Raw genomic sequence first — 72,089 nt, forward strand, 5'->3', positions numbered from 1 at the left:
GAAACTTTGTACCCCTGAACAGAATGGAGGCAAGGTCCCTTACCTGACAGTATGAGCCCTCCCCCGGCACTCCTGAGAAAGGAGCCCTGTCTCTAAACCCAGCTAACACGGAATCCTTCAGAACTGGGCAGGGTGTGGGTGTTAGGGATCATACAGGGTGAGGCCTGCATGGAAGGGGTAGGACTCAGGTCAGGCTGGGGTCAGCTTGAGGGAGCACACAGAGTCCTGGGAATCACAAAGCAGAGTTTAACTCCTCCTCCTTTCTCAGAAAGGATTTCTCTCATCTGTTGCCCCCCAACCCCTTTCCCTGCCGTTTACCTCCATCAAAAGGAGAATAAACACTACGTTTATTGTAGTTGTATGTTTATTGTAGTTGTATTGTTGTTTGGGTTGTGTTGGGGGGAGAAGGAAAAGCAGAGGGTTGTGTGAATGACAAATGGGTAGAAAGATGACATTCAGGTGTGACAGACCAGATGATAGTCATAATGGGGACTGTGACAGTGAATATGTTATAGTGCAAAAAGGACTTCTCAGTTGTGATTACATTAAGGATCTCAAGATGGGGACATTATCCTGGATTATCTGAGTGGGACCAAGTAATCACAGGGTCTTTTAAGGAGTAGGATATGGAAGTAGAATCAGAGAGATTCGGAAACACTGCTGGCTTTGAAGATGGAGGAAGGAGCCATGAGAGATGAATGGGAGGATAGCAGCTCTAGAAGCTGGAAAAAACAAGGATAGAGGTTCCTCCCTGCATCTTCTGGCAGGACACTGGCCTGGTACCACCATGGTTTATGTCTGGTGAAATCCATTTCATACTCTAACCTCGAGAACTGTAAGAGAATACATTTGTGTTGTTTTAAGCCACTAGATTTATTGAAATTTCTTATAGCAGCAACAGAAAACTCATACAGGGACAGAGAAGCTAGCAGAGAAAGAAAGGCCTGAACATGGGCAGATAGGCTGGAGGGCAATCAGGTGATCAGGAGTTAGGTGGACAGTCAAAGATGCAGGTGGTAGGGAAAGGTAGCGAAATAGGGAGAAAATCTAGGGAATGGTGGAGAGAGTAGAGGGCACATAGGCTGGTGGACTGGAGGCATGAGGTTAGGCAGGTGAGAAGATAGGAAACTAGAAGATAGGCAGACAGGCAGGGGTAGATGGACAGAAAGACGGGATGGAAGGCAGGAGGCTGTCTGAGGGAAATAGATGGAATGAACCTGCCGTTGTCCCCACTGGTGTTAGAGGATCTTCTGCAGGTATAGGTGGATCTCATTCCTGGACTTCAACAGAATTCCTAGAACAGGGATGGGAACCCTGATGGGGTCCAGTGCCTGCTCAAAACAGAGCAAGGTCAGAGCCTTGGTCATCTTCAGCTCAGTCATGGTAAAATTCTACCCAGTGCAGTTTCTGGACCGGTGTGGCACACACAGCCAAGGGGAAGCAGCCTCAGGCCCTGTTCTGAACTGGGCAGGTATTGGCCACTGACGCCTCCTTATATTTCGGCATTTAGGCCCCTCCGTGATGTGGCCCATCCCCCAGCCCTCTCCTTACAGGTCACACACACCTCTACTCCCAAGCTTTGCTCACATTCTCCCCTTGACCTTTGGCAAATCCTACCACTCCTTCAGGCTGAGCTACTAACTCCTACTTGTGCTCTTATCAATATTCCCCTTGCTCCCTCAGCAAATACAGGTCTGACTCCTACAAAGTGACATTTTTTTCCTGTTCTGTGCTGAGTCTTGGGAAGTCAGCTGTTGTGGGTTTAGAGCAGGCTATTAAATTCATTAATAATTATGGGACAGATGGTTGAGAACAAACTTTTTGCTAAGGAGGGGACATTTGATCTGGGCTTTGATGGTGTTCTCCAGGAGGGAAGGCCGTTCTGGGCAAAGGGAGGAACACAAAGAAATGGTGGAGGAACTAGACTGAGTGCCTAACAACCATTCTCATCGGTGTTCTGTGAGAGAATTAAGATCTACAGATATTGATTTGAGTGACCAGTTTCTTAATTCTGAGGATGGTATAAGCTAGACCATTCTAGATGCAGAGGAGAGAAGTTAATGCATTACATTTGAAGGATTCCTTAGATCATTAGTGCTTAATTCTCTCATGGAATCTGGTTGAGAAAGACAGGCCTAGACTATTTCCGTGGGGACATTTTTAGTTAGGACAGAGTCTTCTCTTTTCCTCCAAGACATCTCAACTGTGGAGTAAGGGGAACTCTTCTATGTCTCAGTACATTCTCCTGACACATGCTAGGTGCTCAGTTATGTTTGCTGAATGAATGAACGAATGTTCAGAGGAAAAGGGAAATATCTGATCTTAGAAAAATAGGTTTGTGTTAAGATGCAGCTTGAAATCCTCCATTTGTAGAGGGCCAGGGCTCTAAGTCACATATCTAACCAAACGAATGGCTTTAAAGATTTAATCACTGGCTTTTTGTTTTGAAGACTTCTATTGTGTTTTAGGTGAAAGTTTACACAGTAAATTAATTTACCATTTAACAATTCATACACAAATTGTTGCATGACTTTGACTGCTATCCCAGAAATGTGTCAGCACTCTCCCTATTTCCACCCTGCCTTCCCCATTTCCTTCTGTCCAGTTTCCCTGATCCTCCTTGTCTTCTCATCTTTGATTTTGGGCAAATGTTGCCTGCTTGGTCTCCTATAGCTGATTTTTCTAAGGAACGCGTTCCCCATGGGTATTATTGTTTATTTTATAGACCAGTCAATTATTTGGCTAAAAGGTGACTGCTGAGAGTGACCTCAGTTTCATGTTAAAAGGGTGTCTTAGGGGGATAGTCTTGGGGGTAACTCCAGTCTCTATCAGTTCAGTAAGTCTGGTATTTTTTATGAATCTGAGTTTTGTTTTACATTTTTCTCCCTTTCTAACCGGGGCCTTCTATTATGTTCCTGGTCAGAGCATTGGTAGTGGTAGCTGGGCGCCATCCAATTCTTCCGGTTGCAGACCAGAGGAAGCTGTGGTTGGTATGGCCCATTAGTCCTGTGGACTAATTACTGCCTTGAGTCTTTGGTTTCCTTCACTCTCATTTGCTCCAGATCAGAAAAGACAAATTGCTGTGTCTTAGATGGCCGCTTCTCACAAGCTTTTAAGACCCCAGACACTACTCACCAAACTAGGATGAAGAACAATATCTTTATGAACTATATTATGCAAATAGACCTAGATGTCTCCTGAGACTATGGTCCTTAGCCTTCAAGCCCAGTAACTCAGTCCCACAAGGTGTGTGGATATTTCTAAGAAGTCTCCATAACTGTGCCCCCTTTGTGCTCTATTACATATATGAATATATCTGTAGCGTATACAAATGTGTCTATACAAATTCCCACAGCTATAACTATATGTGCATGTGCATGGACACCCACATGCCCTCCTACGTCTCTATACATACATATCTACTTGTGTAACCACTTACAAATTTTTGGTTGTTTTTACTATCGTCTGTCAGTTTGTTATACTGTGGTAGCTTGTATGTTGCTGTGATGCTGGAAGCTATGCCACTGGTATTTCAAATAGTAGTAGGGTCACACTTGGTGACAGATTTCAACTGAGCTTCCAGACTAAGACACACAAGGAAGAAAGCCATGGCAGTCTACTTCTGAACAAAATTGACCAGTGAAAACCTGATGAATAGCAGCGAAACCCTGTCTGATATAGTGCTGGAAGATGAGTCCCCCGGGTTGGAAGGCACTCAAAAGATGACTGGGAAAGAGCTGCCTCCTCAAAGTCGAGTCGACCTTAATGACATGGATGGAGTCAAGCTTTTGGGACCTTCATTTCTGATGTAGCATGACTCAAAATGAGAAGAAATAGCTGCAAACATCCATTAATAATAGGAACATGGAATGTATGAAGTATGAATCTAGGAAAATTGGAAGTCATCAAAAATGAAATAAAGTGAATAAAGATCAATATCCTAGGCATTAGAGAGCTGAAATGGACTGGTATGAGCCATTTTGAATCGGACTACCATATATGGCCTACTATGCTGGGAATGGCAAATTGAAGAGGAACGGTGTCACATTCATCGTCCAAAAGAACATTACAAAGGCTTTCCTAAAGTACAACTCTGTCAGTGATAGGTTAATATGCATACTCCTACAAGGAAGACCAGTTAATATGACTATTATTCAAATTTACTCACCAACCGTTAATGCCAAAGATGAAGAAACTGAAGTTTTTACCAGCTTCTGCAGTCTCAAGTTGATCAAGCACTCAATCAGGGTGCATTGATAATTACTGGCGATTGGAATGTGAAAGTTGGAAACAAAGGAGAAGGATCGGTCATTGGAAAGCATGGTTTTGGTGATGGAAATGACGCTGGAGAAAGCATGATAGAATTTTCCAAGACCAATGACTCCTTCATTGCAAATACCTTTTCTCACCAACATAAATAGTGACTATACACCTGGACCTTGCCAGATGGAATACACAGGAATCAAATCACCTAAATCTGTGGAAAGAGATGATGGAAAAGCTCCATATTATCAGTCAGAACAAGGCCAGGAGCCAACTGCGGAACAGACCATCAATTGCTCATATGCATTTTCAAGTTGAAGCTAAAGAAAATTAAAACAAGTCCATAAGAGCCCACATATGACCCAAGTATATCCTACCTGAATTTGGAGACCATTTCAAGAGTAGATATGACACACTGAACACTAACAATCAAAGACCAGATGAGTTGTGGAATGACATCAAGGGCATCATACATGAAGAAAGCAAGAGGTCATTGAAAAGACAGGAAAGAAAGAAAACACCAAAATGAATATCAGAAGACCTTCTGTAACTTGCTCTTGAACATAGAGTGGCTAAAGAGAACAGAAGAAACGATCACAAAAAAGAGCAGAACAGAAGATTTCAAAGGGCAGCTTGAGAAGACAAAAGTAAGTCTTTTGATGAAATGTGTAAAGACCTGGAGTTAGAAACCCAAAAAGGAAGAACATGCTCCTCAGCATTTCTCAAACTGAAGGAACTGAATAAAAATTCAAGTTTCTAGTTACAAATTGAAGAATTCTATGGGCAAAACATTCAGTGATGCAGGAAGCATCAAAAGAAGATGGAAAGAATACTCAGAGTTACTGTACCAAAAATAGTTGGTCCAGTTCAAAAACAGTTCAACCGTTTCAGGAGGTAGCATATGATTAAGAATGAAAGGTACTGAAGGAAGAAATCCAAGCTGCAATGAAGGCACTGGTGAAAAACAAGGCTCCAGGAATTGACTGAATACCAACTGAGATGTGTCAATAAACGAACGAAATGGAAGTGCTCAATCAACTACGTCAATAGATTTGGAAGACATTTACCTGGTCAATCAGCTGGAAGAGACCTATATTTATGCCCATTGCAAAGAAAAGTGATCCAACAGAATGCTGAAATTATTGAACAATATCATCAATATCACACTCGAGTAAAATTTTGATGAAGATAATTCAGAAGCAGTTGCAAAACTACATTGACAGCAAACTGCCAGAGATTCTGGCTGGATTCAGAAGAGAACGTGAAGTGAGGGATATCATTGCTGATGTCAGATGGATCTTGGCTGACAGCAGAGAATACCAGAAAGATGTTTACTTGTATTTTCTTGACTGTGCAGAGGCATTCGACTGTGTGGATCATAACAAATTATGGATAACATTGTGAAGAATGGGAATTCCAGAACACTTAATTGTGCTTGTGTGGGACTGTATATAGACCAAGAGGCAGTCATTGGAACACAACAAGGGAATACTGAGTGGTTTAAAATCAGGACAGGTGTTTGTCAAGGTTGTATTCCTTCACCATACCTAGTCTGCATGCTGAACAAATAATCTGAGAAGCCAAACTACATGAAAAAGAAGATGGCATCAAGGTTTGAGGAAGAATCACTAACAATCTGAGACGTGCAGATAACACAACCTTGCTTGCTGAAGGCAAAGAGGACTTGAAGCACATACTGAAGAAATCAAAGCGTACAGCCTTCAGTATGGATTACGCTTCAACACGAAGAAAACAAAAATCCTCACAACTGGACCGATAAACAACATCATGATAAATGGAGAAAAGATTGAAGCTGTCAAGGTTTCATTTTACTTGGATCTGCAGTTAACACCCATGGAAGCAGCAGTCAAGAAATCGAACAATGTATTACATTTGGCGAATCTGCTGCATTAGGCAAATGTGCTACAAAAGACCTCTTTAAAGTGTTAAGAAGCAAAGATGTCACTTTGAGCGCTAAGGTGCACCTGACCCAAGCCAGGGTATTTTCAATCACCTCATATGCACAGGAAAGCTGGGCAATGAATAAAGAAGTCCAAATCGAAATGATACTCTTGGATTGTGGTGTTGGCAAAGAATATTGAATATACCATGGACTGCCAGAAAAACAAACAAATCTGTCTTGGAAGAAGTGCAGCAGAATGCTCTTTAGAAGCAAGGATGGTGAGATTTTGTCTCACATACTTTGGACATTTTATCAGGAGAGATCAGTTCCTGGAGAACGACATCATGCTTGGTAAAGTCGAGGGTCAGAGAAAAAGAGGAAACCCTCAAAAAGATGGATTGACATTGCAATGATTGTAGGATGGTGCAGAAGCAGCCAGTGTCTTGTTTTCTTGTACACAGGGTTGCTCTGAGTTGGAACTGAATGGACAGCACCTAATAACATTACTATTGTTGCAGAAGTGTATGTTATAGCATTTACTGTCCAAAAAAAAAAAACCAAACCCATTGCCGTCGAGTCGGTTCCAACGCATAGTGACCCTATAGGACAGAGTAGAAACACCCCATAGAGTTTCCAAGGAGCGCCTGGCTGATTTGAACTGCCAAACTTTAGGTTAGCAGCCGTAGCACTTAACCACTAGGCCACCAGAGTTGCTGTCCTTTATTCTTGTGTACCTCTCAGTGTCTTCATTTACCTTGGTCATGGCGTTCTGACTTTCTCCATATTGTGTATTGCCTTTCCCTTTAACAGAATTAACACCTGAAAAAAAAAATTTTTTTTTTTGTACTATCTGTTGTTGTTGTTGTTGGGAGCTGTCGAGTCGGTTCCGACTCACAGCGACCCTATGCACAACAGAACGAAACACTGCCCGGTCCTGTACCATCCTTACAATCATTGTTATGCTTCAGCTCATTGTTGCAGCCACTGTGTCAATCCACCTTCTTGAGGGTCTTCTTTTCCGCTGACCCTGTACTCTGCCAAACATGATGTCCTTCTCCAGTGACTGGTCCCTCCTGACATGTCCAAAGTATGTAAGACACAGTCTCACCATCCTTGCCTTTAAGGAGCATTCTGGCCGCACTTATTCCAGGACAGATTTGTTCGTCCTTTTGGCAGTTCATTGTATATTCAACATTCTTCGCCAACATCACAATTCAAAGGCATCAACTCTTCTTCGGTCTTCCTTATTCATTGTTCAGCTTTCACATGCATATGATGTGATTGAAAATACCATGGCTTGGGTCAGGCGCACCTTAGTTTTCAGGGTGACATCTTTGCTCTTCAACACTTTGAAGAGGTCCTTTGCAGCAGATTTGCCCAACGCAATGCGTCTCTTGATTTCTTGACTGCTGCTTCCATGGCTGTTGATTGTGGATCCAAGTAAAATGAAATCCTTGACAACTTCAATCTTTTCTCTGTTTATCATGATGTTGCTCATTCGTCCAGTTGTGAGGTGTAATCCATACTGACAGTTCCCTGTCGATATACTGCTGCAGCCGTTTTTGAGTGATCTTCAGCAAAATTTTGCTTACTTATGATATTAATGATATTGTTCTATAATTTCCACATTCAGTTGAATCACCTTTCTTGGGAATAGGCATAAATACAGATCTCTTCCAGTCAGTTGGCCAGGAAGCTCTCTTCCATATTTCTTAGCATAGACGAGTGAGCACCTCCAGCAATGCATCTGTTTGCTGAAACATCTCAATTGATATTCCATCGATTCCTGTAGCCTTGTTTTTCACCAATGCCTTCAGAGCAGCTTGGACTTCTTCCTTCAGTACCATTGGTTCCTGATCATATGCCACCTCTTGAAATGGTTGAATATTGACTAATTCTTTTTGGTATAATGACTCTGTGTATTCCTTCCATCTTCTTTTGATGCTTTCTGTGTCATTTAATATTTTCCCCATAGAATCCTTCACTATTGCAACTCGAGGCTTGAATTTTTTCTTCAGTTCTTTCAGCTTGAGAAACGTCGAGCGTGTTCTTCCCTTTTGGGTTTCCATCTCCAGCTCTTTGCACATGTCATTATAATACTTTACTTTGTCTTCTCGAGAGGCTCTCCGAAATCTTCTGTTCAATTCTTTTACTTCATCAATTCTTCCTTTTGCTTTTTAGCTGCTTGATGCTCAAGAGCAAGTTTCAGAGTCTCCTCTGACATCCATTCTGGTCTTTTCTTTCTTTCCTGTCTTTTCAGTGACCACTTGCTTTCTTCATGGATGATGTCCTTGATGTCATTCCACAACTTGTCTAGTCTGTGGTCATTAGTGTTCAATGCATCAAATCTATTCTTGAGATGGTCTCTAAATTCAGGTGGGATATACTCAAGGTCATACTTTGGCTCTAGCAGACTTGCTTTGATTTTCTTCAGTTTCAGCTGGAACTTGCATATTAGCAACTGATGGTCTGTTCCACAGTTGGCCCCTGGCATTGTTCTGACTGATGATATTGAGCTTTTCCATCGTCTTTTTCCACAGCTGTAGTCAATTTGATTTCTGTGTGTTCCATCTGGCGAGGACCATGTGTATAGTTGCCGTTTATGTTGGTGAAAGAAAGTATTTGCAATGAAGAAGTCGTTGTTCTTGCAAAATTCTATCATTCAATCTCCGGCATTGTTTCTATCCCCAAGGCCATATTTTCCAATTGCTGATCCTTCTTCTTTGTTTCCAACTTTTGCATTCCAATCGCCAGTAATTATCAATGCATCTTGATTGCATGTTCGATCAATTTCAGGCTGTGGTAGCTGATAAAAATCTTCTATTTCTTCATTTTTGGCCCTAGCGGCTGTTGTGTAAATTTGAATAATAGTCGTATTAACTGGTCTTCCTTGTAGGCATATGGATATTATCCTATCACTGACAGCGTTGTACTTCAGGATAGTTTTTTTTTTTTTTTTAACTTTTATCGAGCTTCAAGTGAACGTTTACAAATCAAGTCAAACTGTCACATATAAGTTTATATACACCTTACTCTGTACTCCCACTTGCTCTCCCCTGAATGAGTCAGCCCTTCCAGTCTCTCCTTTCGTGACAATTTTGCCAGTTTCCAACAGTTTCCCTCCAGACAGGAGATGCCAACACAGTCTCAAGTGTCCACCTGATACAAATAGCTCACTCTTCATCAGCGTCTCTCTCCTACACCTTTCATGTCTGATGAGTTGTTTTCGGGAATGGTTCCTGTCCTGGGCCAACAGAAGGTTTGGGGACCATGGCCCCTGGGATTTCTCTAGTCTCAGTCAGACCATTAAGTATGGTCTTTTTGTGAGAATTTGGGGTCTGCACCCCACTGATCTCCTGCTCCCTCAGGGGTTCTCTGTTGTGCTCCCTGTCAGGGCAGTCATCGATTGTGTCCGGGCACCAACTATTTCTTCTGGTCTCAGGATGATGTAGGTCTCTGGTTCATGTGGCCCTTTCTGTCTCTTGGGCTCTTAGTTATCGTGTGACCTTGGTGTTCTTCATTCTCCTTTGATCCAGGTGGGTTGAGACCAATTGATGCATCTTAGATAGCCGCTCGTTAGCATTTAAGACCCCAGATGCCACATTTCAAAGTGGGATGCAGAATGTTTTCATAATAGAATTATTTTGCCAATTGACTTAGAAGTCCCCTTAAACCATGGTTCCCAAACCCCCGCCCTTGCTCCACTGGCCTTTGAAGCATTCAGTTTATCCTGGAACCTTCTTTGCTTTTGGTCCAGTCCAGTTGAGCTGACCTTCCATGTATTGAGTATTGTCCTCCCCTTCACCTAAGGCAGTTCTTGTCTACTAACTAATCAGTAAAAAACCCTCTCCCACTCTCCCTCCCTCCCCTCCTCGTAACCACAAAAGTAAGTGTTCTTCTCAGTTTATACTATTTCTCAAGATCTTATAATAGTGGTCTTATACAATATTTGTCCTTTTGCCTCTGACTAATTTCGCTCAGCATAATGCCTTCCAGGTTCCTCCATGTTATGAAATGTTTCACAGATTCGTCACTGTTCTTTATCGATGTGTAGTATTCCATTGTGTGAATATACCACAATTTATTTAGCCATTCATCCGTTGATGGACACCTTGGTTGCTTCCAGCTTTTTGCTATTGTAAACAGAGCTGCAATAAACGTGGGTGTGCATATATCTGTTTGTGTGAAGGCTCTTATTTCTCTAGGGTATATTCCGAGGAGTGGGATTTCTGGGTTGTATGGTAGTTCTATTTCTAACTCTAAGATAACGCCAGATAGATTTCCAAAGTGGTTGTACCATTTTACATTCCCACCAGCAGTGTATAAGAGTTCCAATCTCTCCGCAGTCTCTCCAACATTTATTATTTTGTGTTTTTTGGATTAATGCCAGCCTTGTTGGAGTGAAATGGAATCTCATCGTAGTTTGAATTTGCATTCCTCTAATGGCTAATGATCGAGAGCATTTTCTCATGTATCTGTTAGCTGCCTGAATATCTTCTTTAGTGAAGTGTGTGTTCATATCCTTTGCCCACTTCTTGATTGGGTTGTTTGTCTTTTTGTGGTCGAGTTTTGACAGAATCATATAGATTTTAGAGATCAGGCGCTGGTCGGAGATGTCATAGCTGAAAATTCTTTCCCAGTCTGTAGGTGGTCTTTTTACTCTTGGTGAAGTCTTTAGATGAGCATATGTGTTTGATTTTTAGGAGCTCCCAGTTATCTGGTTTCTCTTCGTCATTTTTGGTAATGTTTTGTATTCTGTTTATGCCTTGTATTAGGGCTCCTAAGGTTGTCCCTATTTTTTCTTCCATGATCTTTATCGTTTTAGTCTTTATGTTTAGGTCTTTGATCCACTTGGAGTTAGTTTTTGTGCATGGTGTGAGGTATGGGTCCTGTTTCATTTTTTTGCAAATGGATATCCAGTTATGCCAGCACCATTTGTTAAAAAGACTATCTTTTCCCCAATTAACTGACACTGGGCCTTTGTCAAATATCAGCTGCTCATATGTGGATGGATTTATATTTGGGTTCTCACTTCTGTTCCATTGGTCTATGTGCCTGTTGTTGTACCAGTACCAGGCTGTTTTGACTACTGTGGCTGTATAATAGGTTCTGAAATCAGGTAGAGTGAGACCTCCCACTTTCTTCTTCTTTTTCAGTAATGCTTTGCTTATCCAAGGCTTCTTCCCCTTCCATATGAAGTTGGTGATTTGTTTCTCTATCACATTAAAAAATGATATTGGAATTTGGATCGGAAGTGCATCGTATGTATAGATGGCTTTTGGTAGAATAGACATTTTTACTATGTTAAGTCTTCCTATCCATGAGCAAGATATGTTTTTCCACTTAAGTATGTCCTTTTTAGTTTCTTGTAGTAGTACTTTGTAGTTTTCTTTGTATAGGTCTTTTACATCTTTGGTAAGATTTATTCCTAAGTATTTTATCTTGTTGGGGGCTACTGTGAATGGTATTGATTTGGTGATTTCCTCTTTGATGTTCTTTTTGTTGATGTAGAGGAATCCAAGTGATTTTTGTATGTTTATCTTATAACCTGAGACTCTGCCAAACTCTTCTATTAGTTTCAGTAGTTTTCTGGAGGATTCCTTAGGGTTTTCTGTGTATAAGATCATGTCATCTGCAAATAGAGATAATTTTACTTCCTCCTTGCCAATCCTGATGCCCTTTATTTCTTTGTCTAGCCTAATTGCTCTGGCTAGGACCTCTAGCACAATGTTGAATAAGAGTGGTGTTAAAGGGCATCCTCAGGATAGATTTTGAAACGTTCTTTTTGACGATGAATGCAACACCATTCCTCTTCAAGTTGTCATTCCCAGCATAGTAGACTATATGTTTGTCTGATTCAAAATGGCCAATATCAGTCCATTTCAGCTCATCAATGCCTAGGATGTCGATGTTTATGCATTCCATTTCATTTTTGACAATTTCCAATTTTCCTAGATTCATACTTTGTACATTCCAGGTTCCGATTATTAATGGATGTTTGCAGCTGTTTCTTCTCATTTTGAATAGTGCCACATCAGCAAATGAAGGTCCCAGAAGCTTTACTCCATCCACGTCATTAAGGTCGACTCTACTTTGAGGAGGCAGCTCTTCCCCAGTCATCTTTTGAGTGCCTTCCAACCTGGGGGGCTCATCTTCCAGCACTACATCAGACAACATTCTGCTGCTATTCATAAGGTTTTTACTGGCTAATGCTTTTCAGAAGTAGACTGCGGGGTCTTTCTTCCTAGTCTGTCTTAGTCTGGAAGCTCAGCTGAAACCTGTCCTCCATGGGTGACCCTGCTGGTATCTGAATATCAGTGGCATAGCTTCCAGCATCACACCAACACACAAGCCCCCACAGTACAACAAACTTGTGTGTTGCTGTGATGCTGGAAGCTATGCCACTGATATTCAGATACCAGCAGGGTCACCCATGGAGGACAGGTTTCAGCTGAGCTTCCCACCCCTGGTAACCATCAAATAATATTGCTTTCTGTGTGTAAACCTATTCCTGACTTTTTGTAAAAGTGATATTGTACAATATTTGTCCTTATTTCACTCAGGATAATATCCTCCAGATTAAGATGTTTCTTGGACTCATCAGTATTCTTTATTGTTGTGTAGTATTCCATTGTACGTATGCACCACATTTTGTTTATTCATTCGTCTATTGATGGACTCTTAGGTTGTCACCGTCTCTTTGCTTTTGTGAATAATGCTGCGATGAACACGGGTTTACTTATGTCTATTTGTGTCACTGCTCTCATTTCTCTAGGTCACATACCTATGAGTAGGATAGCTGGATCATATGATACTTCTATTTTTAGCTTTTTGCAGAAGCGCTATACTATTTTCCATAGTGGTTGTAGCATTTTAGAACACCACCTGCAGTGAAATCACTGGTTTGTTCACTCACTGCACATTTTCAGGTTCCATAATGGGCATTGCAGAGGAGGCTTGGCCATACTCTCAGGCCCTCATAATCCAGGACGACACAGAGGTGTCCAGATCCTCAGAGGGAGAAAAAGATGGGGTGCTGTGAGGGAGCCAGAGTGGCAACAGGAAAACTTCTTGGAGAAGAGGGAGAGTGTAGGGAACTGGAAGACTCCTCCCTCCTCTACCTGTTGCACCATCAGCCTTCTAATTAATGATCCAGACTCATCCCCTTATTCAATCAGCGCCTGTAGCCTTCTTACCTACTTTAGATATGTCCCTTCCTGGACATCCCTCAGTCTGCTTACCTGGACTTTTCTGGTCTGCTTGCCTCTGCTTCCTCGTCTTGCCAGCCATGACTCTGCTTAGGCCCTCTTACTTGTCTATCACAGGTCGGACGCCTTCCAAATGCCTTTGCTGGCATTCAAACCCCTGTAGGAAACCGTGGTGGCGTAGTGGTTAAGTGCTATGGCTGCTAACCAAAGGGTTGGCAGTTTGAATCTGCCAGGCACTCCTTGGAAACCCTATGGGGCAGTTCTACTCTGTCCTATAGGGCCGCTATGAGTCGGAATCGACTTGACGGCACTGGGTTTGGTTTTGGTTTTGGTATGGGAGTATGCCTTGCCCATCTTTACCTGTCTAGCTCCACTTCCTAGCTGAGGTTCCTGTTGTTGGCACCACTGAGAATGCCCTCTCCCATCCTTTGCCTGCCCACATCTTCAGTGCTCAGTTTCCATGAACAACCTACCCCCTTCCCCTGGCTCAGCAGTCTCTCTTCTTCTCCTGCCCCACCAAAGGCTTCATTAATGTTTTATTCAAGTACACATTCCAGTCCAGTGCCTAGGACGGTGCCAGGAATGTTGGGACTTTCAAAAACTGCTCAATGTGTCGAAGAGTGAATTAATGAATGTTTTTTGTCTTGACCTAAAGCTCTTTATTTCTGAAGAATACATTTCTACTCTTGTCTGAAATCGTGGTGGTAGGGACGATATCTTTTATCTGTATTCCCATCTTCCAGATCTGAACTGGAATACAGATTACAAGCTCAATAGTTTCATAACTTAATTATGTTAATTTAATTGAATAAAGGGAATGGAATGAAATAAAATCTTAGTTCTGATCTAGTAGTTTAGTCAAACCAAAGCTAACTAACCAAAGTTGCTAACCAAAGTTTGGCAGGTTAAACCTACCAGCTGCTCTATGGGAGAAAGATGTGGCAGTTTGCTTCTGTAAAGATTACAGCCTTGGAAACCTGATGGGGCAGTTCTACTGTCCTGTACAAAAAAGAACCCAGTGCCATGGAGTCCATTCTGACCCATAGCGACCCTGTAGGACAGAGTAGAACTGCCCCATGGAGTTTCCAAGGAGCGCCTGGCGGATTCAAACTGCCAACCCTTTGGTTAGCAGCTGTAGCACTTAACCAGTACACCACCAGGGTTTCCACTGTCCTATAGGATCCATATGAGTCCAAATTTACTCAAAGCCAGTAGGTTTGAATTTCGGTTTAGTAATTTAGCTGCTCATGTTTCTACTGCCATCTTGTGGTGAAAATATGACTTGCAGCCAATGTCAAGGTGGAAGTAAAGAATTAAAAAAAAAAAAAGAATTCAGGGGAAACCAAATCATAGAAAGACAATTTGCTTCAAGCCAGTTCTGTGAAAGTTGATTCGTCAATTGATGATTTCACTGAATTATGGATTCATCATTTATTTATTTCTTGTAAATACTTACAAGTTTATGGCCATTTGTATTTCACAGGGTGATTTCAGAAGCTTTTGAAGATTTTCAAAGTATACATTTTGGAGTACCCACGTCCAGTTCCACTGAATAACCGTTTCAAGTGTGTTTTTTTTTTTTATTTTAGACACCAGGAAGTTCTCAAATGCTATGATTTAAATACAATATTCTAGGATTTCTCTTAAAAGGAGTTTATTGTCTTCATTTTAATGTTTTGTGCCAATATTTGATCGATGTGTAAATTCAGGGTGGATAGATCCCACTTCATATAAAGAAATTTGCAAGCTGGGAGAGTGGTCGCAGATATGTGAACATTACCATCCAGTGGAAACTTCTTTTTTTTTTTTTTTTTAATTTTTATTGGCTCTAAGTGAAAGTTTACAAATCAGGTAGGGCTCTCATACAAAAATTAATAAACAGCTTGCTATATACCCCTAATTGCTCTCCCCCTAATAAGACAGCACATTCCCTCCCTCCCCTCTCTCTTTTTGTGTCCATTCAGCCAGCTTCTGAACCCCTTTACCCTCTTACCTCCCCTTCAGACAGGAGATGCCAGCATAGTCTCATGCGTCTACTTGATCCAAAAAGCCCATTCTTCACCGGTATCATTGTCTATCACATAGTCCAGTGCAATCCCTGTCTGAAGAGTTGGCTTTGGGTATGGTTCCTATCTTGGGCTAACAGAAGGTCTAGGCACCATGACCACTGGGGTACTTCTAGTCTCAGACCATTAAGTCTGGTCTTTTTAAGAGATTGTGGAGTCTGCATCCTGCTGTGTTCCTGCTCCCTCAGGGGTTCTCTGTTGTGTTCCCTGTCAGGGCAGTCATCGGTTCTAGCTGGGCACCATCTAGTTCTTCTGGTCTCAGGCTAATGTAGTGTCTGCTTTATGTGGCCCTTTCTGCCTCTTAGGCTAATAATTACCTTATGTATTCAGTGTTCTTCATTCTCCTTTTGTCCAGGTGGGTTGAGACCAATTGAAGCATCTTAGGTGGCCGCTTAATAGCATTTAAGACCTCAGACGCCACTCTCCAAAGTGGGATGCAGAATGTTTTCTTAATAGATTTTATGATGCCAATTGACTTAGATGTCCCCTGAAACCATGGTCCCCAAACCCCTGCCCCTGCTACGCTGGCCTTTGAAGCATTCAGTTTATTTAGGAAACTTCTTTGCTTTTGGTTTAGTCCAATTGTGCTGACCTCTCCTGTATTGTGTGCTGTCTTTCCCTTCACCTAAAATAGTTCTTATGTGCTATCTAATCAGTGAAAACCCTTCTCCCTTTCTCCCCCTTCTTGTAAGCATCAAAGAATATTCTCTTCTCTGTCTAAACTATTTCTTGAGTTCTTATAATAGTGGTCTCATACAATATTTGTCCTTTTGCTGCTGACTCAGCATAATGCCTTCCAGATTCCTACATGTTATGAAATGTTTCATGGATTCATCATTGTTCTTTATCGACACATAATATACCATAGTTTATTTATCCATTCATCTGTTGATGGGTACCTTGGTTGCTTCCATCTTTTTGCTATTTTAAACAGTGCTGCAATGAACGTGGGTGTGCATATATCTTCAGTGAAAACCTTTGTTTGCAAAGACTAAAAATAGAGAAGATACAAATGGTTTAAAACTTCCTTCAAAGCGCAAATGTAACCTTTCAGGTACATGGCTTGAACAGTTTGAGATACACAAGGTATCAGGAATTTGAAACTGGGATGATTAATGTTATGTGTCAACTTGGGTAGGTCACATTTCCCAGTGCTGTACAGTTATCCTCCATTTTGTGATCTGATGTAATTGTCTTCTATTTTGTGGTATTGTGTAATTATCTTCCATTTTATGTGTTGTAAATCCTAAACCTCTATATGTTAATGAGGCAGGATTAGTGTGGAGTATATTTTGAGTCACAACCTTACTAAAAAAAAAAAAAAAAGGATATGACAAAAGTCACAGCCTTACTGAAGTCAAGCCCTTGTCTGATTTAAAGGGAGTTTCCTTGAGGGTATGACCTGCATTCAATATATATGGATGTTTTGGTAAAAGTTGCTTTGAATCCTTCATCTGGCTCATCTTCATCTGACCTCTGATTCCTGGGACTTGAGCCTGTTGTCTAACCTGCCGATTCTGGGATTCATCAGTTTCTGCATCCCATTGAGCTAGTTGCCTGCCATCTGACCTGCTGATTTTGGGATTCACCAACTTCCACAGCCCTGTGAGCCAACATTCTACGGTGGGTTTGTCAACCTCTGCAGCCATGTGAGTCAGGTGAAGTTTCCAGTCTGATGCCTGACCCATGGATAGGGAATTGCTAGCCCCCAGAACCACACGGACAATTTCCTTGAGATAAATCTCCCTCACTGGTTTTGCTTCTCTAGATAATGCAGCCTAAGACAGAAACCATGCAAGCTATTTTGTTCCATGCAGTGGGAAGGCAGATTGTTAAATGCAGTAGAAAATGGAGTGAGCTTGACTGAGAAGGCCTAGGAAGACAGAAATACATTCTTTAAGAATCCTGACAGCGAAGATGGCGGACTAGGTAGACGCTACCCCGGATCCCTCTTGCAACAAAGACTCGGAAAAACAAGTGAATCGATCACATACGTAACAATCTATGAACCCTGAACAACAAACACAGACTTAGAGCCAGAAAACGAACAAATACGGGGAAGCAGCGACTGTTTTCGGAGCCTGGAGCCAGCGTCCCAGTCAGGTAACCTTGGCGCCGGGCATCTGGGTCCAGGGGAGCTGAACTCATAAATCTTGTGATGGCGCAAACAAGGGGCGCAGCCCTACTCCCCTGAACTGAACCCAGGAGGGGGCCCAGCCGGTCTGCGCGGGCGGCATGGCAATGCGGCTGGTGGGAGAACTCCCCGGGAGGCAGTGACTGGTTTTGGAGCTGGGAGTGCTGCGTCCCAGCCGGGGAACCCTGGCCCCGGGCATTTGACTGGGCGCTTTCACGGCGCAAGCACGGGGTGCAACCCTACTCCCCTGAACTAACCTCGGGAGGGGTCCCAGCCGGTCCGTGGATGCGGCGCGGCGACGCAGCTGGCAGGATGAGAAATCCCCGGGAGGCAGCGACTGATTTTGGAGCCGGGAGTAAAGCGTCCCAGCAGGGGAACCTTGACGCTAGGATTTGGACTGGCAGCGGAGGATCTGACCGTGGCTTCAGTGGGCCAGACCCCCAGGGGCAATCTCCACACAGCCAACACACATAGGCGACACGCCCCGTGGGAATCTCAGATATAATAGTCATTCCAAGCAAGACAAGCAACTCTGGCTATATTCCGAGGTGCTACTCCCCTATCTCTCTGATCCCTCCCCCACCCTCCCCAGTCGGCTTCATTAACATTGGAATTTCCTGAGACAGAGGGAGAACAGCTCCGGCTCTGCGGTGGCTTTGCTTCCTCCCCCCCCCTTTTTTTTCTTCTGGTCTTTTCCTAACCCACTCTTCCGGCCTGAGAAAAGGAACCACAAAAAACCCAGGGACCAAAAATCCATCCCTAATTGGTCTAAAAACACAGCACCAGCTATAGCCAGGCATATATGATCCAAATCTCAGACTTTCATCCTTACAGGGAACAAGGTGGCAGTTATAATCCAAAGCCAGTTCTGATAGGGATCTGACTGCATTTTTTTTTTTAGCGGAATTTCTGGAAAAACAAGTTTCCCAGTGATGGCTCGGAGACAACAGTCGATATCAAACCACATAAAGAAGCAGACCATGACAGCTTCTACAACCCCCCAAACAAAAGAATCAAAATCTTTCCCAAATGAAGATACAATCCTGGAATTATCAGATACAGAATATAAAAAACTAATTTACAGAATGCTTCAAGACATCAGAAACGAAATAAGGCAAACTGCAGAAAAAGCCAAGGAACACACTGATAAAACAGTTGAAGAACTCAAAAAGATTATTCAAGAACATAGTGGAAAAATTAACAAGTTGCAAGAATCCATAGAGAGACAGCATGTAGAAATCCAAAAGATTAACAATAAAATTACAGAATTAGACAACGCAATAGGAAGTCAGAGGAGCAGACTCGAGCAATTAGAATGCAGACTGGGAAATCTGGAGGACCAGGGAATCAACACCAACATAGCTGAAAAAAAAAAACGGATAAAAGAATTAAAAAAAATGAAGAAACCCTAAGAATCATGTGAGACTCTATCAAGAAGGATAACTTGCATGTGATTGGAGTCCCAGAACAGGGAGGGAGGACAGAAAACACAGAGAAAATAGTTGAAGATCTCCTGACAGAAAACTTCCCTGACATCATGAAAGATGAAAGGATATCTATCCAAGATGCTCATTGAACCCCATTTAAGATTGATCCAAAAAGAAAAATGCCAAGACACATTATCATCAAACTTACTAAAACCAAAGATAAAGAGAAAATTTTAAAAACAGCCAGGGAGAAAAGAAAGGTCACCTTCAAGGGAGAATCAATAAGTTCAGACTACTCAGCAGAAACCACGCAGGCAAGAAGGGAATGGGAAGACATATACAGAGCACTGAAGGAGAAAAACTGCCAGCCAAGGATCATATGTCCAGCAAAACTCTCTCTGAAATATGAAGGCAAAATTAAGATATTTACAGATAAACACAAGTTTAGAGAATTTGCAAAAACCAAACCAAAGCTACAAGAAATACTAAAGGATATTGTTTGGTCAGAAAACCAATAATATCAGATACCAGCACAACACGAGGTCACAAAACAGAACATCCTGATAACAACTCCAATAGGGAAATCACAAAAACAAATTAAGATTAATTAAAAAAAAATGCTCATAACAGGGAATCACTGAAGTCAAAATGTAAAAGATCACAATAATCAAAAAGAGGGACTAAATACAGGTGGCATAGAACTGCCATGTGGAGAGTGATACAAGGCGATATAGAACATTACAAGTTAGGTTTTTACTTAGAAAAATAGGGGTAAATACTAAGGTAACCACAAAGAGGTATAACAACTCCATAACTCAAGATAAAAGCCAAGAAAAACGTAACAACTCAACAAACATAAAGTCAAACACTACGAAAATGAGGATCTCACAATTTACTAAGAAAAACGTCTCAGCACAAAAAAGTATGTGGAAAAATGAAATTGTCAACAACACACATAAAAAGGCATCAAAATAACAACACTAAACATTTATCTGTAATTACGCAGAATGTAAATGGACTAAATGCACCAATAAAGAGACAGAAAGTCTCGGACTGGATAAAGAAACACGATCCGTCTATATGCTGCCTACAAGAGACACACCTTAGACTTAGAGACACAAACAAACTAAAACTCAAAGGATGGAAAAAAATATATCAAGCAAACAATAAGCAAAAAAGAAGAGGAGTAGCAATATTAATTTCTGACAAAATAGACTTTAGACTTAAATCCACCACAAAGGATAAAGAAGGACAGTACATAATGATAAAAGGGACAATTGATCAGGAAGACATAACCATATTAAATATTTGTGCACCCAATGACAGGGCTGCAAGATACATAAATCAAATTTTAACAGAACTGAAAAGTGAGATAGACACCTCCACAATTATAGTAGGAGACTTCAACACACCACTTTCGGAGAAGGACAGGACATCCGGTAAGAAGCTCAATAGAGACACGGAAGACCTAATTACAACAATCAACCAACTTGACCTCATTGACTTATACAGAACTCTCCACCCAACTGCTGCAAAGTATACTTTTTTTTCTAGCGCACATGGAACATTCTCTAGAACAGACCACATATTAGGTCATAAAACAAACCTTTGCAGAATCCAAAACATCGAAATATTACAAAGCATCTTCTCAGACCACAAGGCAATGAAACTAGAGATCAATAACAGAAAAACTAGGGAAAAGAAATCAAATACTTGGAAACTGAACAATACCCTCCTGAAAAAAAGACTGGGTTATAGAAGAATCCTGACAGCTAAGAAAAGCACAACACCAGAAATGTGAAATGCATGAGAAACTCTAATTCTGAAAAGTCAGAGTCATGAAGTGAGGAAAACACCAGAATACGCTGAACTTTGGGAAATCAATCCTTGCTGAATGTTGCTAGCCATTGGAAAAGAGCAGTGGGAGCAAAGTCTCCATGGTTTGCCCTAAAATTCTGCCTTTTTTTTAATACAGAGACACGCACACAACGCCCTCTTCCCACAAGCACCTACACATACCAGCTTAGCTGAGGGTGCCACCTATGCACATAGGAGATCACCAACACTAGGCATGCAAGCAGTTCATCCTCCCCTCATCCCATGCACATGATGCCTCACCTTAATCCTCCCAAGAAGGGCAGGAAAGAATGCCTATGTTGTACAAAGCCCAGTGCAAATAGGGAAGGATCAAACACCCGCGGGGAGAGCACCAGGGCCAGGGCACCAAGCGGTCAAGCCCATCCTTCCAACCCATGAAAGTTCAGGATTCCCAAAAGTAGAAATTTAACTTCCAGGATTACCCATAGACCACATCCAGAGGCTCATGTCTCCTTGTAGAAAAAATTGCATGGACTGAGCCACCATCTTGCTAACTTTGCATTGAATAGAATGTATATAGTCCGTTGAATACAATGAAGTTTCTGAAAGATTTCATCAAACATGTGGGACATTAGAAGAGATGCAAAAATGAAGACACGATTGACATCTGAGTCCTGTAACCTTGGAGTCAGGAAATGGAACATGGAAAGTTAGAATCAAAGAATGTCGTCACCAAATTAGAATGAAACATAGCATCATAAAACTATGAATTTCCAGAAAGATGATAGAATGTTCACCCTGGAATACGATAGAAGATTAGGATCCTATTCTCGTTGAATACCAGAATTGAAAGGGATCTTACTAATCATTTAGGCCAGCCTCCCACAAAGGAAAATACTCTTTGTGGTAGGTAAGTGAAATGATATTCATTGAACTTTTGCTGCACTCTGTTCTATGGCAGGCATTTCATATACCTCTTCCAAACTATAAAGCAAGTATCGATTTTATTAATGAGAAAATGAAAATCTGCCAAGGATGGATGGATTTCCTGCATTTTCTGTGTGTGCTTGTTGATAGGTTAGTTTAAGTTAGCTAAGTGGTTAGGCTAGGTGAAGTTCTTAATTTTAGATAAGGTGAGGGGCTTGCTGAATGAGTTTCTGCAAACACTTGGCACTGGTAAGTAGAGTTGCAAAGCCTCATCGATGCACACGGTGGTGTAGAGTATCTAGTCCAGTTCGTCCTCAAGATGAAGCCCAGTCTGAGGGGTGGCAGGCCCTGGACAGAGCAGGGGCTTCTCCCCTAACAGAGAAACAGAGCTCTCTTATCTCTTGAGCACAGACCACATGATGGAGGCTCCATCCCCCAGGACGCTCTGCATCTCCTTCCAGCACCTCTGCTGATTCTTGGGGTGCATGGCCAAGGCATAGAGGATCCAGGATATACTGCTGGTTGTGGTGTCATGGCCTTCGAACATGAACGTGGCCACTTCAGTTGGAAGGTCCTGGTTGGACAAGCTGCTCTGTTCTCCATCTTTGGGAAGCTACAGGGAGAATGCAGAGTTTTGCTCCCAGGCTTTGCTTTTCTGGGCAAAGCCTCAGGCACCTTCCATACTCATTTTTGTACACAGGAAGGTGTCCAGGAAATCCAAGTGCCTCTTCCTCCTGATCTTGTACAATTCTCCTTCCTCCTTTAAGTAAGCTTTTCTCCACTTGATCACTCAGTCTGCCCAAGGACGGTGGTTACCAATGGGAGGTGAGGCTGTGGACACACCAACCACAGACGTACACAGTAGCCCTATCTGTGCACTGGACCCAATTTGGTGCCAGGCCTGACTGAGGTGGATCTCAGGATGAGTATGGAGTTGGATGTGAGTCAGAGATAAGAGCACTAGCATATTTGGTTGCGGGTTGGGACCCCCTCACAGGTAGAGCTCTTGGAGCCTCTGCTTGCATGTTTCCTTGAATGTTGAGATGATATCTCATTAACCATCAACAAATGTGATGACACATATAAACCTCTGGCACAGTGTCTGGCACTTTTCTTGGTGCCTGTATTCTGCCCCAGAGATGTACTCAGCCTGGGTGTATACCAGGCCCTGCAGGAGTACTAAGGGGTCTGGCTCTGCCAAAAGGGTCATGACATTCCTTTGGGCAGTGCCTTGGTGAAGGTGGGAAGCTGCCTGGGAGGATGCCCCAGGGGATGTGTGCTGATGGGTGAGCCGGCACACACAGTGGGTCCAGTGGCCATCAGGGTTCAACTTGTAGATGATATCTTTCTGGTTTAAGGCTGCTGGATGCACAGGTGTTGCCTCTTCATCATCTTCCTAGCTTCTAATGGGAATAATAACTACTATTTTTTGTTAATGAACATTAAGTACAATATGTGCTTTATGAGAAGATGGTTGCCCTTTGAAGAACCCGGAACTTGGTTAACCTATCTTAGTGGGGTTAAAGAGGAAGGGCTGCTCTCTGGCATCAGTAAATCTAGAATATCCTGAACATGGATAATACATGCTTCCATTGCCCACATGGGGCCTTCCACTTTTATTACTGTTTTTTACCTTTTATTGCCCTCTTTCATAGCTCCTTCCCCTACCTGTTCTCTGTACACGCTATTTGGCATGTAGACATGGCTGTCTGACTAGTTTTTACTCCTAGGAGAGAGGAACTAAGGCCTTATCCTCCTAAGACATGAATTGGGGCATGCTTGATGCAATCTAACTCTGTGGACAGGAGTCTGCCTTCAGGGAACCTAGGCTGATGGTGATGTGTGCTGTTCTACTCATCCTTGTCCTATTTATTCTGTAAGTAATAAATACCTGTTGATCACACCATTAGTAGGGTATGCTCTGTGCTCTGATCCAAACAGTCATTCAGTAAGAACTTGCGAATATAGTGACATTGCAAAGGTATGTCTCTTATGAGAATACAACAGATTGTTCAGGTCCCCAAAGGCCTGGGTGTAGGATTGGGACTTCCTAAGGGAGAGGATGCAAAAGATACTGGAGAGGAAGAAATCCTCTTACCAGAAGTCTACCTTAAACAGTGGGGATAATCAACATGGAGACACCCATATCTTCTGGTCTTATAGCCCTTCTGGCCCACAGCCCTTGATAAGACGACATGAGCAGCCAGCCTTCTACCAATGTGCCTCGGTCTGGGAGAAGAATTTTACTTTGTGTGGAGGTGAGTATCCAAGGTACCCAACTTGTCTATCAAGTAAGTCCATGGCCAGTTAGTAAGAACAAGGACCCTGATATTGAGGATCATCACTGCCCTGCTGAATTGGGTGCTGTCTTGGTGGCTAAATGTGTACTTCATAATGGTGTTCACGGTCATCAAGAAGATGTATTCAAAGAGCTCCAGATATGAGTCCTGGGTGATGAGCTTATCCCACTTGTCCTGGGCAGGAGGGGGACACTGATCCTACTCAAACTTTCCCAGAATGTTAGTGCTAAAAAGGCCTGGCTCTCTTCTCTGTCTCCCCACATGGCCTGTTGAGAATTCCTTACTTTCTAAGCAGATATTAAGGTTCCAATGCAAATATTTGTAAAGTAATGTCTATTTTTCTTACAGGTTTTAATTGTAAATTTTAACATATACTTTCATAATAATCTGAATCAAGTTTTTAATTTTAGCAACAATTTGTGATGAAAACCAACTTTAGGTTGGCCATGAAACATTATTTTTCTAGTGGCAAAGACCTGGGGGACTCTTTGGTGTCTTAATTACTGAGATAAAACTGAGGGACAGGTAGGGTCCCAAGTTTGGGGAGCATACATACCAAGAAAAGATAAAACCAAAGGGACCAGAAGGGGGCTTCTAAAGGAAGGACATCAAGACTTCAATTCCTTTTCATTGAGTTGAGCAAACTTTTTCTGAGGCCAGGTTTGGTAACAAATTAGAGTCCTGATGGGAAGTCATAGTATGACAGGGTCCAAGCCATGAGAATGTACATCCTGTGTCCGTTTCAGTCCACCACACCCAAAAATCAAACCCGTTGTCGTCAAGTCAGTTCCGATTCATAGTGACCCTATAGGACAGAGTAGAACTGCCCCGTAGAGTTTCCGGGGAGTGCCTGGTGGATTTGGACTGCCAACCTTTTGGTTAGCAGCCATAGCACTTAACCACTGTGCCACCAGGATTTCCATTTCAGTCCACAGGTGGCTCAAATATATGCAGAAGCCATTGGCCCAAAGCCTGAGCCCATCGTGTGGCGTACGTCCCTGCCACTGAGGTTGCCACTGCCCAGTCCAGATAGGGACAGCTTGTTCTCCTGCTTAAGGGGCATTGAATCAATGGCAGTGAGTTGGGTTTTTATATACATTCAGAACCTGAAGCAACCCATTCTTTAAATATTTACTTTATTTCTTATTACAAAATTAATTTTAGATACCTCTAATAACCTATTTCAACTATTTATTGGGTGAAGAGTAGAAATTAAATCATTTCTATTAATTGATGATGGGATGGACAAACAGTTGCCCTTCATTATTTTTATATAATTGCCTTGGAGACAATGGTTTCATAAAATCAATAGCACGATTCCTTCTCAAAAATACATGAGAATTTTAGCAAATCTTTATACTTAAACTTAGTTATGATCTTTTCCCATTAATAGGTCTACCTTTACCTGTAATAGGAAATCTGCTCAACTCCATCAGCCATAGGAGGTCATACATGGGATTCAGCCCTACTTGACTCAAGTACTATAGCTGCAGCTGGAGTATTTTTGCTAATTCACTTTATAATTCAAATTTTATACTCTGCTTAGAAGCCTTTACTGCACTGCTTCCTGCAGTCTGTGCTTTAACACAAAAAGAAACAATCTTTGATGGTTACGAGGAAGGGGAAGGGTGGGGAAGACAGCACAACTTGACCAAGGCAAAGTCGCAGAAGCTTCATAGACATATTCAAACTCCCATAGGGATCAAGTTACTGAGCTGAGGACTGGGGACCATGGTCTCAGGGGACATCTAGCTCAACTGGCATAGTATAGTTTATAAGGAAAATGCTCTACTTCCTATATTGTGAGTATTGTCTGGGGTCTTAAAAGCTTGTGAGCAGCCATCTAAGATATGTCTACTGGCCCCACCCCATCTGGAGCAAAGGAGAATGAAAAAAAAAAAAAAAAACAAACAAATACACAAGGGAAAGATTAGTCCAAAGGGCTAATGAAACACAACTACCACAGCCTCCACTAGACTGAGTCCAGCACAGCTAGATGGTGCCCGGTTACCACCACTGATTGCTCTGACAAGGATCATGTTAGAGGATCTTGGAGAGAGTCAGAGGAAAATGTAGAACAAAATTCAAATTCACACAAAAAAAGACCAGACTTACTGGTCTGACAAAGGCTGGAGAAAACCCAAGAGTATGGCCCCAGGACACCCCTTTAACTCGGTACCAAAGTCATTCCTGAAGCTGACCCTGCAGCCAAAGATTAGACAGGTCCATAAAACAATAATACATGTAGCTCAACCATGTATATGAGACTAAATGGGCATACCAGCCCAGGAGCAAGGACAAGAAAGCAGGAGAGGACAGGAAAGCTGGACAAATGGAAATGGGGAACCCAAAGTTGAGAATGGGAGAATGTTGACACATTGTGGGGTTGACAACCAATGTCACAAAACAATATGTGTATTAATTGTTTAATGAGAAACATATTTGCTCTCTAAACCTTCACCTAAAGCATACACACACACACACACACACACACACACTCATACAAAAATATTTTTAAAACACCCCTGGTAAATAAATCTAGATCCTCCCCTACACCCCCACCAAGACACTGGTTTAGAGTTCATGTTCAAAAACATTATAAGCTGAATACGCTAAAAGTAATTTGGAATTTCAGTGATCACTTTGGGAAAAATCAGTTTCCATCTGCTCCTTTTCCTTATACTTTAAGAAAAGGAGCTCCCATTCACGTTGTCTTTCTTAGAGAACTTCTGTTTAATGCTCAGCTTTAGTCAAAAAATCTAAGTAAAATCATTCCATCTGAGACTACAGCAAATTAATTTCATCTATAACCTATTTTTTCTGCTAATTTGGATTGATTTTACCGAAGAATTGTTGTACACATTTTAAGAAACTGGGTTCCCCATATGTTTGTGTTACATGGTACTGTATAAACTTAGTTTTTAAGCTGGCCTCACCGATGAGTTTACATGATTTTTCTGTTTCACTTTGTTCTGAGAGCTTGCTGTTTGTTTCTGCTTTTGTACATACGTATATATATTTGTACTAAATACATATTTATAAAGCTGTTTAAAAATCTCAGTTCTTTTCTCTTCCAAGAAAAACTGCTTCTTGCTTATTATCTGGAATTTTAGTAGTTACTCTAAGAAACTTTGATGTAAGTCAATCTCTTTGAAAAATGCACTAAAAAAGGATGACTTATTTTGATTAATATAACTAAGTCTTAAAAAAAGACAAATTATTCTAAATTGTTTCTCTACAGAATCCTGTGAAACATGCAAAAGACTAGATTATGAAAATACAATAATTTATAAGCTCTGGATGATATTAGTAAAAGAACTTTAATTAGTTTAATAATAAATAAGAACTTGTATAAATTGAATAGTCCTAATATTCCAACATTCCAGGAATTACGAAAGTGAGTTTGTTCTGATAAACTTTTTATGTTTTGTAATATGTCAACTTAAAAGCAGTTTATCTTTTTAAGTAACTTTTTTTCTGGGTAAGCTAAGTTAAGGAAACCCTGGTGGCGTAGTGGTTAAGTGCTACGGCTGCCAACCAAAGGGTCAGCAGTTTGAATCCGCCAGGCTCTTCTTGGAAACTCTATGGGGCAGTTCTACTCTGTCCTATAGGGTCGCTATGAGTCGGAACCGACTCTACGGCACTGGGTTTTGTTTTTTGGTAAGCTAAATTAAATATATGAAAAAATAGTAATTTTGTCCTAAAATGAAAGAGACTTCTTGTTCCAGTATAAGAAAGAGAAAAACATAGAACCAAGATGAGAAAGAGAAAAGAAGAATTCAGATGGATTTGGAAAGTTGTAGAAGGCTAGAGGAAAGTTGTAGAAGGCTAGAGGAAAGTCGTAGAAGGTTAGAGGCAAGTTAAATAGAATGTTAAGAAGGGAAGGTTAAAATTTTAAGAGGGAAAAAGAAAGTAGTTTTGTTTTAAAACAAAATGTCTGGTTATGCCAGAATATGAAAGATAATAAAAGCTAAACTTGAGGGGATATGGTAAGTTGTAGAGGGCTAGAGGAAGGTTGAATAGAAGGCTAAACTTATGCCACAGAGAAAAGATATTTGTATGTGTATCTGGGTCTAATGATGGATGTGTTTGCCTCTTGAAGGATTACGCTGTGAGAAATATATAAATTTTCTAACTGTTGTATATTTCTCATAACAAAGACAAGAAATCTGGGAAGCTTGTTAAAGATTTTTGTGTGATATGATCGAGATTCTTGTTCATTGCAACTGAAGGTTTTATAGGTTAATTCATGAGGATTTTAAAAAGCTGCAATGTGAAAGCATATAAAAAAAAGAATTGGGTTTCTTGCTGTTAAGATAACAAATTTTTCCTTAACTACTGGGTTGAAAAGTTTATTTTTTATTCAGTCTGCCTTGAAGGCAAGGGTTTGACAAGATAAATTCCTGAATCAAAAACCAAGCCACATGGCTTTAGTAAAAGCTCAGGTTTTTACCTTTAAGATCTCTGGTTAAATAACTCAGAGATTGTTCTTACGATAAACTCCTGACAATTTTGAAATTTTGTAGAAAGCCAAAAAAAGATTTGTTTCTGTTTTATAAGAGAAAAATGCTAAAAAAATTTTTTTTTTAATTTATTTATTGTGTCATGAATTACATGAAGTATGTTGTCAAATCAAGAGAAGTGCCAAATTTTCTAACTTAAGAAAGCAAAAACACCTCTATGGACTAGTCAGCCTTCTGGAGAACTAAAAATCATTTCAAAACACCCTAATGGCCAGAAGCAGATGACATCTACAGTAGATAGCTGATACCAAGATCATCACACAACAAGATTCCATGTAGCCTGCTGAAAATTTTGGCCTTTGCTTTGTAATTGCAGCTGTTTTTATGTTGTTAGCCTTGCTCCATTATTGTGGTCTCCTTCACTGGTAATTTAATTCATAATGAAAGTCTATTTAAGTTTTATGATTTTTATTTTTGTGATCACTTCTAAAACTTGGAAAGAAAATATTTTTGTTAAATTAGCCCAATAATTTGCTTGACAATTTTAGTTACTTACAAGACTAAACTAATTATCTCACAGACTAAATTAATTATCTTAATTAGTATAATAATTATCTTTAGACTAATCAAATATTACATGAATTGTTTCTGTAATGTAATCAAACTACCGTTTCCCCAGCAATGCATAAAATTATATATTTTAAAGGAAGAAAATTTATAAAGAACATTGATTTTACACTTTGAGTTAGTCTTTTGGAAATGCCAAGTTTTTCCTCCAGATGTGGCCTTCCCCTACACTGCCTCAGCCAGAAGAGTGTCTGAGCTATGGCACGGTGAAGTAGGATGTCTGTCTATGATACAATAAGTATAGAATGAAAGCACCTATAGAGCAGTCCATGTAGAAGAAAGCACTCTTACAATTATGATCAAGGAATCTCTAGGAGATTCATGATCAGAAGGAGGAAATGTGTAAGAACACCTTAAAACCGAGGCACCTGGCATGACTAAGGGACTGACACAGATCTGAATCAATCTTCCTTTTGCCCTAATCCCTTTCTACTAACAAAAATATGTGCACTCCCTTAAAAATGTGATAAAAATGTTCTGTTCTCAGAAAGAATACTTGTAATTAACGTAGGACAAAGTTGTAGTTTATAGTTAGGCAAGCGGTAGGAATGTTCTGAAAAGAAAATGATGAAAATGTTCCCCCCAAAAGCTGTTTCTGTAAAATTGTTCTCAGGAAATTGCTATGAAGTTTGCCTCCAGAAAGTCTGTGACTAACTGACATTGTGAAAGGTTTGCTTGTGATTCATGTACAACCCCCAGCCCTCCCTATAAAAATTCCTCTCCCCTTTTGAATTTTACTGCACTTGGTATTTTACCAAGTGTTTGCCCAGCTTCAGCTGTAACACATCCAGTAATAAAACTGTATCACTTCTCTCCTTACAGAATTCTTATTTTTTACTCTTTGACATATCCCACCACAAATACAATAAATATGTCTGATAAAAACGTTACATAGCTTTGAGCTGATGTTGGGATACGGTGAATGTACTTTACATATGGGATGAACATAAAGCTTTCACTGCAAGAGGGCAGACTGTAGTAGGATGAATAATGAGTCAACAATGGTATAAGATCTAAATCTCTGGAAACTGTAAATGTTACCTTATTTGAAAATGTGCTTTTCCAGATGTGATTATGTAGATGGAGATTACCCTGGATTATTCAAGTGGCTTTAATACAATCACATGTATTCTAATAAAAGGAAGGAGAGGAAGATTTGACATACACAGAAAAGAAGGCCATGTGAAGTCAGAGCTGAGAGAGTGCTAAAGATGCTGGCCTTAAAGGTTGGAGTGATGCAACAAGAAGCCAAGAAATGCCAGCAGCCGCCAGAAGCTGGAAGAAGCAGTGTCTTAGTTACCTAGTGCTGATATAACAGAATACCACAAGTAGATAGTTTTAACAAGCAGAAATTTATTTTCTGACAGTTAGAAGGCTAGAAGTCTAAATATAGAATGCTGGCCTTAGAGGAAGGCTTTCTCTGTCAGTTCTGGAAGAATGTCCTTGTCTCTTCAGCTTCTGCTTCCTGGTTCCTTGGAAATCTCCATGTATCTTGGCATCTTTCTTACCCCATATCTCCTCTGCTTGCTTATTTTATCTTTTTTAATCTCAAGAGATTGACTCAAAAAACACAGCCTACCCTAATCTGATCTCATTAACATAACAAAGGCAACCCATTCCCAAATGAGATTAAAACCACAGTTATAGAGGGTAAGATTTATAATACATAATTTTGGGGGGCATAATTCAATACATAACAGGCAGGGAATGGTTTCTCCTAGAGCTTTCAGAGATAGCATGGCCCTTCTGACACCTTGATTTCAGCCCAATGACACCAATTTTGGATATCTGACCTCTATCACAGGGAGGGAATAAATTTCTGTTGTTTTAGCCACCATGTTTATGATAATTTTTTACAGCAACCCTAGGAAATTAATGTAGATAATAACCCTGCCCTTAAACACTGCATGGAGTTGTTCTTTGTTCATTTGTATATTCATTCAACAAATATTTTTTGTGCTTACATTCTAGGGGGTTAAGGTATAAAATCAATTAGTACATTAAAGTCTAATAAAGGGTATACTGGCAGAATGAATAGTGTCATGGGGAAATTTTTTTTGTTGTTGTTACTGGATACTTCCTGGTTTAGTTTCTAGCCAAAAATAAAACGTGGGGAAAGGGAGAGGAGAGCAGTTGATTCCCACAGCAGCAGCTTGTAAGTGTTCAATCCTGTGAGTAGATCACCATAGTCACTTCTTGTTTTCTAGGTCTTAGAGTTAAATTTGATGCTGGTGTATGATTACCATACCATTCACAGGTACAGGGGCCAGGAATTCAACACATATTTTGCGGGACACAGTTCAGTCCATAAGAGGCTGTCCTTGTCATTGTCAGCATCTGTGTCTCCCAGTTACAAGGGGCTCTGTGCTTTTTGGGTTGGTGGATGAAGGTATCAGAGTGGCACTAAATGGGGGATTTCGGCAAGAGATGATTCTTGATTTGAGCCTTGTTTTGGATGGGGTTTGAAAGTGGAGAAGAAACTTGGGGAGGGCTCCCTGTAGCAGTACCTCATGGCTGGGGCACACGCACCTAAGGTCTCAAGCCACTGGTAGGCTCCAATTCAGGATCCAAACAGGAGCAGAAGAGAGGGTGATGGAGACTGTTGGTGAAGGTAAGGGAGACTGGAGAAGGGAATTCCTAGTACTGGGATTCGGATGTCTCTTTGCAACCGTGGGGATGTGGCATCTTGAGATCCCCCTCCTGCCCCTAATGCTTCCCTCTCAGAAGAAGTCCCCTTACTCACTCCTTCAATGCCCTACCAAGACCCAGAATACTCATCTCACTGAGGCTGAAAATAAAATATGGGGAAATGTGTGCCTCCCAGCTGTCTCTTCTGCACCCCGTTGTACCAACTTTCTTCTTTGTGTCCTGGCTCCTGGCCACACCTTTCTGTACACAAGTGAAGATAAGATTTCAACAGGCATCATCTGGGAGCTATACAGCTATAACCACCTTATGCCCATTAGTGGAACATAAGCCTAAACCTTATCCACGTCTTGTGTCTCTGTGGATGTCAGGAGACCTGATGGCAGAATGGGCAGGGGACATACTTCACCTCAACATCAACAGAAGAACCTGACAAGGCTCTCTTATGTGGAGGCTTAACTCGAGGACCTCTGATTCTTGCCTTTTTTGACCAAGACTACGCAATTAATACTGAAAGTCGCCCTGAGAGCAAGTTTAGGTGGGAAAAGAGCCAAAAACACTGGTATCAAATGGGGAAGATGAGCACCCTGTGGGTGGAGTGGATAGTAGGTGGGGACCTGAAGGCATCCTCAGTGCTTTCCAGCTCCCTCAGTCCAGTTTTCAAACACTCCCTGCTGCACCCTGTTAACTTGGGCATTTGTGTACATATATGGAAACCCTGGTGGCGTAGTGGTTAAGTGTTACATCTGCTAACCAAAAGGTTGGCAGTTCAAACCCACCAAGTGCTCCTTGGAAACTCAAAGGGGCAGTTCTACCCTGTCCTATAGGGTCATTATGAGTTGGAATCGACTCAACAGCAATGGGTTTGGTTTGGTTTTTATGTGTGGGGTAGAGTATGGGGTGTGGGCCTAGGCACGTGCAAAAGTGAGCTGCAGTGAGTGTCTCTATGTGTGTGTGTCATGGTGGTGGGGGGAGCAAGTGGTGTGAATTCATATGGGCCTTGGCCACTTCCTGGAGCCAGCATAGTCACTTCTCCATCACATTCTCCACACCCTTTGAATCCTGTGGTTAGAGCATGTGTCCATGGCCCTCATCCCAGAATTCAGGCCACCACTATGCTGTTCTCTCTGAGCCAGGGCCAACCTGAGCCCCTCTGTACCATCTGGTATCAGGGAACCTACTGAAGCTTCTATCCAAAATGCTCCCAGACTCACCCTCTTGCCCCAATCCCAGGTTAAGCCCTGAGTGGCCAGCTACCCTCCTGTCCAGCCTCACCTCAAGGCAGGGCGGTACTGGCCCTGAAACTGTTGTGGACAGGGGGGCCAGGGAACTGGGAGGGTTGTCCTGGCTGCAGGCACGGGCTGAGGAAGAAGCCCCTTCCTGGAAGCAGAACATGGCAGAGAGCACCAGTGAGATCTACCTGGGGCAGCCAGTGCCTTGGGCTAGAAATGAGGGAAGAGGTCTGTGCCCATGATCAGCAGAAGGCAAAACCCTGGAGCTGAGAGAATATAGTGGAAGCAGGAATAATTGGCCCAAGGAGTCTGGCAGGCTTACAAAGGGGGGCTGGTGTGGGGAACTGGGATCATGCTCAGTAAGACCAGCACCCAGGTGATCACCAAGTGTTATAAAGTTGAAGAAGCCCCTCCTTCACAAGTGAGGCAGTAGGCTGAGGTACAGGTAACTGCTGTGAGACTGTTCTGTGGTGAAGAGGAAGGGGCTGTTAACTGCTGGGGTCTGACATCCTCACCCCACAGCCCACCCCATTTGTCCACCTGAGCAGGTCCCTGCTGAGCTACCACCCATTCCTTGAGGCTTCTGATGAACATGCAGATCTTTTCGTGCTGAGAAGCACTGACAGGTGCATGGCAACATTGCAGATATCCCAAACATTTCTGGGCTGTGAAGTGCTGGTTCTCCAAGGTCCTCATGCTGGACCAGGATTGTAAGGTCTTCTGCTAAGAGCAAGGTGGGCTCTAGATGGTTGATGCTATAAAATCTAGTGTGAGAAATACCGAACCCCTGAGTAGAATAGGGGCAGGGTCCCTTACCTGACACAGGCAAGCTCTCCACCAATGCACCTGAAGAAGGGCCCCGTCTCTAAACCTAGCTAGCATGGAGCCTTCAGGAGCGTGGCAAGGTGTGAGCACCACAGACCAACAGAGCGGGGCCTGCATGAAGGGGGTGGGAGGGATCAGGTTGGGCTAGGGTCAGCTTTAGGGAGCACACAGTATCCTGGGCATTGTAAAGGGAATTTTAACTCCCTTCTACTTCCTCAGAAGGGATTTCTCTCATCTGTCTCTCCCCACCCCCGCCCCCCCCCCACCCCACTTTTCCTGTCATCCACCTCCATCCCCAGGAGAACAGATACTATGTGAAGCACTGTGAACTTTAGTCTAGTTCATATTGGTGGTGGGAGTTGGGAAAGAAGTACTGAGTTGTGTGAATGACATTTGGGTAGAGGGTAATATTCAGCTATGACAGACCAGATGACGATCATATGGGTACTGTAGTAGGATAAATAATGGCCTCCAAATGTCATTACTCAAATCCCCAGAAACTGTGAATATTTTACATGACAAAAAAATAATTACATTGAGGATTTTGAGATTGGGAGACTATCCTAGATTATCTGAGTGGGACCAATAGTCACAAGATCTTTAAAAGAGAGGAGGCAATATGAAGACAGAAGCAGAGAAAGATTTGAAGATGCTGCTGGCTCTGAAAATGGAGGAAGGAGCCATGAGTGAAGGATGCAAGGTGAGCAGGAAAAGAAGCTGGAAAAGGCCAGGAAAAGTTCTCCTCTACAGCCTCTGGAGGGAGACTGGCCTGGTACCACTGTGATTTTTGTCTGGTAGAACCTGCGCTGGGCTCTGACATTCAGAACTGTAAGAGAATAAAATTGTGTTGTTTTAAGCCACCAAATTAGTGGTAATTTGTTATAGCAGGAATAGGAAGCTCATACAGAGACAGACAAGCTGGTACAAGAATGTAGACCTACAGGTGGGCAGACGAGCTGAAGGGCAGATCAAGTGTTAGTTGGCCACTTTGAAGTATAGGTGGGTAGAGAAAGGTAGACAGAAAAACAGGGAGGGAACCTGGAGGAAGGTTGCCAGAGAGGAAGACAGAATTTCTGGTGGACAGGAGGCAAGAGATCAGGCAGGTTCCAGATAGAAAGCCTGGGGATGGGCAGATAGGGGACAGAGCCAAATAGATGGTATAAGCCTGCCCTTGTCCCCATCCAGGTTAGAGGAACTTCTTCAGGTGCAGGTGGATCCCATTCCTGGATTTCAGTATAACTCCCGACATGGGGTAGGGGACCTGGGTTCCGGTGAGAGCTCAAAGTGGAGCAGGGTCAGGGCCACGGCCACCTTCAGCTCATTCATGGCAAACTGCTTCCCAATGCAGTTTCTGGGCCAGGGTGAGACAGCCAAGGAGAATCGGCCTGAGGCCCAGTTCTGAGCTGGGCAGGCATTGGCCACTTTGTGCCCCTCTGAACTGGACATTTAGGGTTCTCCTTGATGGAGCTTAGCCCCTAGTCCTCTCCTTACAGGTCACACACATCTCTACTCCCAAGCCTTGGTCACAGTCTTCCCCTGACCTTTGACAAATCTGACGACTCTTCAAAGCTTAGCTCTTAACTTCTCCTGCACCTGGGAACATTTCTCTTTCTGAGGTCCCTCAGCAAATACAGGTCTGAGTCCTGTAACTGAATTTTTTCCTATTCTGTGCTGAGCCTTGCCACGGGGAAGACAGGGGTTTTGGGGCTTAGAATAGGCTATTAACCTGGTTTGTAATGGTGGGATGGGTGGTGGAGAAGGAGAAGTTTTGCTAATGAGGGAACATTTGATCTGAGCTTTGAAGGACATGTAGGTGTTCTCTAATAGGGAAAGCCAACCTAGGCAAAGAGAGGAACATGAAGAAATGGCAGAGGTACAAGCGTGAGCATCTAACAGCCTTTCTAAGCTGGGTTCTCAGAGAGCATTAAGCTCTATAGATTATTATTTGAGTGACCAAATCCTTAATTCTGAGGAAGGTACAGCCAGACATTCCAGAGGCAGAAGAGAGAAGTTAATTCATTACATTTAATGAATATCTTAGACTGTCAGGGCTTAATTCTCTCACGGAATATGGTTGAGAAGGACTGGGCTAGATATTATTATGGAGTCATTTAAGGTTTGCACAGAAGCTTCTCTTTCCCTCCAGGCCACCCCAGCTGTGGTGTAAGGGCAAGTCTTCTCTGTGGTAAATCCTACCTGGCACATGTAGGGGCTCAGTTATGTTTGCTGAATGAGTGAGCGAATATTTGGAGGGAAAGGAATAATAGATCTGATCTTAGAAGAAAGGTATGTGTTAAGAAGGAGCTTGAAATCCTCTGTTAGGAGAAGGCCAGTGCTCTAAGCTTCAGAGTCTAACCAAATGAATCTCTTCAAAAATTGAACATTGGTTTTTTCACTCACTGCACAAACAGTGACTTTTCCCACAGTGTGGAGGATACTGTTCCGTTCACTGGAGGGGCAGGGTGAGCCACGCTCTCAGGACCTAACCATTTAGGGGGATGTTGGCTTGCCAATAGAGGCAGGGCAGGTTAGAGTGGTTTGGGGAAGTCAGAAGGGTAATAGTGAAGCTTTCTGGAAAGGAAGATCATGTAGGGAACTCCCCTCCTCTCCCTGTTACACCATCAGACTTCTGATTAATAGTCCAGACTCCTGCCCCCTCATCTCCTTACTCAACTAGCTTCTGTAGTCTTCATAACTATTCCAGAAATGTCCCTTCCTTGACATCCCTCAGTCTCCTTACCTGGATTTTTCTGGTCTTCCTGCTCTGTCTCCCTCCACACTGTAGCCATAGCCCAGCTCAGGCTCTCCTGTGCTCCTTGTGGCAGGTGGAGCATCCAAATACCTCCACTGCCATTTAAACCCCTGTATCAGTGGGAGCCTCACCCAGCTTTACCTGTCCAGCTCCAATCCTGGCTCAAGCTCCTGTCCTTGAGGTCACTGAGAATGCCCTTCCCCTCCTCTGCCTGCCCATAACCTTGAGCCTCTGTTGCAATGAACAGCCTTCCTGCACCCCCTATTCTAGGTGTCTCTCTCCATTTTCTGGCCCCTAAGTCACCATTAAGGGAAACCCTGGTGGCGTAGTGGTTAAGTGCTACGGCTGCTAACCAAGAGGTTGGCAGTTTGAATCCTCCAGGTGCTCCTTGGAAACTCTATGGTGCAGTTCTACTCCATCCCATAGGGTCACTATGAATCAGAATTGACTTGACGGCAGTGGGTTTTTTTTTAAGTCACCATTTAAAAAAAAGAAATTGCTGTTGATTTGATACCGACTCACAGTGACTCTATAGGACAGAGTGGAGCTGCCCCATGGTATTACCAAGGAAAGGCTGGTAGGTTCAAACTGCTGACCTTTTGGTTAGCAGCCAAGCTCTTAACCACTGTGCCACCAGGGCTCCAAGTCATCATTAGTGTTTCATTTAAAGACACATCCTAGTCCAGTTCTTAGGGCAGTGCCAGGAACGTTAAAAAACTCCTCAATAAGTGAAAGAGTGGATGAACAAATTAATGATGTCTTTTTTTACCTACAGCTATTTCTGTACATTTCTGTCCTCGGCTGAAAACTCTTGGAGGTTCAGACAGTATTTTTCATGTGTGTTACCATCTCCTAAAATGAGACTTGTCACACAGTGTATACGCTTAATAAATGCTTTTAAAATTGAGTTAAAATAATTGATTTGAGTGAAATAAAGTAAAATGGGATCAAGTCAAATCAAATCAAATCAATTAAGATATTAGTTCTGACCTTATAATTCAGTACCCAAGTCTCTACTGCCTTGCAGTGGCAGCAGCATGGTTTCCAGCCAGTCTTTAGAAGGGGACGTGAGTTCAGGGGAAATTAAATCCTGGAAAACCATTTGCGCGAGGACAATGTGCTTAAGACCCAATACCTGAAATATGACTCACCCATTTGAAGAATTCATGGAATTATGGACTCATCAAAACCTTTCTCTGCTAAACACTTAAAAAGTTTATGGCGATTTGTATTTCAGAGGATGATTTCAGCAGTCTTTGAGGACTGTCACAGCAACCATTTCAAAGTGTCTTTGTCTCAACTGAATAGCCATTTCAAGTGTGTTTTATAAGTTACACACCAGGAATCTTTCAAATTCTAAATTTCATATACAATATTGTGGATATTCTGTTAAAAACAGTTTATTGTCCTCATTTTTTTTTCTTTCTTTCTCTATTCTTTTCTTAATTTCTTTCATTTTTTCTCTTTCTTTTTTTTTTCCCTCCAGCTTTGAACTATGTGGACCCTACGGAGCCCTGGTGGTGAAATGGTTAAGAACTCGGCTACTAACCAAAAGGTCAGCAGTTCAAATCCATCAGCTGCTCCTTGCAAACCCTATGGAGAAATTCTACTCTGTTGTATAGGGTTGCTACAGTTGGAATCGAATGGATGGCGATAGGTAATTTTAATTTATGGTGTATAAATTGTACTTCATGTGACAAACTTTACCAACTGATAATGTTGTCATGGGAACGTGAGCATTAATAGGTAGTGAACATTTTTATTGGAGTAGACCCTGAAATAGAAAAGACAAATTGGTGTAACAATTCCTACAGAAGGCAATCATAGCCTTTCAAGTATGTGGGTTGAACCCTTGAGACATGCAAGGCATCTGGAATTAGAAACTCAGGCAAAATGCAGGTGTCATGCAGTGGGAAGGCAGAGTATTGAATTAAGTAGGAAAGGCAATGGCTCAATTAAAAATGATTAGGAAGAGAGAAATCCACTCTTAAAAATTCTCACAATTAATAGCACAACATCAGAAATTTAAAAGGCACAAGATAGTCTATCTGAAAAGTCAAAGTCAAAAAATGAGGAAAACACTACAATACACTAAACTTTGGAAAACCCACTCATGCTGAATGTTGGCTGTCATTGGGAAAGGGTAGTGGGAGCAACAACTCCATGGATTGCCTAAAAATCTGCCTTTCTTTTGTACAGATATACACACAAAGGACACATACACACAGTTCCTTTCCCCTTCACCCTCTCCAGGAAGCTTTCTTGTTTCCTCTCTGACTCCCCCACATCACCCTATCTTATCTTCTCTCTGAGGACCTGGGCACCTGTGTTCCACCTAGATGGCGAGGGCCTGAAAATGTGGCCTAGAAATGCAGATACTACCAGGCATACCTGTGGCTGCCACCTATGCACATAGGTGAACACCACCATTAGGGCACATGCCCAGTAACCACCCCATCACCAGACATAGGACAACTCACCTGGGTCCTCCTGAGAAAGGCAGGAAAGCATGGCTATGTTGAGTAGAGCCCAGCGCAAACCAGGAAGGATCAAACACCTGCAGAGAGAGCACAGGGCCAGGGAACCTAGGGGTCAGGCTCCTCCTTCCAACCCATGAGAGAGCAGGACTTCCAAAGGTGGGAGGTTGAGGAGGTATGAACTAGATAGATCAACCCATCTCTTCTTCCCAGGACTTCATACCTCTGGGTCTGGCCACCCTGCTGGGTTGTGGTGAAGTGCATAAATACTCAGGAAGACTCCGATTCAGAGACAGAGAGAAGACTGAAGGTGGCTCAGTGGTTAAGTGCTCAGCTGCTAAAGGACAGGTCAGTGGTTAGAATCCACTAGCTGCTCCACGGGAGAAAAATGTCTGCTTCAGCAAATATTTACAGCTTTTGAAAATATATGGGGCAGTTCTACTCTTTCCTAAAGTGTCACAATGAGTCAGAATAGCCTTGAAGGCTATGTGTTTCATAGTTCATGGAATCGCCGGGCGGTACAAACACTTAACGGGTTCAGCTGCTAACTGAAAGGTTGGAGGTTAAAGTCCACCCAGAGGTATCTCATGAAATAGGCCTAGTAGCCTACTTCTGAAAAACCAGCCATTGAAAACCCTATGGAGTACAGTTCTATTCTGACACTCATGGAGCGGCCATAATCAGGATCAACTTGCTGGCAACTGATGGTGGTGGTGGCTATAGTTCCTAGAAGTTAGTTGAGTGAGGATGGTGAAGTTCATACCTTTGGGTAAGAAGCGTCCATCAGGGAAGGTGATGGGCTTGCTGAACATTCTGCTAATGCTTGGCACAGGAGGGTAGAGTCACAGAGTCTCCCTGATGCACACGGTAGTATAGGGCATCTGGTCCAGGTGGTTCCTGAGACAAAGCCCAGACCAAGAGGTGGACAGGCCCAGGGACTTCTCCTCTAACAGAGAGGCAGGGACCTCCAACCTCTTGAGCACTCACCATGTGACAGAGGCTGCATCCCCCAGTAGGCTCTGGATCTCCTCCTGGCACCTCTGCTGATGTTTGGGGTGTGCAACCAGGGCATAGACGGTCCGGGAGATGCTGCTGGCTGTGGTGTCATGGCCTTCAAACATGAACGTGTCCAGTCTGCTCAAAGGTCCTCATCAGACAAGCTGCTCCCATTCTCCATCTGGGAGAAGCCACAGGGAGAATGTAGGGTTTGCCCCCAGGCCCAGTCTTTTGGGCAAAGCCTCAGGCCTCTTCCACACTCACCTTGGCACATAGGAGGATGTCCAGGAAATCCAAGTGTCTCTTCTTTCTGATCTCTTCTAGATCTCCCTCTTCCTGCATTCTAGCCTCCCTCATTCTGACGACTCGGTCTGTCCAAGGATAGTGGTTATTGGTAGAAGGTGAGGCTTTGGGCACAGCAGCCAAGGGTACCCACTGTAACACCATTGGCCCCATCTGGTATCAATCTGGGTGTCAGGCCTGACTGAGGTGGAGCTGGAGATGAGTGTGGGTCAGAGGTAAGAGCTCCAGCACTAGTGGATTGTAGGTCAGAATCCCCTTACTAGCAGAGCCCATGGAGCCTCTGCCTGAATGTTTCCTGGGATGAGGTCTCATCAACCATCACCAAACATTCTGACACATGTAAATGTCTGGCACAGTGCTTGGCACACAACATCTTGGTGAGCATCCTCTGTGTGATATAGATGTACCCACCCTGAGTGTGTGCCAGGTCCTGCAGGGGCACCAGGGTCTAGCTCTGCCAGAGTTGTCAGGGCAGGTTCCTTTAGCCTGGGCCTTGGTGGAGATGGGGGGCTGCCTGTGAGGGTAACCTAAGACCTGTGTGCTGATGGGTAAGTTGGCAGGCACGGTGGGTCAAGAGGCCATCAGGAGTCAGCCTGTAGATGATGTCGTTCTGGTAAAAGACATTCCTCATACGGGAAACCACCAGGCTGCTCAGGTACCCAATGCTCTGAATGTAGGAGTGGGAGCTCCTGAAGGCAGAGGATGCAGAAGAGATTAAAGGTGAGAAAGGCCTCTGACCAAGTGGTGGAGTGGTGGTCTGGGCAGAGAGAGCTCCAAACAGTGGGGACAGGTACCATGGAGGCATCCATGTCTTCTAGTCTTACAGCCCTTGTGGTCCCCAGCCCTTGATAAGATGTCATGAGCACCCAGTCTTCAACTTATTTATCTGGATCCAGGCATAGAATCTTGCTTTTTGGGAGGTGAGCATCCAAGATGCCCCACCTGCCTCTCAGGTAAATCCACTGAAAGTTGTCAAGAACAAGTGTCATGATGATGAAGAGTCATTGCTGACTTGTCCAGCTGGAGGCTACCCTGGCGGCTGAGGGCACACTTCATGATGGTGTCCAGGGTCATCAGGGAGACATGCTCACAGACTTCCAGAAGTGAATTCTGGGTGATGAGTTTCTCCCACTTGTCCTGGGCAGGAAGGGGACCTTAACTTTACTCAAACTCTTCCGGATGGCCTGTGCTAAAAAGGCCATACTCTCCTTTCTGTCTCCTCAGATGTCCTGCTGGGAATTCCTCACTTTCTAAAGGAGAGGTATTGTGAACAAGTAAGACTGTAAAGCACATATTTGTGTACCGATACCTATTTCCTCACAGGTTTTTATCATAAATTAAATATATGCTCTCAGAAGAGTCTAAATCAAGTTTTGAATTATATGAAAAATTTTTGATGATAACCACCTTTTGGTTGACCAGAACAAATGTTTTTCAGGGGACTAAGAGCAGGGGGACTCACTGGTGTTCTGAGAGCTGAGGTAGAGGTGAAGGACAGGTAGCACCACAATTTTAGGGAGCAAATATGCCAAGACAAGAAAAAGTCTAAGGGGCAAGGAATAGAGGAGTCTTTTAAGGAAAGAACATCATGAATTTCAATTCCTTTTCATTCAGCATTTTTTTTTTCTTTACTGAGCCTAAGTTGGGTAACAAATCAGAATCCCAATGGGAGGCTATGAGAATGTGTACTCAGTGTATATTTTGATCCATGGAACGGTTCCAATCTATTCAGAAACCCCGTGCTGAGACGAGAGCATCTGAGAAATATCTTGGAAAATCATCCCTGCCACTGAAGCTAGCTTCACTCAGGCCAGACAGGGTCAGCTTTTCCTGCTGGCCAATGGGCATTAACCATTCCATAGCTCATGGTGCTGAAGACACAGAGGTGGGAATAGGTGGGCCCTTTTATAGACCATAATCCTCTCTTCCTTGTCAGACGAGCAAAGTATAGATTCAAGTCGGTGGCTGGGTTCTTACCCATCACATCTAATTTGGGGAACAGTGGTCTAACAGTAGTGGTCTGAGACTCTGTTTTTTCTTAAATCCTGGAGGAGGTTTCAGTCAATCAGGAGAGGAATTTATTTATACCTATGGGTAGGAATCTATTTGATGGCAATGGGTTTGTTTTTTGACTTTTAGTATGAGAAGGAAGGCTTTTTCTAAGTGCTGGATAGCAAGCATATTTGGGCATATGTACAAGTGTGTGTAGGAGTGCATGCCTGTCCATAACAGCCAGGTATGTCTTGATGTGTCTAAATATGTATGTATGTGAGTCAGTGAGTGTGCCCGAACCCGTGTCTCTGCATGGCAGTCAGCACATGTGTGTTGGAGTGTGGGACTCACTTTAGGTTGGGTGATAGGGCATGCAACAGTCTGTAAGAACACAAGGTCCTGGCCTTACAAGTTATCAAAGTGACTGACAATAGATATGTGTACTAACAGGGGTTGATCTGTATGTGTGGATTTGAGAAAGTCATTGTATATGGCTGTGTCTGATGAAAGTCCCTTGGGACACATTTGTTTGAGAGTGGATTGTATGAGTGTATACCATGAGTGAGTGTGGGAATCTGTGAGTGAGGGAGTGTGTGAAAGTAAGAGAGACAGAGATTTACCAGCATCACTCGGACAGAGTCAGCCATGAGCTCACGTAGGGCTTCAGGATGTTGAAGTGGAAGGCTGGAGTCAGCATCCTCTGGTGCTGGAGCCACGTCTGCCCATTCAACAGAAGCAAACTGTATCCTGGTCCAGAGATAGGTATGTGTCTATGTGTTGGGAAGACAGGATCAGAGGGACTATTGGAGACAAGTTTGAGGGATCAAGGTTGGCTTGGGGGAAGAAACCCAGCTGAAGGCATATCATGGGCAAAGTCTGGAAAAGATTGGCACTTTTCAGGAATGTGAATTTCCAGTTTGGCTGGTACATAGGATGTGATTATAATAGCTGTGAGATAAAGGTTGAAAACAAGTTGAGAATAGGTCTTAAATAAGTGTCAGGCTCTGATGTTTGGAAAGAACTGAGAAGAGATGTGGAAGGAGCTGAGCTCTTGGAAGGCTCTCATCACCAAGAGGGTCTGATAGAAGAAGAGAGAGGAAGCTTGATTCAGGTACAGGTAGTCCCATACTTACGACATATTCAAGACATACCACTGCCTTTTTTTTTTTTTTTGTACATCTTATTGTTAGTAATATGTACAACACATAATGTTGTAGCATGTAATTCACTGATGTTGTAGCATGTAATTTGCTCATGCCACTCCCAAAGACAAATAAAGATACCGGTAATAAAAGCTAATAATAATGAAAACTAAAAAAAAAAAATGAGATATTTGATTTATGCCAGAGCCGACCGACAACAGGGTTGTTGGAACAGAACCCTGTCATAAGTTGGGGACTAACTGTATAGGAAAGGTGACAGTGGGTTTTGGGCCCCTATTCTCTGTGAGTCAAAAGGATCACTGGTGGCAAACCTAGCTGTTGAGTGGAACGATGTCCTAGTTTAAATGCGTGTACCAATCCAGGGAGCCAGGAATCTGTAGGCATCAATAGCCTTTGGGTCTGAAAGATAAGGGAGGGCATTAGGATGGGAGTAGATAAGGCAGCACCCAGGAGGTAGTTGTTGCCCAGATCATTAGCTGCCATCAGTTCTTGATGATTGTCAGCTGGAAATCTATACCAGTCTACCTCTCGCTTACCCCCAGCCCTGACTATCACTGTCCCAGTAGTCAGTGTGAGTCATGGAGACAGACTCAGTGTACCTCCAGCAGCAACCCATAGGCTGGGATGTGGAATTTGCCAGAAACATAGGCTACATTATCAGTGCCAAAAAGTAAGACAGAAGCCTTGTAGCTTTTCTAGAATTTGTGGTGGCTTTGCCATCCCATGACCCACAGCAGACAAAAATCAACAGACAGAAATGAGAGCAACTAGACCCCACTGTGGATTGGAAATTTGTCTTTCAGATATGGGACATTGAACATAACAGAGTATCTCAATTTGGAGGTAGGAAGATAGAAGGAAAAGAAAAAGGATTGAAGAAAAGAAAGAAGTAAGGGAGAGAGGGAGGGAGGAGTGAAGGGAGAGAGGAAGGAAATAAAAAATGAAAGGAGGGAGGGAGGAAGGCAAGGAGGGATGGAGTGAGAGAGGGGACAGAGGAGAAATCCAGCCTCACACAGAGATATTTTAAATGTCCAGTACTAAGAAATTATTGTTGTCATTAGGCTGGGTGTTAGGCTGGGAGCATGACTGGTAGAGTGTTTAGATACTGATGGTTGTACTATGCTCTCCTGGAATTTTACAGACCCAGGACATGTATCCAAGAGGAAAGAGCTGCTCCATCTGGATTTGGCTCTCACCTGATCTCCCCATAATCACCTTCATGTAGTCAGGGTCATAGACCAGTATGACAACCTTGCTCCCCACAGCCAGTGAGGACAGGCACATGGGAATTTCTCTACCAATTTCATCAACTGTTGCAGCTCCTGATCCTTCTGAAACTGTAACCAAGGGTAGAAACAAACCGATAAAAACTTTATTTTAGGTCCAGTACTTGGAGTATGGATGAAGCGTAGAATAGCCACAGAGTGGGTTGTTCTGGATCTGCTAGCAGAGATTAAGGATTTGGATCTCTTTCTAATGTCCTGTGGTAGACCCAATCAAAGCCAATTACAGTTTCATCTTTCATTTTTGGCTCATCGCAGTTATCTTGACAGACATCTCAGAATGTTTCCACATCAGTGAATGAGTGACTACATGAGTGAGTAGAAGGACGGATGGATGAATTTGGATGGATTCATCCATTTATTTGATAAATATTTATTGAGCACCTACTCTCTGTCAAGTATCACCCTGGAAGCAGGTGAACAAATAAAATCCTTGCTATCAGGGAGCTAAGGTTGTAGTGGGGGAGGCAGGCAATTCTGCCCTAAGTTAGGTGTCCTGCTTTAATTACATTATGAAGCTGCTTTGTGCTGCTAGATCATGTCCATCAGAGGAGCTTCTTTCTCCTTTGATCCAGCGCAGTTCTGGCCAGTCAGAACCTCTCATCATACCAGTTACCTTGGCTTTACCTCTAGGACTGCACAGGCCCGTAGGAGCCTGTAGGACTATGTTCCAGCACTGTGGAATGCCTCCTTTCTGATTGCTTAGTGTCCAGAACAGCCACCTGCCCCCAAATCCTGCCCCCTGGGCATTGCCATTGGTTCCCTTTGGAGAACCCAGGGAGTATAACCTGCATGCTGTCTGCTTATTCCCAACTTTGGACCACCTGGTGCCACCTGGCCTGCCAGTCTTCTTGCTGGGGCTTCTACAGGCTGGCTCCTGTTCCTCTCTGGCCAGAAAGGGTCAGTGCAGTTGTGGAGTAGATGGTGCCCAGGGTGGCAGTGGTAGTAACCTTGCAGGCAAATAACGGTCCTGCCCTGCTGGAGTGGCCACATGAGCCAGGCAGTGCTTTACCAGAGTTGTCCTCACTCAACTGCTTTTGGGAGCTGCAGGCCCAAAGGAGACATAGGGCAAGCACGTGGACAGGTAATAATGGGGCCACTACAGGTACTGGTCAGGTGTTATGGGCTCTGCTGACATAGCAGGCACACCTAGGATAGGAGGGAGGTCAGAGGGAAAGATGAGGTTTTGGGGGCTGTTTGGAGCTATTTGAACCCTGAAGTTGTGGGTTCCTCCTTCCATATTCCCTGTTGGATTTCACCCCTATTAATGAGTGAGTTTGTTAAACTTACCTAATGCTCATTTTTACAGGCATCGATGTTATTCTCATTTATACAAATCATAGTGAGTGTGACTGTTGCCCTTGCTGTGCCAGGCATCATCCTCAAATTATAATAAATCACTTGAGTAAACTAGAATTAGTGTTATCCCCCTTTTAGAGATGAGTAAACTGAGGCATAGACAGGGTATTTAAAGTTAAGCAGGAGAGCTGGGATGGGAACCTATGTAGCTTGGCAATAGAGCCTACATGCTTAGCTGCCATGCCTCGTCACCTGACATGTGTCCTGAAAGATTAGGTTTAACTTAATTATCTGTGGCATTTGAATTCATGAGTTAGCCAATAATACCCATACCTATTATCTTCAAGTCTATTCCAACACGTAGCAACGCTATAGGACACAGCAGACCTGCCCATAGGGTTTCTAAGGAACAGCTGGTGGATTTGAACTGTTGACCTTTCAGTTAGCAGCTGAGCTCTTAACCACTGTGCCACCAAGGCTCCTAGCTAATAATAGAAGTATTAAATAAACAAAAATCTCAGATGGTATTATAAGAACTGAATTTAAAAAAGAATTTTACTGTAATTGCTATTAAGTCAGCAGAAGCAGAGAGATTATTCAATATCACTAATATTTATGTTAACAAGAATTACCTAATTATTGAGTCTACAAACCTTATGGCCATTAGCGTAGAGGGCAAGTCACTGGAAGAATTTTCAGTGGTTTCTTATGTCAGATCATAGCTTAGAAAGGGGCAGCCTGGTCTGCTTCAGCCATGCCTGCTCAAGGACAGGAGGCAGCCCATGGCAGCCCCAGCAGGTGGACTGACCGGCCAGTGGGCACCAGAGAAGTCCAGAGAGGGAGCTGGGCAGAGAGAACACAGGTTAGCCCACTTGGGTCCAAGAAGAAAACCAATGGCTACTAGTGACAACTGCATCAAAAAAAAAACGAAAAAAACGTAATATCCCAAAATCGTCAAAAAATCTGGAAGTCATTAGCACCACAATTCTTATGAACAAACTGGGCTTTGAATATTTCCCTGTGGCCAAATTGAACAGTTTCTGTCTTTAGCTCCACTCTGTTCATAATTCCCCTGACTCCTTCATGGAGAAAAGAGAGACCTCAGCTGTCTGCAACCCTCACTTCCTCCTGACGTTTGTCTAGTCACAAGCCCTTGGTGAACTCCTCTCCATGTTCCTCCACCCTCCTTTCATGCCACACACTGGGGCTGAGCATCCCCTCTGAGCTGGGTTTAATGTTGGGCATTGGGGTACAGGGAGAACCCTGATATGCTCAATTCCAAGGTGCTCAAAGCCTAGGACTGTGGGAGGAGGAGAGCAGAGCATGCAAGTAAACAGACTCTGGTTAATGGCACAACTCAAAAGTCAAGAGCCTTCACCTGGGGACCATCCTAGAGCTCTTTCCTCTCATATTAGCCTGGAGTTGTCATGGTTTAATTAAGCAATAAAAATTTTGCATTCCACTAACCCCTCAGTCCTGGGCAAACCAAGACATTTGATCCTCTACACCTGACATCATCCTCTCCCTACCCAGCAGAATGAGCCTTTTCCTCTGCTCTGATATCTTCCTAGATTTCCTGTCTTCTCCTCCATAGTCTGTGAATTCCCAGGGCAGAGATTCCCTCAGACCAATTTGTGTGTTCTCAAGTGCACTCCGGCCCAGGTGGAGATCATATTATGAATTAAATTATGTCCCCTCAAAAGATATTGAAGTCCTAACCCCTTTAACTTGAATGTGACCCTGATTATGAGTGTTATTATTGTCAGGTGCAGTCCAGTCGGTTCTGACTCATGGCGACCCTATGTACAACAGAAAGAAACACAGCCTGGTCCTGTGCTACCCTCACAATCATTGTTATGCTTGAGCGCATTGTTGCAGCCACTGTGTCAATCCATCTTGTTAAGGGTCTTCCTCTTTTTCTCTGGCCCTCTACTTTACAAGCATTATGTCCTTCTCCGGGGACTGATCCCTCCTGATAACATGTCTAAAGTATATGAGACGTAGTCTTGCCATCCCTGCTTCTAAGGAGCATTCTGATTGTACTTCCTCCAAGACAGTTTGTTCATTCTTTTGGTAGTCCATGGTATATTCAGCATTCTTTGCCAACACTGCAATTCAAAGGCGTCAATTCTTCTTTGGCCTTCCTTATTCATTGTCCAGCTTTCATATGCATATGAGGTGATTGAAAATACCATGGTTTGGGTCAGGCACACTTTAGTCTTCAGGGTGGTATCTTTGCTTTTCAGCACTTTAAAGAGGTCCTTTATAGCAGATTTGCCCAGTGCAATGAATCATTTGATTTCCTGACTGCTGCTTCCTGGGTGTTGTTTGTTAATCCAAGTAAAATGAAATCCTTGACAACTTCAATCTTTTCTCCATTTATCATGATGTTACTTATTGGTCCAGTTGTGAGGATTTTTGTTTTCTTTATGTTGGGGTGTAATCCACACCGAAGGCTGTGGTCTTTGATTCTCATCCGTAAGTGCTTCAAGTCTTCTTTGCTTTCAGCGAGCAAGTTTGTGTCATCTGCATATTGCAGGTTGTTAAAGATTATGAATAGGGGTTATATTTTGTTATGTTAATGAGGCCATTCAAGAATACTAGTTGCCATATTGTCCCTTCTGGCCCTTGGTGATCCCATGTGTTGCAGAGTAGAACTAAGCTCCAAAGGATTTTCATGGCTATAGTTTTTCAGAAGAACACCATTCCTTTCCTCCAAAGCACCTCTGAGTAGGTTCATACTGGCAACTTTTCAGTTAGTATCCCAGTGCTTAACTGTTTGCACTGCCCAGGGACTCCTTACAAGAGTATGACGAGTTTTAAACTCAATCCCTTCTGAGGGTCTGTTACATAAAGGGAAAAGAGAGACGTACACACAGAGGGGGTGGACAGATGACAGGCAAAGATACACCTATGTTATGGATTGAATCGTATCCCCCAAAATTAAGTGTCATCCTGGCTAGGCCATGATTTCCTGTATGGTGTGGTTGTCCATCGTTTTGTGATCTGATGTGATTATCCTATGTGTTGTAAATTCTAACCTCTATGATGTTAATGAGACAGATTAGAAGTAATTATGTTAATGAGGCAGGGCTTAATCTACAGGATTAGGTTGTATCTTGAGTCAATTCTTTTGAGATATGAAAAAGAGAATCAAGCAGAGAGGAGAGAGATCTCTGACCACCAAGAAAGCAGTGCTGGGAGCAGAGCACATCCTTTGGACCTGGGGATCCTTGTGCAGAGAAGCTCCTAGACCAGGAGAGATTGATGACAAAGACCTTCCTGCAGAGCTGACACAGAGAGAAAGACTTCCCCTAGAGCTGGTGCCCTGAATTCAGTCTTCTAGCCTCCTAAACTGTGAGAAAACAAACTTCTGTTTGTTAAAGCCATCTACTTGTATATTTTATGTTATACCAGAACTAGATAACTAAGACAATCTACAAGCAGCCAAGGAAGGCTAAGAATGACCCAGAGCTAGAGAAGCTGAAACAGCCAAGAATCTTCCTCTGGAGCCCAGAGAGAGAGAAAAAAGACAAAGAGCTTCTAGATCTGCCAATGCCCTGAATTCAAAACTGTGGTACAATAAATTCCTGTTCTTTAAAGCCTCCCATTTGTAGTATTTTTTGTTATGGCAGCACTAGGTGACCACGACATAGGATAGAGTAACTGAGAACAGGTAAGGTCAGTGGTGCTGCTCAACCTGGAGAGGAAGAGACTCAGGAAAAAGGACCATTGTCCACCAGCTCTGCAGAGTGATTTGGACTGACCTTAGGTCTACACAAGAAGGAATATTTGAGATAGCTGAGCAAATCTAGGACAGGCTTCTTGTGAGACAGTAAGCTCCCTGTTGCTGGGAGTGAGAAGCTGACACCTGAGAGGTGAGCCGGGTTTACCTGGGGAGACAGGTGCTGGCTCATATAACAAGGCTTTGTCTAATGACTGCTTGACCTTGCTCCCAGCCCAGGCCCTCACTGTTATCCCTCTGTCCTCATCACCTTCCTACCTCCTTCTTGTGTCCGAAGATCCAGTGGGAGGGAGGCGACAGGAATTGCTGGAGGGCTTTGAGTAGCCACTGCCTGCGCAGGTAAAGCCGGGCTGCCTTGAGCATCAGCACAACCAGGCTGAGCAGGGAGGCCACTTGGAGGAGCCCAGAGATATAGCCCAGGGGTCTGGTGGGGCTTGGTGCAGAGACACTCATTGGCAGCTATTTCTGTATCACTGACATCCGCTGACCACACCTGACTTTCTTTAACTGCCCCTGCTAAAGTTCAGGGAGGACTGTCCCACCCACCTCTGGGAAGGGGGATTGGTAAGGGCAAAGCTTGTAGTTCAGCCTTTAGTATTGACTAACAGTGGAGGATCCACCTTGGGACAAAGTGGGAATAAAATTTTATCAGCTCACTGTGATAACGCATGTACAAACCCACTTTTCCCTGTTCAGTTTCCTCAACAGATACTTAATGAGCACCTACTATGTGCCAGCCAGTATGTTAGGTGCTGGGACAAGGCCGCAAGCAAAACAGTCATGATACTTGACTTCAGTGATTCACAGTCTAGTTTATCAAAGCTTTGGTAGACCTGTTGCTTTATTATTAACCCAATTTAAAAGGTTAGAAATTGAGAGTCAGAGAGATCAAGTGCTATTGCCAGAGTAAAACAGCTACTGAGAATCTGAGTAGGGATTAGAACTATCTCTGTTCAACTCCAATCCTGCCCACACCAGCTGCCTTTGAAATGTTCCCCAGCCTATCCCATTTCATGAGTCATTCCCGACTTGGAATGACTGTGCTGGGTAGACAGAGCACTGGACTTGGACTCAGGAGGCCCAAGCCCCAGGTCCAGCCTCACTGCTCATGAAGCCAGCAACCTAAAACTTCTGAAACTCATTATCTTCCTTTGTAGGGTAGGAAATCCTATGTAGGATTATTCATTCATTCATTCACTCCACAAATATTTCTTGAGCTCACAGTCTAGTGGGTAAAGGCAAAAAAATAAATTAGTGCACTAAAATACAATAAAAGCTGTACTGGAGGAATGTTAGGCAGGCTGGGACCACTCAGGGAAGGAGAAAAACAAACAAAGAATGGGGCTTGAAGGCTGAGGACTTCCCCCAAGTGAAGAGTGTTAGAAACAGGGACTGGCATTGGCAAAGCTGTGATGATCATATGTGAAAGAGCAAGCAATGGGGACATGTTAATCTTCACTTCTTCCTCTCTTTTTAATGATTAACTCCCCCATGGTCAATTCTAAGGCCTAAAATTCAGAAATTAAAACATTTCAAGAAGAATTCCTGGAAAGCAGTTCTCTGAGGGGCCCAATTTTCCTTCTGACCTGCCCCACACCCAGGTGTATTTTACACCTAACGCTCTTGTCCTTGTCCTTCCCAGTGCCAGGTAATTCATTACACAAGCAATGTGGCCAGGGATCTTTCCCCCATTAATCCTGGGCCTTTGTTAAGCTCCTAGGACGGCGGGTACATCCAGATGGTAGGGCAGAGGATATGTAATTACTTGCACACATCCACTGTGACCTGTCCAGCTTCCTCCAGCTCTCTGTCCTTCCTCTGATCCTCAATCTGCCCTCATCTCTGTAGTTTTCTCAGATCCCCCCTCTCCCTAGGCCCACAAAGGGACTTTGAAAACTGACTCTTTCTCTTACTTGGCTCATCACCTGCTTTTTACCCACAGCACTAGAGGTGGTAGTGGAAGGAGTTTAGCATTCAGAGTCACGGGATTAAATTCGTGTTGTGACTCCTTCCCCTTGCTGGGTCCTCTGTTTTATCCTTTGTTACTGGACTTGAAATTCTTGATGATATCTAAAACTTATTGTGTATTTACTATGTTCTAAGCACTGGGCAAATAACTTTACATGATGTTGATCATGACACCCTACAAAACAGCATTTTTTTTAAATTCTTATGCTACCGATGTGAAAACTAAGGCACAAAGATTTTATATGCTTACACCGGATCACCAAGTTGCTGAGTGGTGAATTTACTATTCAAACCCAAGCAGTCGGCTCCAGAGGCTTTGCTACTAACCCTTAAGATAATGGAGACAATGAAGTGGTTAAGCCTCTAGTCCATACATCGTAGCCCCCTTCTTTACAAGGGGCAACTTATGTTTGCTATGTTTAGTCAGGGTTTCCAAGTGAATTGTGGCAGGAGAATGTTTCAAATTATCAACTTCATGTATTGGTATAAATTCAGTATCCAGGACAACTCTTGTTAGAAATTGTTAATCAAATCTTATGGCTAAGAAGAGCAAAGTCATTGAAAATGATGTTTATGGAGAATTTTTAAGGATATGAGATAACTATAACAAAGTGATAGAAGCAGAATATAGAACTGTATATACACTATGAGCTCAATTCTTAGAAAAAAGGTCTTGATATCATCAAGATTCATGAACAAGTAAATCTCATTTGCATTCATTTGGTATCCAGACACCCCAAACGGACATTACTAGGGGGTTGCATCTAGGCCTTCTCTGTCTTTATGCTCCCATAACATCAAAAGAGACTGTGTCAACAGATGATGCCTAGTAAGTACTTAATGATTTGACAAATGAATGAGTGAGAGGAGGAGGGAAACTTCGTCTGGTTAGATCACTATCTTGAAGAGATTAAGTTCAATTTTGGGTGACTCATTTTAAAAATGAAATTAACCTTTTACTCCAGATTCTTCCTCCATCAGTTTAGAGGCAAAAGAAAGGCAGATGGTGAGCAGCCGACCCCCATTTCAGCAGCTTAGGCAGTTACTCCTGAGGGTCGATCACCCCAGCACTTCTTGTTTTCTAGATCTTAATAAAGTTGAGTTCGATGCTGATGTATTTTCCATATCTTGTTTACTTTTTCTCCTCTACAAGACTATCTCCCAGGGAGAGGCTTTTAAACCCAAATATTTTCTTGCTTTCCTCATCTGAGGGAAGACACAGCCTGTTGAGTTTCTCTTCTGCCAAGGGTGTTGTATTTTACCACTTCATACCTGGAATAAGAGGAAGAGGCTAATTCTGAGAAAGTGAAGTTTCCTTACCTCAGCACCTAGCACAGGGCCAGCACATAGTAGAGCCTCAAAACAGCAACAACAAAAATTTCTAATTTTTCAATGAATAAATATAGATAGTATGAATTTAAAATTACAGAAAAATATAGACTTCGAATGCTTAATGTATTGAGCATAGAGGTATACTGCCTGCAAAATTCTCTCCCAGCCTTGCCATTCAAATTCCGCCAACTCAACTTCATTTTCCATTAGTAATATGTTACCTATTCTGCATACTGAATACCTACCTTGGGCTTTAGAATGAGCAAGTAAAATCCCCACCTTCAGTCTGGCTCACATCCCACGCTTTCACACGTGTTATTGCCTCTGTTTGGGCTGCTCCAACCCTTTGGCCTGGTAAACCACTTACCTTCAACCTCAGCCCAAGCTATACATGCTGTAATGCAGCCTCAGTTCCTCCTCTGGAGCCTCAGTGTTCGCCTGGTGGGAATGGTTTACTCATGTAGACATTGCTCCCACCTACACTGTCAGGGCAGGAACCCTGTCTTCGTCCTGAAGCACTTCTTAGCTTTCCAAAGTGCAATCACAGCTATGCCTCAATTTACCAGGTGTCATTTAAATTTTTTTTTTTTAACAGACAAGGGAAACAAAGGCCCAGAGAGGTTAACTAACTTTCTCAAGGTAGCAAGAGTCAGAATCAGGACGTAAATATACTGTTTTGACTGTGGCCGGGAGAGGAGAAGTTGTTTCAGAGGCTTCCACTTGAACCTTCCCACGTGGCAGCTCCTACCATAGAATCAATGTGAAATTTCTGCCAACTACCAAGGCTATCCATTTCAATTACACATTTAGAAATGAGAGAAATGACCTCTAGGTTAGTCCAGAACCCAGTGAATCCACTGTGATCCAGAAATGGGCCATTACTCCATACATTTGTGGTCTCCATATTCCCTCATTGAAACAGGGGGCTATGATGATGCTTTGGGTTTCTGGGTATCAATGTCAGCAAAGACCTTGTGTACAATAGTCCCAGAAATATCTGAATATTTCTTTTTCTCAGTGTAAGTGGCCAAAGATCTATTTGGGAAAGGACTGAGGAGTCTTTATGGTATATACTTGCCATGGTATTGCAACATACTCCTTCCTTCTTTTCTTACTCCAGGGTACTCAGTCTCTGTTTCAGGCAATTGGCTCTGGGTCTGAAAACTGACATATCCTGAAAACCAGGCAAAGGAACATAACTTTTTTTTTCTTAAGCAAGACAATCATCCTCAATCTTCTGATCATCCATTCTTAATTTCTTTTTATACTAATTTTTTTATTTTGAAATGATTATAGATTCATAGGAAGTTGCAAAAAGAGTACAGAGAGGTCCTGTGTACCCATCACGCAGTGTTCCCTAATGATTACTTCTTACGTAACTATAGTACAATGCCAAAATCAGCAAATTAACTGAACAACTAGAACGGAAATAACGAGAATGCTGACACAATGTGAACGTAACCAATGTCATTGAATGGTATGTGTAGAAATTGTTGAACGGGAACTTCTTTTGCTATGTACACTTTGACCAAAAATGCAATAAAATATTATTAACAAAAACAAAAAACACTAGGGTCTCAGATCTACTCCAAGAAAAATCATTATGCTCTCAAATTCTACCCCCATCACCAATTCTTGACAGCAACACAAATTCCTGGCAGTCAGAGTCAGGCTGTCCTGGGGACAGAGTTCATGATGGGTTCCGAGAATAACCAGGGACAGAACCCAGCTGTGTCTGAGTCAGGAAAGTGAACTGAAGAGGTGGTCTGTACATCTACCGACTAATCAGAGATGTTAACTGACTTTCTCAAGGTCACAAAGAAAGCATTAGAGTCAGAACCATTACGTCAGATTTCTAATTCCAGTTTTGTTACTACCTGCCTGCTGTTTATTCGGCAAATAATATGTGTTGGGCATGATGATAAGAGCTTTCACGTCTAATCTTCCTTCATCCTTATAATGCTTTGTTGTAGAGCACACAACCATCCTCCACATGACCTCTCCAGCCTTATCTCATGGCACTGTCCTACCACTTGGCAGCTTTTGGGATACACCATGCTTTTTCCTACCCCAGGGCCTTTGTATTCGAAGGATCACCTGAAATACCCTTCCCTTACTCTTTACTTGGCCAGCTCTTGATCAGCCTTTGGGTTTCCCCTTAATGCCACCTCCAACAAGAGGCTTTCCTGACCACCTATCTAAGCAGGTCCTCACTTTTAATCTGAATCATAGTACTATGTTTACAGGTAGTCTCTGACTTAAGACATATTCTAGTTATGATGAGCTGCACTTACAACCATCTTTTTTTAATGATTTCTGTATTAAAATATATCAGTAAGTTTATTTGTAATGTTTCCAATCCCCAGACAGATGAAGATCAGATTTATAAATAAACTGATTATAAAAGGCAATAATAATGAAAACTAAAAAAAAAAAAAAAAAAAGAGGTATTCAACTTATATCAGAGCTGACTTACAAAGGAGTTGTAGGAATGGAACCCACTATTATTCGGGGACTACCTGCATTTCCTTCTTAGCACTTATTACTGTCCATCAATATTTTACCTATTTTTTTACTTGTTTATTGTTTGCCCCATAGAATGAAAAGGCAAGGCCATGTCTGTCTCACTCCCTTGAGATGTCTGGAACAGGGCCCTGCACATAGTAGGTCCTCAATAAAAATGTGTTGATTGACTCAAAAGGGGTGGAATGCAGGTGACTCATATTGGACAACAAGTAGGTGTTTCCTTTATAATGAAAGAAATTTAATGTTTAAAAGAAAACTCTGCCTGGGTACAATGCAGAAGGCTTATAGAAGTACCTCATGGGAGCATGGTGGATTGTTACAGGCTTGTAGGGCTAACTCAGGTGCAAGAAGAGGGTAGCTTAGGGTTACAGAAGCGGCTCTGGGGCCACAGAGGGGACACAGCACTGAGATGTTGAGGACTGGGTGGCTGGTTGGAGTCAGGAGACAGAAGGAGGGAAAGAAGCTCCCAGATCCACTGAGTGACCTCCTCTCTTCCTGCCCTGGTACTTTGGACCCAGCTGGTGATGCCAGGTTCATGTCACCAGATCAGGTCCAGCAGATGGGAAGTCTGGACAAGGTCCTGTCCTGGTCCTACCAGTTCTTTTATGTTTGTTCACTTGTTTCAGTTTGTTGACTTCATAAATACCCATGTGCCTGACTATACTGAAGCTGTGCACAGCCTCAGCAGTGAGAACTTTGGAGTGGGCAGGCCATCCTGAGAGCAATAGGCTCAGGGCATGATGGGAAGAGGACATCTGGGCTTGTGATAAGTCAGGGAAAAGGCAGCAAGGAACTACATGGAACTATAAGGGACTGCATACTGAGCATGATGAGGACTGAATGCACTTTGATGAGTTGAGTGTGGTAGTGAGCTCTCTGTCATTGTTAGCGTTCAGGCAGGTACTGTGAATCTAGTTAGGTGACACATGGGATTCCGTTATTGTGAGGAGGTGAGCATGGCCCAGCAGTACCCCTGATCACCAGCCTCTGCTGTGCCCACAGGCAGCCTGGTGTCTCTGCACATCTCTGCTCTTCATAGGAATGGTGCTACATGGCCTGTCTCCCAGGTATCCCCATCCCTGGAATTCGAGAGCAGGTATGGGCAGAAGCTGTGGGAGCTATGGAAGATGAGTCCTAGGACCCACCTCCCAGGACTGACAGGTGTTTAAGCAATGTCTCACCCACTCACGTCTTTGAGCCCTCGTACTTTGCACCCCTTCACCTTTATGAGCGCCCTGGTAATGTCCTGCTTAAGAGCTCCGCTGCTAACCAAAAGGTCAGCAGTTTGAATGCACCAGCCACTGCTCGGAAGCTCTATGGGGAAGTTCTACTCTGTCCTATAGAGTCGCTATGAGTTGAAATCATCTTGATGGCGATAGGTTTGGATTTTTGGTTCTGCAGGACCCAGGTAGGGAAAGGCCCAGCATGCCCTGGCAGGGAATGGTGTGATCCTAACACCGGAAAGAGCTCCAGGGATCTTCCATGTTCCATTATCATATTCCCGTCCCTCTCTGGGAGGTAAGAGATGTGTGAGTTGTTATAGGAGAGATCCCCAAGCCAGACTACCCAATGTGAATCTCCTCAGTCTAGGACCCTCACCGCACTCCCGGAATCTGTATCTTCTTGTGAGGAGGTGGGCAGACCAGTCAATCGATTCCAGGCTGAGATCAGTTTGAGGAAGCTCACAGAGTCCAGGGCACCATAGAGCAGAGTGTAACTCCCTCTCCTTCCTCAGAATGGATTTCTCTCTCTGTTCCCCAGCCCCCTTCCTTGCCATCCACCTCCATTGCAAGAAGAACAGGTTCTACCAGAGCACTGTGAACTTAATTGCAGATTGGGTTGGTGAGGGGGAGAGAGAGAAGCACATGGTTGTGTTAATAACAAGTGGGTAAAGAGGTGACGTTCATGTGTGACAGACCAAATGACAGTCATATGGGCACTGTGGCAGGCAGAGTAATGATCCCCAAACATGTACACTCAAATTCCCGGAAACTGAGTATTTTATGTGGTAAAAGGTTTTTGGAGGCGTGATTACATTAAGAAGTTTGAGACTGAGAGTTTATCTTGGATTATCTGAGTGGAGCCAAGTAATCAGAGAGTCTTTAAAGGAGAGGAGAGCATGAAGTCAGAAGAAGAGAGAGATTTGAAGATGCTGCTGGCTTTGAAAATGGAGGAAGGAGACATCAGTAAAAGATGAGAGGATAGTAGCTCCAGATGCTGGAAAAGGCAAGGAAGGGGGTTCTCCCCAGAACCTCAAGAGGGAGACTGACATGGCACACTGTAGTTTTCATCTGGTGGAACCTGTTTCAGACTCTGGCCTCCAGCACCGTAAAAGAATACATTTTTGTTGTTTTAAGTCACTAAAAAAAAAAAAAAAATGTATTAAAAGAATACATTTTTGTTGTTTTAAGTCACTAAGTTAGTGGCAATTTGTTATAGCAGCAACAGGAAACTCACACAGGGACAGACGAAGTGGCAGAAGAATAAAGACCTGAACATGGGGAGGCAGGCTGGAGGGCAGGCAGATGATCAGGAGTTAGTTGGCTAGTTGGACATGCAGGTGGGTGGAGAAAGGAAGACAGAGAGACAGGGAGGGAACCCAGCGAAGGTTCATAGACAGAAGAGCAGGCATTCTGGTGGACAAGAGGCAGGAGATCAGGCAGGTGCCAGATAGGAAACCTGATGATGGGAAGACAAGCATGATACAGGGATGTGGGGACAGGAAGACAAGATGAAAGGCAGGAGATTCACAGAGCCGAATAGATGTAACGAGCCTGCCCTTGTCTCCACCAGGGTTAGAGAATCGTCTTTCGGTGCAGGTGAATCCTATTACTGGACTTTAAAACAATTTCTGCCATGGGATAAGGGACCTTGGTGAAGTCCAGTGACAGTTCAAAGTAGAGTGGAGTCAGGGCTATAGCCATCTGCAACTCGTTTATAGTAAAATGTTTCCCAATACAGTTCCTGGGCCAGGGTGGCACAGCCAAGGGGAAGCAGGCTTAGGCATGGTTCTGAGCTGAGCAGGCATTGGCCCCTGCGTCCCTCTTGGAACTGAACATTTAGGGCCCTTCTTGATGGGGCCCAGCCCCTAGTCTTCTCCTTATAGGTCACACACACCTCTATTCCCAAGCCTTGGTCACAGTCTTCCCCTGGCCTTTCACAAATTCTACCACTTTTCAAGGCCTTGCTCTTAATTCCTACTTGTGCTCCCCAAAACACTTCGCCTTGCTGATCTGCTTCAGAAAACACACCACTGAGTCCTATAATTCACTTTTTCTTTTTTCCTATTCTGTGCTGAGTCTTGCTACAAGGAAGTAAGGGGCTTAGGGCTTAGAGCGGTCTTCTAACCTGGTTAGTCACGATGGGATGGGTGGTTGAGAAGGGAAGTTTTGCTAAGGAAGGGACATTTGGTCTGGGCTTTAAAGGATATGTAGGTGTTCTCTAGCAGTGGAAGCCAGCCTAGGCAAAGAGAGGGGCATGAAGAAAGGGTGGAAGTGCAAGAGTGCCTGAGAGCCTTTCTCAACTGTGTTCTCTGAGAGAATTATGCACTGCAGAAAATGATTTGAGTGAACAGTTTCTTAATTTTGAGGGTGGTACAAGCTAGACCGTTCTAGATGCTTAAGAGAGAAGTTAATTCATTGCATTTGACAGATACCTTAGAGCATTAGGGTTTAATTCTCTCATGGAACCTGGTTGAAAAGGACTGTACTGTACTCCATGGAAATATTTTATGTTAGGACAGAGTCTTCTATTTCCCCCCAGGACACTTCAGCCATAGTGTAAAGGCAACATTTTTCTGTGGTAAATCCAGAATGACTCATGTAGGGGCTCATTTATGCTTGCTGAATGAGTGAACAAATATTTGGAGGAGAAGGAAAATGCCTAATTTTATAAGGTCTGCGTTAAGAAGTAGCTTGAAATCTGTTGGGAGAAGGCTAGTGATAGCTTCAAAAAGTGAATCACTGGTTTGTGCACTCACTGCACTAACAATGTGTGGTTCCACAATGGGAAGACCACTGTTCTGGGCAATGCAGGGGGAGGTGGGCCACAGTCTCAGGCCCTCACCACCTATGGGAACACGCTGGTGTCCAGATCAGAGGGAGGACAGGATGGGGTGGTGTGGGGGTGTCAGAGAGGCAGTAGGCAAGCTTCTTGGAGGGAGACAGGAGGTAGGGAGCTGGAAGGCTCTTCCCCTCCACTCCTTGTTGCACCCTCAGACTTGTAATTAATGGTCAGCTTCTGTAGCCTTCATATCTACTTCAGAAATGCCCCCTTTTTGACATCCCTCAGTCTCCTTACCTGGACTTTTCTGGTCTCCCTGCCTCTGCTCCCTCCACACTATAGTCATGGTCCTGCTGAGATGCTCCTATGCCCTCTGTCACAGGAAGAACAGCACCCAAGTGCTTCCACTGGCCTTTAAATCCCTCTATAGTCTGTTGCCTCACCCACCTTTACCTGTTTAGCTCCACTTCCTAGATGAAGTTCTTCTTGGCATCACTGAGAATGCCCTCCCCCCACCTCTGCCTGCTCACATCCTCAAGGCTCAGTTGAAATAAACAGCCTTCCCACATCCCCTCTCCCAGTTGTTTCTCTCCCTCTCCTGGCCCCCAAAGGCATTATTAATGTTTTATTCAAGGACACGTCCCAGTCCAGTGCCTAGGACACACCCAGGAACACGGTAACATTCAATAAACTGCTCAACAAGTGAATGAGTGACTGAATTAATTAATTTATTTCTGTAGAGTACTTTTTTGTCCTTGACTGAAAACTCTTGATGGTAGGGATAAAAAACTCATTGCCATCGAGTCGATTTCTACTGTCTTATATCTGTGTTCCTATCTCCCAGCATAGGAACTGGCACACAGAGTAAAAGCTTAATAAATACATTTATAATTGAATTATTTTAATTGAATAAAGTAGGAAGGAATCAAAGAAAATATTAGTTCTGATCTACTAGTTTAGCTATGAGCCCTGGTGGTGCAGTGGTTAAATGCTTGGCTGCTAAACGAAAGGTCGAGGATTTAAGCCCACCAGCTGCTCCTTGGGAGAAAGATGTGGCAGTCTGCTTCCATAAATATTTATAGCCTTGGAAACCCTATGGGGCAGTTCCACTCTGTCCTATAGGGTCACTGTGAGTCAGAATTGACTGAATGGCAACGGGTTTGGTATTTTAAATTCAGCTACTCATGTTTCTACTGGTATCTCATGGTGGCAACAGGATCTGCAGCCAATGTCAAAAGACAAAGCCAAACCAAACCAAACAAAACCTGTTGCTTTCTAGTTGATTCTGACTCACAGTAACCCAATAGGACAGAGTAGAACTGGCCCACACTGTTTCCTAGGCTGTAAATCTTTACAGAAGGTGACTGCCATATCATTCTCCCATAGAGTGGCTGGTGGATTTGAACCGTCAACCTTTCAGTTAGTACCCAAGCGTTTATCCACTGTACCACCAGGGCTCCTTACCTGTAGAGATTTCAGCCTTGGAAACCCTATGGGGGCAGTTCTACTCTGTCCTGTGGGGTAGCTGTGAGTTGAAATCAACTTAATAGCAATGGGTTTGGTTTTTAGTTTTATCTTTGCAGATTGACTGTGTTGGGACATTTCTCCTATGCTTCGGCTATTTATGAGCCTACCTTGGCCTTCAATTCCTGCTCGTGCTGAGCCCGTAGATGGTCCAGAAGTAAAAAAAAAAGATGTCAATATTTACATTAATAGAAGCTATTTAATTAATGGGTCTACAAATCATCTGAGCATGCATCCTGCCCTGGGTATGCGTGTAGCTTTCTAAATTCCTCAGTATACATTGGCAAGTTTGAATGCCCTAATTTCACAAAGAAACTCTATCCCCCGCTTTTCCTCCTAGGCTTTTGGTGCTCTATTGTTTGCTTTAATTGTCATCTTTTCCCCCAGACATCTCCGTGGTATTTGCTTGCTTTACAATGTTTTCAAAGAACACCAGTGGCTTTTCTGCCCCGAGTGAGTTCAAAGTTAGGTGAAACAAAGGGAAATGCCTTGTATCAGTCTTTCAGTTTGCCCTCAAACAGGCTAGAGCAAGCTAACACAATTCTTTGAGAATAAGGTCTGTTTTGCTCCCTCTGGAAACAGGAACCAGTGCAGGCTGCCATCTTTAAGACCACTGCCAAGACTCCAGATGGGAGTCCTGGCAGGTCCCTCCATTGATATTGAATTGAGAGCATGTCCTCTGCCCATCCTGCCATAGGACTTCCTGACATCCAAAGAGACATGGGAAATGGGTGAGGTTTAGGTTGAGGTGCCATCCATGGGCAAAAGGTGGTTATAACCTCCGGGTTTGGTCCCAGGTGATGGCTGTTGAAAGCTTATCTTCCTTTGTGCACAGAAAGGTCTGTACAAGTGCCAGGGAACAAAGGCAAAAGTTGGGGGATAAGATGTGGAGCATAGAGGCAGGAGGCCCATCTGGCTGGGGCCTCTGCACCCTAGATGCAGATGGGTGAGTGGTCTGGGTCCTGGGAGGACTTTGCAAGAGTGAATAGGTGCTAAATGACAGACCTGCCAGTCTGTTACCTTCTTCTGAGAAGTGAAGCATCAAGGCAGAAGGGGAGATCTCATGGCACATTCCCAAGGTAGCAGAGACAAATCTTGAGCCCAGTGATGGGAATTCCCCTCTTTGGCCTCCCCTACCTGTACTCTTAGTCTTCATCACCCTCTCTTCTGCACCTGTTTGGATCCTGAATTGGAGCCCACTAATGGCTTTATGCCAAAGCGTTGGTGGTATAGTGGTTAGCAAGGCTGCCTTCCAAGCAGTTGACTGGAGTTCGATTACTGGCCAATGCAGGCAAAAGGGTTACTTTTCTGGAAAACCTGGTGGTGTAGTGGTTAAGAGTTTGGCTGCTAACCAAAAGTTCGGCAGTTCAAATCTACCAGGTGCTCCTTGGAAACCCTATGGGGCAGTTCTACTCTGTCCTACAGGGTCACTATGAGTGGGAATCGACTTGATGGCAATGAGTTCAATGGGTTAATGGCTTTAGGAGTCCCTGGCTAGTACAAACAGTTTACGCGCTCACCTGCTAACCAAAAAGTTGGAGGTTTGAATCTACCCAGATGCTTTGGAATAAAGGCCTGGTGATCTACTTTTGAAAAATCACCCATTGAAAATCCAGTGGAGCACAGTTCTACTCTGACACACATGGGGTCATCATGAGTCAGAATAGACTCAACAGCAACTAGTTTAGTGGCTTCAGAACTTAGACCCTAGAGATGTGTGTGTCCCCAGCCATCAGGCACTACTCTAGGGACTGAAGGGATGGATCTCTAATCCACCATGTGGCCTACCCTGGAGGCCTCCCAAATTTTTTCTCCCACTTCAAACCTGATCCAAACCTCAAGGCCCAGTTCAAGCACCATCTCTTGCTGAACATCCCCTTTAATGGCCCTCTGTCACCTTCCTCACTGTACCCAGAATGCCTGGAGCACCTGGGACTGGGAGACACAGATGCTGAGAATGACAAGGTAGGTGCAGGGAGCCATGTCAGAGGGGCAGAAGACACATGCGTGAAACCATATTCCATTTTTTTTTTTTACCTTTACAGTGATTACAAGGGAGTATGCTTTAGAGTTATTTGTTATTTTGTATATTATAGTTTTATGCACTTTCTGCATGTCTGTTATATTCCAAACACACACAACAAAGTTAAACACACATCAATAAACACATATCAATGAAGGGGCAAGGCCCTGACACCATCCCTCGATCATAGGCCATGGGGTGAGTGATATGCCTGATCATCGCCATGGGTTTCCTTGTGTTTGTTAAGGCCGGATGTGTAAACTACGTTGTAAAAACATTGCCATTTTCCGGGTATAAATAAAGTTTCTAGAAGAGAGAAGGTGCTCACTAAATGCTTGTCGAATGAATTAGTGACATTCAACTATAAGCAGCAAGCAGATGACCAAAACTGCTTTCAATTTGTTCATGGCAAACTGCTGCTGGGTATAGTTCCTGCGTTGAGCACACAAAGAGCCCTCAGGCTCTGGGGTGTCCAGAGAAATCCAGGCCCGCCCCCAAACAGGCAGCAGATCTGGTAAAACCTGGCATTCTTAGTGGCCAACATAAATCAATAATTATTTTTAGAAGAATAATTGGCTGATTGATTGATTGATCTGGGCTTAAAAAACAGATTTTGGGAGTGTGCTGAGAGTTCAGACTGAGGAGATTCACATTGGCTAGTCTGGTTTGGGAGTCTTTCCTGTAACAACTCACCAGTCCACTCACCTCCCAGGGAGGGATGGAGGTATAATAAGGGAAGAAAGAAGGAATCTAGATGTTACCCCTTTGGGTAACATCTCTCTCATTCACAGAGAGCCCCCGAATTATGCCTTCTCCATGAAGCTCTCCACTCTCCCCTATGCAATTCTGAGGACCAAGGCATGCTGAGCCTCTCCCTTCCAAGTCCCTGCAGAGGAGGACATGGAGGCAAAGGGTTGGCTCTTGCCACATTCTCAGGGGAAAAACATAGGGGCTCAAAGACCTGAGTGGGTGAGACCTTGCTTAAACACCTGCCAGGTCCTGGGCGAGTGTGACTTCCAACCCCCCTCACCCGTGCCGACCTCTGGGCCTAGGGTAAATCAGAGTCATGCCACAAGGTTGCTGTTCCTATGAAGGGTATGGATGTAATTAGGCTGCCTGTGAGCACAGCAGATGCCTGGAGACCAGGTAGTCCTGGGGTTATTGTCAGGAGTAAAAAGACAATGTTTGTCAGAGCTCCTCACATGGGTCTCCAACCCCTGCTTGAACACTAACAGTGACTGAGAGTTCACTGTCACACTAGAATCATCAAGGTGCCCAGCTCCTGTAGCCTCAGCACCAAGTTCAAACCTGATACAGACATTTGTGAAAGAAAGAAGGGAGAAACGAACCCACCTCATTCAAGCCCCCAATCACAACTCACACCCCGTCTCACCAAAATACCCACAGGGGCAGAAAGGCTCAAAGGTTCCAAGTATCCAGGTCAGAGAGGTTACTGGGTGGTCACTCTGACCCAGGGCTTCTGGCTCCACTTTTCTCCACCCCCTCCTCATCTTCACCACCATGTAGGGAAGGCACAGGGAAGTCATCAAAGGCAAGGTCACTCCTGTGTCACTCAGGGCCCCACAGGAAACCCCACATGGATGGTTCTTTAGGTTCTGCTTGGTTTCCCCTACTGATCTGGAATAGCACAGAGCAGGGGCAAATAAACATTGTTGAATGAAGTAATAAATGCATGAACAATGAAGCCAAGCCCAAGCCCAAGCCCGTTGCTGTCGAATCGATTCCAACTCACAGCGACTCTGTAGGACAGAGTAGAGCTCCCCATAGGGTTTCCAAGGAGCGCCTTTCGGTTAGCAGGCGTAGCACTTCACCACTACGCTACCAGGGTTTCCAGAACAATGATGGGCTTGGGCAAGAGATTTTCTCTTTTTCTTTGGCTACCAGGAGGCTCAGAACCAAACGGAAGTTTCAGCTATAGCTCCTGTACACCATCTTATTACAATCCTATACCTGGGATCTTTTTATCCCCTCATCCTGATTTTTCTTTTACCGTTTTATTGAACATGTGTCCTCTAAGCTGCTTTAACTAGATGGAAAGTGGTGAAAAATAAATAGTTATTTTAACTCCCTGTCTCCCTGCTTTGCTCACATTGGTATTCTTTCTGGAGTGTCCTCTTCTTGTCCTTGTTTAAGTGTCCCCCTCCTTAGAGATCCAACTCAAGCCCCTCCCCTTCTGATTCCTCTCCCCTCATCATACCATCCTCCCTGCCCAGCCACATCTCCCCACCAGGCTCTGCCTTCCAGCTACTCTGACAGCCTCTGGTGACACCCACCTTGGTAGTATCACCTCATCTTTTCCCAGGCCCTTTCCCTGGCCAGTGCCACCCACTGAAACTTCCTGTAGAAACAGGCTCCCCTCCCCTCCCCCACCCCCCCAGGAAGTGGTTCTTCACACTCACTTATTATCCACAGTCCTTGTCTTGCTTGTCCAGGGAAAAAGGTCCAACTAGAGCGTGTGGGCATCCTGTTTCCCTTGTCAGCCAGAAGATCTTCTGCCTGCCCCTTGTCTCCTCATGCACAGAGTTTAGACAGGAGCATGGGGCCAGGAAGTCCTGTTGATGGAATAACTGCCTGAGTAGGGGAAGGGCAGGGAGAAGGTGGGCAGGACAAGATTCTGGCCACCCAGTACCAAGGGGTTGGGATGGGAAGGACAGGGAAGGCAGGTGTGTCCCACTCACCAATCTATCGGAGGAAGAAGTCATAAACATCCTGACAACCTGCTCCTGAAAGACAACAGCCTTTGAAAACCCTACAGAGTACAGTTCTATTCTGAAACACACAGGGTGGCCATGAGTTGGAATTGACTCAATGGCAACTGGTTTGGTTTTTAAATTGAGATGTAGCTGTGATTGTGCTTTGGAAGTAGTAGAGTCTCCACAAATGTCTACTCTACGACACAAATGTAGAGTAGACATTTGTGGAGACTCTACTACTTGCTGGCACTGTGCTAGGTACTGAGGGAAGGAAACCACACTTTCTTAGAACTTGCCTCTGCTTTTCATTCCAGTAAGGAGGTGGTGACATACAATGCTGAAGAGAAACTCCATAGTCCTGTCCCTTCCCTCAGATGGGAAAACAAGAAAACATTTGGGTTTAAAGGCCTCTCCCTGGGAGATGTAGTCTTGGTAAAGAAGGAAAAGTAAACAAGATATGACAAATTACATTGGCATCAAACTAAGACCCAGAAAACAAAGAAGTACCTGGGGTGGCCTACCCATAGGACTAACTACTTCAAGTTGCTGCTGTTACTTGGCTGCTTCTCATCTGCTTTTTCTTTTGTCCTTGAACTGATACAGGAAGCTTCCAGAATAAAATATTAATTCCCTTTTTAAAATGGTGCACCCAAAACTGAACCTAGTCTGTTCAAGATGGCGATCTAAGCAGTCCCAAATTTCACTCCTTCTCTTAGTCATTCATTCATCAAATCAGCAAGTACTCACTGGGTATCATCTATAGGCATAGTCTCTGTTCAGTGTCATGAGAGCATAAGACGGAGAAGACCTAGCTGCAGCCCTCAAGGATTCTCTTTTTGGGGTGTCTGGATACTAAATTAATGGGAAAGAGATTTACCTGTTAATAAATCTTAATGATGTCAAGCATGTTTTTTCCTAAGAGTTGAGCTCATACTGTATTTACAGTTCTAAATTCTGCTTTTATCACTTTGTTATAAGCTTTTCTCATATCCTTAAGAATTCTCCATAGACATTGTTTTGAACCACTTCACTATATCTACTCCCATTGTTTGTCCCATACATGCTTTCTAATAAATGCTTCCCTGGATACTGAGCCTTGCATTTACACCAATAAGTGAGACTGATAATCTGAAACACCCTCTTGCTACAAAACACTTAGGAACAGTGGATAGCATAGCAAACATAACATGCCTCCTGGAAAGTTTTGGGGCTGCCATGTATGACTGGAAGCTCAACCACATCCTCATCTCCTTTATCTTAATGCTTAATAGCAAAGTCTCTGGTGCCAGATTGCCTGATTTTGAATCCTGGGTTCTCCACTTGCCAGGTGGTAACCTCTTGGTGCCTTAGTTTTTTCCTTTATGGTATGGGGATTTGTGGTTAGTTGCTGTTGAGTCTGCTCCCACTCATGGTGACCGTATGTAAAACAGAATGCAAGACTGCCTGGTCCTGTGCCATCTTCATGATTGTTAGTATGTTTGAGTCCATTGTTGTGGCTATTTGGTCAATCCATCTTACAGAGGGTTTTCCTCATTTTTGCTGAACCTCTGCTTTACCAAACATGATGTTCTTTTCCAGCAATTGTTCTTTCCTGATGACATGTCCAAAGTGAGCCAAAGTCTAGCCATTTCCCTGCTAAGGAGCATTCTGTTTATATTTCTTCCAACATTGATTTGTTTGTTCTTCTGGCAGCATATTCAATATTCGTTGCCAATACCACAACTTGAATGCATCAATTCTCTCTTGCTTTTTTATTCTCCAGCATTCACATGCGTATGAGGCAGTTGAAAAGACTGTGTGGCTTGGATCAGGCAGAGGTTAGTCCTCAAAGTGACATCTTAGCTTTTTAAAACCTTAAAAAGGGATCTTGCAGCAGATTTGCTCAATGCAATACAGTTGGTTCTCCATAGCCTCAGGCTCTGCATCCATGGATTCAACAAACCGAGCATCAAAAATATTTGGGAAAAAAAATGTAATGCAGTTGCTGATGTATACTATGCGGTTAGGCCTATGATGGTTGCATCAGTTCTGAACATGTACACACTTTTTTTCTTGTCATTAATCTCTAAACAATACAGTGTAACAACTATTTATATAGCACTTACATTGTATTAGGTATTATAAGTAATCTAGAGATGATTTTAAGTGTAGCGGAGGATGTACTTAGCTTATATGCCAAGAATGCACCGTTTTATACAAGAGACTTGAGCATCCTCGGATTTTATTATCCACAGGGGTCCTGGAAACAGTCCCCTTCCGTTGCCAAGGAACGACTGTGCATTGTTTAATTTCCTGACTGCTGCTTCCGTGGACATTAATTATTGATCCAAGTAGAATGATATTATTAACAAGTTCAATTTTTTCTCCACTGTTGATGATGTTATTTATTGGTCCAGTTGTGAGGGCTTTTGTTTTCTTCATGTTCAGGCATAATCTCTACTGAAGGCTGTAGTCTTTGACCTTCATCATTGTTTCAAGTCATATTCATTTTGGGTAAGCTACATAGTGTCATTTGTATATTAAAGGTGGTTAATGAGTCTTCCTGCAATCCTGGTGCCCCATTTTTCTTCACATAGTCCGGTTTCTGGGATTATTTATTTAGCATAAGGATTAAATATATATGGTGAAAGGATATAACTTTGCCACACACCCTTTCCAGTTTTAAACCATGCAGTATCCCCTTGTTTTGTTTGAACGACCGCCTCTTGATCCATGTATATATTTCACATGAGCACAATGAAGTGTTCTGGAATTCCCATTCTTCATAACCTTAGCTGTAGTTTTTTTTTTTTTTTTTTTATGATCCAAACAGAAGAATGCCTTCATGTAGTTGATAAAACACAGGTAAACATCTTTCTGGTATTCTCTGCTTTGGGCCAAAATGCATCTGACATCAACAGGGACATTCCTCTTTCCATGTCCTCTTCTGAATCCAGCTTGACTTTTCCTGTTATTTCCCTGTACAGCTGCAGTTGTTTTTGAATTATCTTCAGCAGAATTTTTCTAGCATGTGATATTAATGATATTGTTCAATAATTTCCACATTCCATTTGATTATCTCTCTTTGGAATGGGTACAAATATGGATCTTTTACAGTTAGTTGGCCAAGTAGTTATCTTCCAAATTTCTTTATGTAGACAAGTAAGAGCTTCCAGTGTTGCAACCACTTATTGGAACATCTTAATTGATATTCCGTTAGTTCCTGGAGTCTTGTTTTTTGCCAATGCCTTTCCTTCAGCTTGAACTTCTTCCTTCCATATCAGTGGTTCTTGGTCATGTGCTACCTCCTGAAACGGTTGCACATCAACCAATTCTTTTTGGTACAACGACTCGGTGTATTTCTTCCATCTTCTTTTGATGCTTCCCACATTATTGCAGTTTTTGTCCATGGATTCCAGTAATGCAACTCGAGTCTTGAATTTTCTCTTCAGTTCATTCTGTTTGAGAAACACTGATTGTATTCTTCCCTTTTGGTTTACACATTTCATCACCTTACCTTCTTGAGCCACCATTTAAAACCTTCTGTTCAGCTCTTTTACTTCATCATTTCTTCCATTTGCTTTAGCTACTCTGTGCTGAAGAGCAAGTTTCAAGGTCTCTTCTGACGTCCATTTTGGTCTTTTCCTTCTTTACTGTTAATGACCTTTCACTTTATTCATATATGATGTCATTGATGTCTTTCCACAGCTCTTCTGGTCTTTAGTCATTCATGTTCAGTGAGTCAAATCTATTCTTGAAATAGTCTCTAAATTCAGGTGGGATGTATTCACTGTGGTGCTTTAGATCTCGTGAAATTGCATTGATTACCTTCAGCTTCAACTTGAACTTGCACCTGAGCAATTGATGGTCTGCTCCACAGTCAGCCCTTGGTTTTGTCTTAACTGATGATATTGAGCATCTCCATCATCTCTTTCCATAGATGTAGTTGACTGAAATCCTGTGTAATCTATCTGGCAAAGTCCACATGCATAAGTGTCAATTGTGTTGTTAAAAAAAAAAAAAAAGACATTTCTGATGAATAAGTCATTGGTTTTGTGGAGTTCTATCATACAATCTCCCATATTGATCCTATCACCAGGGCCATTTTCTCCAACTTCTTCTTTGTTTTCAAAAACTTTTACATTCTGATTACCAGTAATTATCAATGCGTCTTGATTGCACATTCGATCAATTGTCGTTAGGTGCTATTAGGTCAGTTATGACTCATAGTGACCCCGTATATAACAGAATGAAACACTGCCTGCCCTGCACCATCCTCACAATCTTTACTGCTTGAGTCCATTATGGCACTGTGTCAATTCATCTTATTGAAGGTCTTCCTCTTTTTCACTAACTTTCTACTTTACTAAGCATGATGTCCTTCCCCAGGGATATCAGACTTATTTTCTTCATCTTTAGTGTTCATAGTTGGTGCAAAAATTTGAATAATAGACATATTAACTGACCTTCCTCGTATGAGTGTGAATATTAACCTATCACTGGGACCGTTCTACTTAAGGAAGGATCTTGAAATATTCTTTTTAACAGTGAGTGCCAAGTCATTCCTCTTCAATTTCTTATTCCTAGAATAGTAGACCATATGATTGGCAGTTTCAGAATGACTGATCCTGGTCCATTTCAGCTAACTAATGCCCAGGATAATGATCATCAAGCATTCCATTTCATTTTTGACGAGTTCTAATTTACCTTGATTTATACTTCGTACATTTGATTACTAATAGATGTTTGCAGCTATTATTTCTCATTTTGAGTTGGGCCATATCAGCTAATGAAGGCTCCGAACACTTTATTCTATCCATGTTGTTAAGGTTGACTCTACTTTGAGGAGGCAGCTCTTTCCCAGTCGTATTTTGAGTGCCTTCCAATCTGAAGGGCTCATCTTTCAGCACTATATCAACCTTTTTTATTAGCATCTGAGTGTGTTAACCATTTGCACTACCCAGAGGCTCCAATAGCCACCCTAGTGGGCATGAAGTGGTATCTCATTGTGATCCTTATTTGTGTTTTCCTAATAACGAATGCCATCACACATCTATCAGTTTGTCATACTGGTGGCTTGCAGTTTGCTGTGATACTGGAAGCTATGCCACCAATATTTCAAATACCAGCAGGGTCACGTATGGTTGCCGGGTTTCAGCAGAGCTTCCAGACTAAGATAGAGTAGGAAGAAAGGCCTGGTGATATACTTCCAATAATTAGCCAGTGAAAACCTTATGAATGACAACAGAACATTGGTTGATTCTCTTACTTTGGGATCAGTTGCTGGAGGAGGACATTATATTTGGTGAAGTAGAGGGCCAGTGACAGTAAGGGAGACACTCAATAAGATGGATTGGCATAATAGCTACAATGATCGACTCAAACATGGCAATGGTTGTGAGGATGACACAGGACTGGGCAACATTTTATTCTGTTGTCCATAAGGTTGCCATGACGTGGAGTCATCTCTAAGGCAGCTATCTTATTAAATGACTAATGATGTTGAGCATCTTTTCATACATTTATTGGTCATTTGTAGATCTTCTTTGGAGAAATGTCTATTCAGGCAACTTGCCCAATGTTTAACTGGATTTTCTGTCTTTTTGTTGTTGAGGTGTAAGAGCTGTTTATATATTCTGGATATTGAACTGTGATGCGATAAGTGGTTCCAAATATTTTCTCCTATTCTATAGGTTGTCTTTTTACTTTCTTGATCATATCCCTTGATGCACAAAAGATTTTAGTTTTGATTAAGTCCTATTTATTTATTTATTTTACTCATGGTTTTGGTACTTATCTAAGAACTCATTGCCAAGAACAAGGTTCTGAACCTTTAAGAGTTTTATGGTTTTAGTGTTTGATCCATTTTGAGCTGATTTTCATGTATGGTGTAAGGTATGGGCATATCTTTATTCTTTTACATGTGGAGTTCCACTTGTCCTAGCACTATTTGTTGAAGAGATTATTTTTCCTGCATTGAATGGCCTTGGCACTCTAGTCAAAAATCGGTTGCCCATAGATGTATGAGTTTATTTCTGTAATCTTAATTGTGTTCCATTGGTTTATATGTCTATCCTTATACCCATACCACACAGTTTTGATTATTGTAGCTTTGTAGTATGTTTTGAAATCAGGAAGTGTGTGTCTTCCTTCTTTGTTCTTCTTCAAGAAT

At 43.1% G+C, this 72,089-nt stretch overlaps 2 pseudogenes; both read right to left on the minus strand.

Annotated features, from left to right (window-relative positions):
- Window positions 1-21,924: 21,924 nt before the first annotated feature.
- Window positions 21,925-25,109, minus strand: LOC126071318 (cytochrome P450 4A6-like; annotated as a pseudogene).
- A 9,916-nt stretch (window positions 25,110-35,025) lies between these two features.
- Window positions 35,026-50,302, minus strand: LOC126071727 (cytochrome P450 4A11-like; annotated as a pseudogene).
- Window positions 50,303-72,089: the final 21,787 nt, after the last annotated feature.

This window comes from Elephas maximus, chromosome 3 (assembly GCF_024166365.1).
Source record: "Elephas maximus indicus isolate mEleMax1 chromosome 3, mEleMax1 primary haplotype, whole genome shotgun sequence".
Classification (NCBI taxonomy): Eukaryota; Metazoa; Chordata; class Mammalia; order Proboscidea; family Elephantidae; genus Elephas; species Elephas maximus.